We start from the raw sequence: 72,089 nt of genomic DNA, 5'->3' as shown, positions 1-72,089 counted from the left end.
ATCTTATTTTAGTTCCGTCTTTGTAAAAGGCCATGAATTATCTTAATAGAATATCTGTTAAGCAATAGTTAGTAAGATCTTAACTTTTACTTCAATAATTCATTTGAAGGAGAATGCAAATGTAAAGAAGCCATCTTTGTGAGTAGTTAAGATCATAGGCTCGGGACTCAGGCAGTCCTGAGTTCAAAGTCCAGCTCTGCCAATTGGTATTTGTGTAACCTTAAACTTGCATCACTATCATGTTGCTCACAGCTTAATTTCCTCATCTCTAACATTAAGATATGAAAGCTCAAAATCTCACAGGATTATTTTGACAATTAAACAAGATAATATCTATGGAGCCCTTAAGTAGAATGTTTAGCACAGTGTACACATATATATTCATTATTATTAAAACCTAGTTCATACAAGAATAATATTTTGACAAAACTCTTTAGTCCTTGAGATAAAGGTGACTATCTGTATACTTACAGGAAATCAATAATAATAGATGAAGGAAAGAAAAAATGAAAGTACAATTGTTAGAAAAGCGTGAAACTTATGTTTGATTAGAAGGATCCTGCCAGAAACTAAAATAGAAATTTCTTTTGTTAAAAGAACACTTAGCTCAGCTATGATCTTATATTCTTATGATAAATATTGTGTATTTGACTTTTAAAACAAGCATGCTCTCAAGACGTTTTAGAAGAGAATAAAACTAGCAGATCTGTATTAAGAGAAAGTGACTTTAACAACTAATGGTTTAAAAACCTGTCAGACAATACGGTTCATTTTGCTAATATTCACCTGAATGTGCTCTTGACCCACCTTTTCTGACCATTTTCTTCTAACTAGGTTATTCTTGGCAGACAGTTAGCACATGATAAATGTGTACTATGAGTAATTTACTATTTGTGGGACTAACTGAACAAAGACAGAAGACTTAAAAAAAAAATAATCAGCTGCTCCTGAGGTGTTTCATGATCCTAAACTTGAAATGTTAATTAATATTTTAAAGAATTACACTTTATTTTCACTCCTACACAGGTACAGAAGCAATACATCTCTGAGAGTACATAAGTAGCTTTTCAGCAACACGTAATTTCATTTTGGTCATAGAGTTCTGCCCTTCACACTTTGTGAAATGTTCCAGTGACAGCATTATTATCAGTCTTAATATATGCTATTCTAGAGGTGCATAGGGAAGCTCCAGCTTCTCAAAGAATTAAATGAAAGTGTATGGCCAAGTAGCCTAAAATTAACTATGTGAATGTCAGTAAGCAGAGTTTAAGTGTTTAGCATTTATAAAATTGACCAGGGGACTCATTACCAAGATCATTAGAACAGTCTTAGAAGTCATAATGAAATCACAAAAAGTGTCATATTCCTATCTTTAAAAATGCCATACCATTCAATGTGCCACATGGTATTTATATCATGTTCTTGGAGTTTTATTGGCTTAATCTGGGCAGAGAGATCCTGAAATGTACATGAGTGCAACAAGTGGTTGAAATGGTGAAGCTGTGTTTGAGGCAATATTTAAAAATAAGCACTTGTAAATTCTTATAAACCTATGCACCTAGGTAGAAAGTTTCATGGCCAAGAGTTTAAAAGTGTGTTTTATATAGATAGATTGACAGAGAAAATATTTAGTGGATAACAAGATTGTACTAGAAAATTTTACTTATACGTAGTGATAATTCCCTGAGAGAAAATGATGTTTTAGACATGTATAGAAATATGTATACTAATAAATGTGAATTAGTGTATGCATGTATGTATATATGTATGTATGCTTGACTACAGAGATCAATAAATGAATCTCTTCCATAAAAATATGTATCTTCAGCTTAGAAAGGGCTAGGACAAAGTTTAAGTCATTGAAAGAAATTAACTCTTTGTCTTTAACTTTTGGGCCATGCCTTGAATACAAAATTTTTCTCTGGAATCATCAGGCTGATTTCAAAATTTATCCAATCCCTAAGAAGTTGATCTATCATTTTCTTTAATCCTTAAATCTAAAAATAATTCTTAGAGTTAATTAGGTTATATATTGTTTAATAGTAAGACAGAATGAAGAAAATTCCCCTTTCATCTCAGCATCACAGTTAGGTCAGAGAGTTCCCTTAAAGGCTGACTGGCTTCAGTGTCCAGACCTCAGTATATAGACTTTTCTTTTGCTCTTTATTTTAGTCTCACTCAAGTGTTTGCCAACCTTAAATGCAGAAGAATCACTAGGGAGACATACACTATGCCGTGCATGTTTGACTTGTTAGAGAATTTACAGGATGCTCAAAGATAATTATGATTGCTAGCATGGTTTTTTGCCTTTTTGAGAAAAATTTAAGATCTAATCCACATAGAATTGTGACTATTCTCTAGTTGTTTTTTTTTTTTTTATTTTTTTTGAGGAAGATTAACTCTGAGCTAACATCCGCCACTCATCCTTCTCTTTTTGCTGAGGAAGATGGGCACTGAGCTAACATCTGTGCCCATCTTCCTCTATTTATATGTAGGACATCTGCCACAGTGTACCTTGATAAGCAGGGTGTAGGTCTGTGCCTGGGACCTGAACTAGTGAACCCTGGGCTGCTGAAGCAGGGCATGTGAACTTAACTGCTGTGCCACCAGGCTGGCCCCGTGGCTCTTCTCTAACTGTAGCATGACACGGAAATGATTTATTATATCATCTTCATAGTGGTTTCCAATTGCAACTGTAGGGGAGAAAGACATTTCCTCTTCCCAAATGTGGGTTCGTCTGGCCAGAGAACGAATTAAATTCACATGAGACAGAATAGCAAGAGAAAATTAAACAAAGCTTTATGAGGAACCATGGCCCAGGGCCTCTCTTCCCGAAGGAAGAAAGGGCACTGAAGAAGTGGGGTGCACAGAGTGGTTATGTACCCCCAAACGGGGTGTTTCACATGTGATTGAAATGTCCCTCCCACAATAGTCACAAGATTGCCCTGTCAGCACAGTGCTTGATGGACACGGCAGGTAGTGGTCTGCTATCTCGGTGGGCATAGCAGGAGGCAAGTCGATTGTCTGGAGCTGGGCGGTCACAGGTGAGCGCAGCAATCAGTTCCTCGCCTAAGGAAAGATGCTTAATCCTTAAAGGAATGCCAATGTTGGGAGGGGGAGGGAAGTCAGTTACAGGAGGATACCAGAGAAGCACAATAAAATGCAGATTTTAAGTCCTTGCCTTTGGTATTGATTAAGAGTTTCTAGAGAGAAGGTCATCCCCTTTCTTCTTCCTGGTACAGAGAGGGAGGCACCTTTACAGATAGAGATTTACCTTACAAATGTAAATGTGTCCTAACAAAGGGCAAGTTCCATTCCTCAGAGCCTCCTTCCCTGTCGCAGTTTATCAAAAGCAATCAGCCTCAAATAATCCTGATGCCAAAGAGACATAACTTGGGGTGGCCAATTTCAGGTCCCTACACAACATTTCAGTCCCATTTATTCATGCAATTGAAACCAATTAATAAGAGCTTTATTTGACACCTGCCAAAAATAGAAATCGCCAAGGCTTAAGAAAAGAAATTGATAAACCTTACATCTCTATTTAGGGTTCCAGATTTAAGATTTAGTTTAGCATAATTTTCTTTGCTTAAGTGCTAAATGTAACTCAGAGTCATTTAAAAGACAATATAAATGAAACTCTCTGCCAGGAAAATATTCCTCAAAAGAGCCCAAGGGGAAAAAATAATCATACACTCAATTTCTATAAATAATTCTCCAAAAACTACTTAATATAACAGTAAAGGTCGGTCCAGATGGCTCTGTTTGGCTGACATGATAACTCTTTCAACAACTTTAGACATGAGATAATAATTCATTACTATAGCAATTGGGAGATTTAGTTTTCCTAAAATGGAATCCCATTTAAAAACAAATAAAACCAACTTGATGTTTAACTCATTCTCTCAAATCCAGGACCACTCTAGGGACTTGTAGGAGAGAAGATAAAGGTTTTGCAGTTACCTTTTAACGAAATGTCAGCTTACGTAATAAGCTATTTTTTTTTTCTTTTTACTTTTGATAAGCTTTACTTTTAGAGCAGTTTCAGGTTCACAGCAAAATTGAGTGGAAGGTAGAGACTTCCCATGCATATACTCACTGCCTCAACATTTGCACAGCCTCTGCCATTATTAACATCCCTCGCCAGAGTGCTACGTTTGTTACAACTGATGAACCTACATTGACATGTCATTATCACCCAGAGTCCACAGTTTACTTTAGGCTTCGCTCTTGGTAGTGTACATTTTATGGGTTTTGATAAATGTATAATGACCTGTATCCACTATTATAGTATCATACAGAGCTGTTTCACTGCCCTAAAAATTCTCTGCTTTGCCTAGTAATAAGCTTTTGACAAGAATTTTCCTCCTAACATTCAAGTTTTTGAAATAACCACAAACTTCTTTCTTTTCCATGGTATAGTTATGAAGGGGATAGTGGGAAGTATCTTTTTTAGGCCTTAAGTATCCCTGACTAGGTATTGGAGAAGCTAGCAATCCAGAAGCATCGATAGGCACAGACCAAAAAAACCCCAAGAAAAGCTTGATCTCTCTAGCTAAAGGACCAGGAAAAGGGGCAGCCTGACAAAAAAGAAAACTTTTAGACAATAGTCACTCTGCTCCCAAACATTTTAGAAAACACCTCCACCCCCTCTAATAAAGGGCACGTGGAAAACCTAGATTTTTACACTTGAAGGGTTGTGACAGGCATCGCCCTTCGCAGGATGGTGTTGAGGAAGACTGAATGGAGAGCCAGGATTTACACAGCTGCTGAGAAGCAAAGAGCCGCATCCTAAGATGATGACAATGGAGACCATGAGGGGAGCCTAGACTTTCACCTCCACCTGAATCTAATGAGGCCCCCCTACGACTCCCTGCTGGGTGGTGTGTGAGGAAGCCTAGTGGAAAATTGGGCCTTTCACCACCAAAAAACAGTTATAAGGCCACCACCTCAATGCCAAGTCAGTGAAGGCCATGGGGGAACATTAATAAGGTGCCCCTCCCCTCCCTTCCAGGTTGCTATCAGTAAGACCTAGTGGGCATCTATACTCCCATCTCCAACCAGCAGTAAGCAGAAGCACCCCTTAACCCCAGTGTCAACAGAAACTGATTGGGGAACCTGGACCTCAACTCCCACCTGGCAAAAATAAGACAGTGCCATCTCCCATGAGGAAGTGTCAGAGGAAGCCCGCTAAAACACAGGATTTAAATAAGATCCATAGTCTCAAAACATAATGTTCATATTTCAATCAAAGATCACCCATCATAGCATGAACCAGAAACATCTCCACTGGAGTGACAAAAGACAATCGATAGATGCCAACAGGGGGATGATGCAGATGTTGGAATTATTTGACAAGAATTTTAAATCATCCCTCATAAAAATGCTCCAACAGACAGTTAGGAACATGATTAAAGCAAGTGAAAAGATAAAAAAATATGAAATAATGAAAATGTAGAAACCAAAATTAAGTATAAAATACCATTTACAATTACTCAGCAAAAATGATATACTTCCTTGTAAATCTAGCAAAACATGTAAAGAACTTGTATATTAACTCGTAAACTGTGAAAGAAATAAAAGAAGATCTAAATAAATGAAGAGACATAACATGTTCATAGACTAGAAGATTCAGATACTAAAGATGTTAATTCTCCCCAAATTTATATACATATTTTATATATATATATATCTGTCTATATTTATGTTTCATGTCATTCATATGATAATCTCGGGAAAAATTTTTGTAGATACAGATAGGATTATGCTAAAATTTATTTGGAAAGGCAAAAGAGCTAAAATAGCTGAAACAATTTTGAAAAAGGAGAAAAGTGGAAGGAATCAAGCTCACGCAGTATTGGCAAAGGGATAGACAAAGAGGTTAGTGAAAGAGAGGGGAAAACCCAGAAACAGCCTTCACAAAAGCATAATCAACATAATCAGCATAATGATTTTTCTTTTTAAAGGTGGAAAAGCAATTCAATGGAGAAAGAATAACCTTTGAATCAAATGGTGCTGGAACATCCTATAGCCACTGGCAAAAATTTAAAATTACTTAAATAAATGAATACTTAACTTTACCAAACTTCACAATTTATACAAAAATTCACTCAAAATGAATCACAGGCTGAACTGTAAAACATAAAACAATAAAACTTTTAGACAACAACATAAAAGAAAATCTTAGGGATATAGAGCTGGGTGAAGATTTCTTAAACATAAGCCCAAAAACGAGATCCATAATAGAAAAAGTGATAAATTGGACTTCATCAAAATTAAAAAGATTTTCTCCGCAAAAGACTATTCAAGAAGATAAAAAGACAAGTTACAGACTCTGCCAAAATATTTTCTAACCACACATCTATTAAAGGACCCGTACTAGAATAAATAACCATAAAAAAATCAAATAATCCAATTAGAAAATGGGCAAAAGCAATAAAGAGACTTTTCTATAAAGAACATAGTCTCATGGAAAATAAGCACACAAAAAGATATTCAACCTCACCTACCATTAGGGAAATGCAAGTTAAAGATCACCATGAGATGTCATTACACATGTATTACAACGGCTAAAATAAAATATTGACAACATAAATACCACCAGCGATGTGGAGAAAGTGAATCTGATACATAGCTGGTGGGGATATAAAATGGAACAGCCAGCCTGGAAAATATTTGGTATTTTCTTTAAAAACTAAGCATACACTTAACAGAATACAATTGCACCCTGGACATTTATTCCAGAAAAATGAAAATTTACATTCATACAGAAATTTGTACATCAATGTTCGTAGCAGCTTTATTTGTAATAGCCAAAAACTGAGAAACAACTAAAACAGTCCTTAAAAGGTAAATTGTTAAACACAGTTGTATATCCATACCATGGAATAATTCTCAGCAACACAAAGGAACAGACTACTGATATGCGCAAAAGTTTGGATGGCTCTCAAAGACGTGCTGAGTGAAAAAAGCCAATCTCAAAAGATCACATACTGTGTATTTCCACTTATGTAATATTCTTGAAATGGCAAAATTATGGAGATGTTGTACACACTAGTATTTGTCAGGTTTAGGGATAGTAGGGGTAGGGCAGGGAGGGTATAACTTTAAAGAGAGATCATGGGAGAGCTCTTTGTGGTGACAGACTCATTCTGTATCTTGATTGCTGTGATGGTTACAGGAATCTACACGTGTAATGAATTGACAAAGAAATATACATATATATATACACACTGAAGAATCGATGTCAATTTCCTGGCTTTGATAGTGTACTATAATTACGTAAGATGTAGCCAGCGTGGGAACTAGGTAAAGAGAACAGGGAACCGCTCCAACCTCTATCTGCAGCTTCCTGAGAATCTACAATCATTTCAAAATAAAAAGGTTTTAAAAGGTTTTAAAACTTGTATAAATAAAAGTGGTTAGGAAGCAAGGCACACTGCAGTTCAGCTTCAAGAATCACGAAATATGTTCGCATATTAAAGTGTCCAACGTGTTTAGTGAAGAAAAAATGTATTTTGATTAATTTCACATTTCCCAAACCTTTTGATCAAAGAGCACAACTTGGATATTTCTTCTGTAACAAGAACATGGTGACTAGCATATAAAGCCCAAATATGAAGTGAACAAAATTTGGCTAGCCCAAACTTTCTTTACTTAGTTCTAGAAGTATGCATAGGGAAACTATACAGACATAAGAAATGCCATTTCTGTTCATTTAGTTAACAGAATTGAATGGAGAAGGGTGAAAAAGAAAGTTTTAAACCATTTTTTTAATTAAATTTAGAACAGACACTCGGTGAAAAAAAGTCATTTAAAAGGATTTTCTAAGCCAGACTTAAAAAAGAAAATGGCATAAGCTTTTGAAGAACATGAAAAGATAAATAAATGTGCTGTAGCTATCCACAGAACAGTCAATTATGTTATCCTGTTTTCGGGAAGTGAGGGTTCGCAGTATTTTTGATAATACTCAGTGCTTCCTGAACAAATTGGTTTTCCACCTTGCCATTTTTGTGATAAAATAATTTCGGTTCTTATGAATCTTCATTTCTATTTCCCATATAAAAAGCATAGAAGATTTTCTTCCATGGTTTTCAAAGCCATTTTGCTTATAGTGGCTTCCATTTAGGCAAAAAGACTGTTGTTTGAAATTTTACATTTTTGTTACGTTTAAAGGAGTGTTCCAGCTGTATAACTAGGTATGATTTTACAAAATTCACTTTAAAAATTTGGAGTCAAAATATTTCCAAAACTTGGAAACAAATGCATTTTTCAAGATAGCTATGGTTTAAAATTAAAATACCTTCATACCTTAAATAATAATTAGGACAAGTTTGTAAAACATATTTTAAAGAATTGGTGTAAAGACAAAATAAGCATCACTTTTAAAGAAAATATAGAGCCATTAGATGTGATACTCTGGAAAATATGCATCATTGCATTTTTAATCCTTTTTAAAAAATATTTTATTTTTAGAGCACTTTTAGGTATACAGCATAATTGAGCAGAAAGTAGAATTTCCACATACTGCTTTCTACATGAGCACAGTCAGTTCCACTATCAACATCCTGCACCAAAGTTGTACATTTGTTACAATCAATGAACCTACGCTGACACATTATTATCACCCAAAGTCTATAGTTTACGTTAGAGTTCACTCTTGGTGTTGCACATGCTATAGGTTTTGACAAATGTGTGACATGTATCTATCATTATACTTTCATACACAATTGTTTCACTGCTTTAAACTCCTCTGTGCTCTTTGTATTCATCCCTGTCTATCCTCTAACCCCTGGAAATCACTGATCATTTAACTGTATCCATAGTTTTTACTTTTTTCAGAATGTCAGACTGTTGGAACCAGGTAGTATGTAGCCTTTCAGATTGATTTTTTTCACTTAGTAGCATGCATTTAAAGTTCCTCCGTGTCTGTTTGGGGCTTGATGGCTCACTTCTACTTGGCACTGAATAATATTTCATTATCAGGATGTACTGCAGTTTATATAACCATTCACATACTGAAGGACATGTCTTTGCCTTAAGTTTTGGCAATTATGAATAAAGCTTCTATAAACACCTGCGTACAGGTTTTTATGTGGACATGAATTTCTTTTCTTTTTTTAGCTTTATTGGTAAAATTGACAACTAAAAACTGTGTATATTTAAGGTGTACAACTTGATGTTTCGATGTATGTATATACAGTGAAGCAATCACCACCGTCAAGCTAATTAACACATCCATCACTTCACATAGTTACCGTGTGTGTGTGTGTGTGTGTGTGTGTGTGTGTGTGTGTGTGTGTTGAGAACAATTAAGATCTACCCTCCTAACAAATTTCAAGTATACAAAACAGTATTACTAATTATAGTCACCATGCTTTATATTAGCTCTTAGGAACTTATTCATCTCGCATGACTGAAACTTTGTACTCTGACATGTTTTCAACTCCTTTGGGTGAACACCAAGGAGTAAAATTGCTAGATTTTATGGTAGGAAAAGAGTTAACTTTGTAAGAAACTGTCCATCTATCTTCCAAAGTGGCTGCAATATTTTGCATTCCTACCAGAAATGAGTGAATGTTCCTGCGGATCTACATCTTGTTGGTCTAAAGTGTAGTCAGTGTTTTGGATTTTTCCCACTCTAATAGGTGTGGTGACAGCTCTTTGTTGTTTTAATTTGTAATTCTTTAATGGCATATGATGCTGAATATCCTTTCATATGCATTCTTTCTACCTGCATATCCTCTTGGGCGAGAAGTATGTTAACGTCTTTGGTCGATTTTTTAATAGGAATTTCATTTTCTTATTGTTGAGTTTTAAGAGTTTTTGTATATTTTGGATAATAGTCTTTTATCAAATATACCTTTTTCAAATATTTTCCCCTAGTCTCTGCCTTGTCTTCTCATCTTCTTGATCATTATTGCATTTTTATAAATGTTTCTTCATTTTTAAAAATAAATTTAGAAAAGTAACGCCTAAGGGATAGGTCTTCCTAAGGCAAACAAAATGTCTACAACTACTTGAAAAACAATCTATAAATGGCATGCTGTAGCATTCATACCCGGGTATGAAAACATAGGAATGAAAAGTTTTGTTTTTAAAAAAGCTGACAGTGAGAAGCCTTGGTATGTTGATGCCTCCAGCTCATTATTTTTCTTTCTTTCTTTTCTTCCTTCTTTCTTTCCTTCCTTCCTTATACTTAAGTATATACATATATATACACATTTAAAAATTGAATAAAATTAAAATTTGCATCTTTTGTGATTTTGGTAATCAGATTTTAAATTTTCAAAATACTAAACTAATAATCTTAGTACCATTTATTTAATTAGTTTCCTTTTCCACTAAATTTCTACTTGTGACAAGTTCTATGACTGGTCTAAATTTTCTATACCATTGATTTTTAGAGTATGATGAAAATCTTTGATTATTGCAGTTTCTTAAAACTTTTTTATGATTCAATTTAAATTCTCCAATTAATTTTTTTTTTCAATTTTCTAATTACTTTTTTTTCTGGGTGAACTCTAGATTCACTTTACTCAATTATCTTAAATTTCACCTAGGATATTATTGGAACTGCAGCAATTCTACACATTAATTTGGAAGTGCATCTTTATTGTACTTACTTTATTTGAAACACCGTAGGTAAGCCTATTTCATTAAAATATATTTACATACATAATAAATACTTATGTACATATAGCAGCTTAAAAATCCACAAGAACTCAAGACAAATGGAAACATACATGCACACAAAAACATCTGCGTGCATGGATATAGCTGTCTAATTCATTATGGCCAAAAAGTGGAAACAACCCAAGTCTGTCCACCAACTGATGAATGGAAAAGTAAACTGTGGTATAGTCATACAATGAAAGATTATTTGGAAAAAAAAAGGAAAAAGGAATGAAGTACTGATGTATCCTATTACAACGTGTATGAAACTTGAAAACATTATGCTAAGCAAAAGGAGCATGTCACAAAGACCACATATTGAATGACTTTATTTATATGAAATTTCCAGCAAAGGAATATCTTTTGAGAAAGAAAGTAAACCACTAATTGCTTAAGTGGGGAAGTATTGCAGGGGGAATGGAAAATGACTGCTAATGGGTTCAGTATTCATTTTTGGTGGGATGAAAATATTCTACGATTGATATGGTGATGGTTGCTCAACTTTGTGAATATACTGAAAACAAATGAAGTATACAATTCAAATGGATAATTATATGGCATGTGAATTATATCTCAATAAAGCTGTTAAAAAATCTACAGGATGCTCTTAATGTACCTCTCCATAGTCATATTACCTCCGCTCCTCTGGAGAATCAATACTATCTTTAATTTGGTTTTTGTTATTTCCCTGTATGTCTTTATACATAGCACAAAGTATTATTCCCTCTTTTGAAACTTTATAAAAATATTATGTTACCTATGTTCTTTTAGAACTTTCTTTTCATTTCCTAAGTGTTGTATTCATGAGATTTATCTATGTTGACCTGTAAAGCTATAATTCATTAATTTTATCACAACTAAAGAAACTATAATTTATTAATCCATTCAACTATGGTTGGACTTATAGTTTCTTTCTATTGTTTTTCTAATACAGACAATGTTTTAGTGAACACACAGTATTTATAATTTTCAGTAAGTTATATAACAAGTTCCTACTCTTTTATTATAAAGACCAGTAGAAACAGGTCTTTACTGTTTTGTAGCAGGGGTTTATAAGATTCTGCTATAGATGCTATTCATATAGAGCCTCTTCCTAGGATTTGCATGTCAGTTTTTGCTATTGTGAGTGGGACTTTTCCTACTATACGTTTAAGTGGTTATTAGTGAGCTATAAAATGTTATTTTTAAAATATTCATCTTGTTAACATCTTTTACAATATATTCTAAGTGCATTTATTTGATCCTCTTGCGTTGTCTAATAGTAGAATCTAATCTCCTCTTTCCAATAGCTATACTCCCTATTCCTATTACATAACTCATTATATTAACAAGATGTTTCAGAATTACAGCATTGGAAAGACTCTTGTGCCCTTTCGATAACTCTGGTTTTTCCTGATTAACTGTGTAAGTGGATCCTAGTTCAAAATAGCTGTTTTTTTATCAGTGTGGTAAATTAGTTCTATAGAAAGTTTATTAAAAGTTGTTTCATTTACTTTGTAATCTAGAGAGATTATGATATCCTTTTCTTTCTTGACATATCAATCTGATATTGCCTGTACATAGATGTTTTAAAATATTTAAGCCAACATATTCTAAGAGATTATTTAAAATGCTTGCCCAACAAGATTATCAGACGTTTGTACCATTTCTTTCTAATTTGCTATATATTCCCTAGTAAATGATCACTAAACGATTTTCACTTATTAGGGATGTGCATTTCCTTAGACCCTTGGTCTCCTAGTTCCAAGTTAAGACTCTTTTGTGAGTTACTTCTTCAAATCATTCTCTCTATCATGATTTTCTATGAGAAAACATTTCATCATCCTTTCTCATCTACTTATGATTCCTTATGTAGAGTCTGGTGATTGCTCAGTGACTCCATGATAATAAGACATGATGACAAAAAACTTGACAATTAGAAAAATGATAATTTATGCCTATTTATCTGTTTCTAATTAATATGTGCCTAGTTTGTAGTAGGACTATATGTGCAGATTGTTGACTCACAAGGGTACCCAGCCAAGGGGATGAGCAGGAGCCACACTAAGGCCCCAGCTCTCCTCACCAAGCTGTGTGTTGCAGCCCCAAGAGAGAATTTCTCCTCATCTACCAGAGGTACTGTGTGGAATGGTGGCAGCCCCACTATCTAGAAACAAAGTCAGGCTTCAGATTGGTATCTTATCTTTGTTTTTAATGTTTTTATTTCATTAGAGGAATGGTTGAAGAAGTCAAGAGTATGTTTTTACAACAGAAGCATTATCACCGCCATTACTGGGAGACATAATTTATTGCCCAAATAAGGACACTTTTACAAGTGAAATGAAGAGTTTTAATAATTACAGTGGGGTTACAGGAGTAAATGTAAACCTTTCTGGACGTATCAGGACATCTGGTCAATCAAGCCATTATATATTTGAATACTCTCCTGTGGAAAAGGAATCAAAAACGAGACAAAGCAACAAACGGCAAAAATGAGGCAAAGATAGTTTAACGCCTGGCACAGAAGAGGCAATTAAAAAAAAAACATTAAATGAAATCTCAGGATGGAGGATGTTTATAAAAAGGTCGAGAAGTTGTAAGATCTTCACTTCTGAAAAGTTTTATTCAGTCTCTCTAAATATATTTCTCCTCTCTTCTCTTCTCTTCTCTCTCTCTCATTCTCAAAAGATGTTACAAAAATAGAGAGGTCAGAAAGAAAATAACCCTTCTTCTGTGAAAATAACCCTTCTTCTCTTTCATTACAAAAATAAATTCACCATGATGTTCATTACAACTGTGGACCCCCTGACTTATGGAATTCATCCTTGGAACATCTTTTACATTAAGAAGAACAATGGGGCAAAAAGGGATTTCAGCACTGTCGGATGTATATTACTCACAACCATAGCTATGTCAAATATTATCTTAGCAAAATTGAAATAGATTTTAAAGTCACATTTATCTTTAAATACATCAAGCAGTTCTGTAGATTTTTTTTTTCAAGAAGAGAGAAACATTCTCCATATTTCTCTTCTAATGGTATTCAAATTATTGTAAAAAGTTCTTTAAATTTTACATCTTTGCCACACTGCTGCCTCTGAGCTACAGTGTTGCAGTGAAACTTTATGGCCCATGATTTCAGGTGCACAATGAGTCCAGGCAATGGAAATTGCTAGTCGTCTGGTCACCTTTTTGGTCTATAACATGAACCATTTGCTTTCACTCATAGTTGCCAGTCATTCACAGAGCTGCTGCTTGCTTGTCTCTGTTTTTTAATTTCCGTGAAATAGAATGAAGATGAGAAAAGCATTAAGTGCTGCTAAAAAACTGCATACAGTTCAGACTGTCCTTTTCTGGCAAAGATATTCTACTTACTTCATCTGTCTTATGATCTGTGACACTGCTTCTTAGAGAGACCTAGTGGGTAAAGATTAAGACAAAAATTAAAGTGTTACTTAGGGCTTTCAAAGCGGGAACCATCACATGTGTTTTTTTAATGAGCACTCTCATTTATTAAAATTAATAACTTTAAAGGAGTAATTGTCTACTATGATCCAGGAACTTTTTATTAATGAGAAAAGACAGAGTCAAAATTTTGACATTTAGCTGTAGGAACAAAGAATGAGTTTATTTAAAGTGAGCTGGAAAAGCTAATAGGAAAGAATATCTCTTCTCTTTTATCAACCACGTAAGCAGCTAATTCATTAATGTTACTCATTGGTTCCTGTAGTCAATTACTCAACAAACATACACAGGTGCTAACCATATGCTAGCATCAAGCTTTTTCTCAAGATTATAACCCAGTGAGCACTATATAGAAGTGTGATATTTAGATCCCAAAGAAGAAGGTATGACAGATAGGATATGAAATGATGTACAGGGAGGACATATCTGTTTTGTGGAGTGTGTTCTCAGCCACCTTCCTTCCCTCTCCTCTCTCCTTCCTCCAATCTACTTCCTTCCTCCAATCTACAAATTGGGCCCTGATTATATACAGAGTAGATGCGCCTAGAAAATCTGGATGTACAGTGACATTTCACTTATCTGGAGATTAGAATTCTAGCAACTTCAAACGTAGTCATTAGTAATCAATAGAGAACAGGAATTCTTATGATACTATGGCAGGCAATTACAAAACAGAGTCACACACCATGTCAAGGATACCTCAAACAGAGCTGGGAGGCCATTAGGGAAGTGGGCCTGATGCACCTTGGTGGAATGTAAATGTTTGAACAATGCTTCACTGCTATCACCCTGACCTTCTTCCAATAAATATGCTAACTCCCATAGATAAGAACTTACTGCCTTAGAGATGCCCTGAGCAACAAATCACATCTAGCCAAGAAGTAACAGTTGTCACCAGCACCAATTGCAAATCTTGCAAAACAACCTATGAAACTTTGCTGGAATTTCTCTTTTTGCCTTTAAACATGCTTATCTCTTTTGTTCTCTTCAGAACACCTTTGAGTTCTGCTTGAATCTGTGTCTCCCGAACAGCAATTCCTAAGACCTCAAATAAACCTTTTGATTCTCTTGCACTTTATGCCTCTTATTTGTTGACAGTGCATAACCCTTCTCCACGTAAAGATCTGAGACTGAGATTTGGATGAAAAGTAATCTGAGTATTGAAAGTCTGTCTTTGAATGAAGGGAGGGAAAATGGAATTGATTTTTATACTTATTATAGTTTGGATGATGTGTTAAGTATGTTCAGTTGCATGATCTAATGTATTCAACACAGCAACTACGCAAAATATTATCACTATGTTTACATATGAAATAAAACATCTTAGAGGATGTAAGATGAAACCAGATTTGAAGCTCGGTGTGAGCTCAAAGCTCATGGACATGATACCACCATCAAGGTCATCTTCAGAAGACTTCTTGTGTTAAAATATTATCTGTGTATACTTATGTAATTGGTAGAAAAAGAACAAGAACTGTGTTGTACAAAAGGCAAAAAATATTGGAAAAGAGTGGCGAAAATTGGAGATTAAAATTATATAATTTGTTAAAAAAAGAAATATAAGCAATTTTAACCAATTCAGCTACTTGAGGCTGCTTTGTGGACACCATGATTTTTGTTTCCATGCAGAGCAAATTTTTGAAAAGGACACAGTGCCAGGGCCTTGGTCCTGCCTAGTATTTTTATTTTCATCTTTTGTGTGATGATTTTCAGGATGCTGGAGTCAATGCCAACATCTTGGTCCTCTAAAGGAGAGGAGAAATGTCAATTCTAAGGCTGATCCCAGTGTCTTTTCTACAGATATTTTTTAATGTTCTGAGATGGGTACACATTATGGTTTAGAGGACATCTTAGCATTTTCCTTTACTACTTAATTTTGACTAAATATTTTTACATATTACATTAGGATTATATTGTGATGTGTTTATAGAATTGTTGGTAGGATATACAGCTGACAAATAGAAATAGCAAGCAATACGATATATTGGAGTATATGAGGAAGCCATTTGGTGTAAACCTAATTCAGCCTGAATTTGTTTTTTCCAAAAGGGCCTAACATAGCCGTTGAGCATGTTTTGTATATCTGCCTAAGCATTTGCTATGTCCCAAAGACAAAAACAAATGGCCTTAAGATAAAGGTGCAACTTCCCCCAACATTGGCATTTCCTTAAGGGTAAGCATCTTTCCTCAGGCTAGGAACTGATTGCTGTGGTCACCTGTGACCACCCAGCTCAAGACAACAGAACTGCCACCCTGCTGTGTCCACCAGACAGCAGACCTGCTACTTGCTGTGTCCATCAATCGGGTGCCAACAGAGGAGTCTTGTGACTATTGTAAAAGGGACATTTCAATCATATGTAAAATATCTTCCTTGAGTGTATATAACCACTCTGTACACCCCACTTCTTTGGTGCCTTTCTTTTGGGAAGGAAGGCCCCGGTCTATGGTCCTCACATTTTGGCTCTGAATAAACTCATCCAAATTTTCATTTATAGATTGGTTATGGATTATTTTCATTGGCATTTCTTGGCATAGTTGGAAGGATTTCAGAGACACCCACCGGAGACTACCTGGAATCTACACTGAACGGGCATTAAGTACCAATAGGGGCCCATTGAGCTCCCCCAGATCACTGCATTCTTCAGGTGACCCTGGTGAGTTCTCCCGAAACCCAGACCTCCTTATTTTAAGTTGTCAGTCCAAGAGTTTATTTGAGCTGGTTAAGGTCTTAAGACTAGGTGTCTTAGGGGGTACCGGTACATACCCCAGGTTAGAGGAATGTAGGAGGAATTTCCTAGGCCAGAGGAGCCTAGAGGAACTTTGGAGTGAATGGAGAAGGCTGACCTTTTTAATTTGGCTTTAACTTGGAAAGAATTGTATTTATAAAGTCTAAACAAACTGCTTGATAGAGAAATGAGACTGAACGTGTTCAGCTCCGAAGAAAAGGGACACCTGCTCCTCCCAACCTTTTTTGCCCAAAAGGCATCCTTAGGGTACTGAGGACCTCAGCGGGAGTGTCAGAAGATCAATTCTTGTGATGTGTAGCAGTCCCATAGGGAAATCCACTCTCATTCATGGTAATTAATTACAGCTTGACCAGGGAAGCACCATGGCCTGGTCACCTGCGCTCCGAGCCCCCACGGAGGTTTCAGACTGCTGGAGGGAGAAACTGAGGCACATAAGAGAGTGTTTACAACCTTTCTATAGGGAGTAACACTCACAAGCACTGCATTTTCTGACCCAGTGCACTGTCCTTAGAAGCTGTTCAGACTTTATAACAAAACAAAATTAAAAGAGAAGTGGGAAATAAAGCTTCTAAAATAGCCGGCTCAGTTCCCAAATGGGAAGCCTCTCCTCTGAACTCCATTTGGCTTCATGCTGTGACTGCAATTGATTAGCAAAAGGGGATATTCCCAAGCCAGACTCCCAAGGCCAAAAGAAAGAAAGAGGAAAAAAACTGGGAAAACAAGTTTTTCCACCATGATCTGCTATGAGAACATGTGACTCAGAAATCTAAGGAAGATCTTTGTTGTGTCTGTCTGTTGTATGTGTGTCTATATGGACGTTACAAATGTGTGGTATTTTACCTCCAGATGGTACAATTTCTAAAGAGCTCTATTCCATTGACTTAAAGTAAGTGCTTACAAAAAGCTTTTCTAAATAGAACTAACCCAAATGTCTTTCAAGTTAACGTGAGATGAAATAATTTTTGGTAAATGAAAGCTTGTTTAAGCTTGTAGTTTTAATTAAGACAGACATGTCCTCTGAGCTATCAGCATTGGATATGATGCAGGTGTGCAGCCTTTAGTCTATGTTTGTTAGTCAGATAAGCTGATGTTACCTATATTACAAAACTGCTTGGCAAAAATAATAACTTAAAATTATGACTAATTTTGTTTAATGTCTCATGAAGCCTTACAGGCAATCTAAATGATTATTGGATACAAGTAAGTAAATAGTTGTAAAAAAAGATGAGTACTGAGTAAATTTTTAACAATAATTATATTTTATGACATGAATTTAATAACTTCCAAAATCTCTTTGATAGCTTGAAACTTTGAAGTCTTGCTAGGTTAATTTAAATGATAAAAATTCATTAAGTATGTAGATCATCTCTAAATAAAATAGAGTATTGGACATTAATTACTAAATGTAAGTTTATCTACTTTTGGCTTTTCATTACCAAAAAAGCTAAAATGTGTCTAGGTCTGTTGGTAAACATGTCTTGTGTTATGAAGTAACGTTTCTAGAAATTATAAAAGAGATTTATAAATTTGCCAAGCCACACAGTGCTAAAAACAGGTTTATAATTACTTCTTAATTTTCACTAAAAATTAAGGTTTCTAAAGATTAAAGAATCTAATATATGTAATTAAAGCTACTATAAATTAATAAGGAAAACATTTGTGTTCAAAGAAAGTAAGGTATAAGTTTTCAGTAAAGAGGTATAAAAAATAAAAATATTTTCTTTGGTTGGTTAAGAAAGATAAACTTTGTCCTAAACTGCTAGGAGGGGAAAAAAAAGACATTGGACAAATTCTGAATGTAAAAGAAAGTGACAAAAAGTTGGTGGAAGTAAGACCTTGAGGATTTTATACATGGTCAAGCTGGCTAAGATTGAAATAAATCTAATTGATTAAATGGGTTTTAATATGAAAAAGTAAACTGGTACAAAAATTAGAATTTGGCTTTCTCTCCTAAACAGATAATTTTCTTAAACTCTTATCCTGCTCCTGATAAAGAGGTTATAAAAGGTTTTCCCTTCTGAATAAGTTTAACTAAAGGGTATTACGAAGCATTGTTTCAGTGACCCTTGTTTCACAATGACAAGATCAGCAACCCCTTGATCTTGTTTAAATAAGTGTTTTAAAATCTTTTGATATTTTTGACAAGCTCCCAATAATTCATATTCTTAATGAAATCTTTGTTTGACATTCTTTGAGGATTTTCAGAGGGCCCCTGGGACTTCTCAAAGAAATTTGTTTTCTCTTCCTATAAAGAAGGGATGCTAATTAGGCTTGTTTGATATGCTAAATTGCATGGGAAGCATTGTTAAGTAAATGATGACAAACCTTCTTAAGTTATATTGTGTAGGTAAATATTATTCACTATTTTAGCCCCGCTACCTTGCTTCCAACATCACAAAGGGAGAAGACCACAACAACATTCTATTATTTAATTTGGTTTACAGATAGGTCTTACTTAAATGATAAACAAGGAGATTATCAAGCTGGATATGCTGTCCAGCCTCAAAAATGCCTGCGATTTTCTGTTAACTCTGATAACCCAGTTAAAAAAATTCCTTCTATAAGGTCAAAAAATTGCTAAGGAAGAAAAAAAAAAAAAAAATATATATATATATATATATATATAGTGGCAACAAAAGGGGAAAACAATACTTTTGGAAACTTTCTGCCACAGTTACTGATATAGCCTATACTTGTTACGCTATATGCCCAAAAATAATCTAGAGAAACCACTTCATGAGTAACAAGGCCACTTTCCCTTCCTAAGGAATCCTTTGAGGTATGACAATTGGACTTTGTCCAAATGTCACCATCTCAAGAATAAATATATCTTATAATGATCTATATGTTCTCACATTGTGTTAAAGCTTTTCCTTACAGAAGAACAATAATGTTAGGTAAATTATTATTAAAAAGAATAATTCCTGTTGAGGCATTCTTACCAAGTTACAAAGTGGCTGAGGAACTCATTAAATCTATTCTCAGTATTTGGCCAATCATTCAGCATTTCCACTGGGCTTACCATCGTTGATCCTCACAATTAGCGGAAAGAACTAATGGCACAACCAAAACTTAATTGACAAAGCTTTCAGAAGCATTTACTCTCTCACAGCCAAAAGCTCTTCTGTTAGTGCTCCTTAATCTTAGAGCTACATTTTTTGTAAACATCGACTGTCTCCTTTTGAAATAATAATAGAACAGCCTATACAATTAAATGAAGAAATATATAAACCAACTTTGTTTCAGGGATATATTACATTGTTGTCAGGATCTTATTGAGGTGCTTAAAAGAAATAAAAGATGGATGGCTGATTCTTTCACAGAGAACTCCCAGAACTTAAGGATCATGGACTAACCTGGAGAATTTATTTAACAAAAGAGGCATCAAACAAAAGACTCTTTGCAGCCCTCTTGGAAAGGACCATACCAGGAGGAGAAGAAGACGGCATCTGCTGTAGACAGCTGTCCCAAGATTCCAGACCAGGGCTGTATTCCCAACCTTATATCTCCTCATTCAAACCTTTCTTGTGCTTAAACTGCATACCTATTTTATAATTTGTTTTAAATACTATCATACTTGAAGAAAGTAATTACTTTGAAACAGATGGTCTTGAAGGCCAGGAACTTATTGAGTGACTCCTAATGGAACTCAATGGTTATGTTGAACAAATCTTTGGTTTTGGCTACAGCCTGGATGGCTAAAAAACTGCACCCTGAGTTTGCTTTAAAAGCAGAGAAGGAGTCAGTCTGAGTCAAAACCTGTTGCCAATCTCCCTCTCTTTAAGGCCAGATGGGCTCGTTCAGTGTTCCACTGGTATGGCCACCAAGTAGCTATATTTGCTCCTTCTTTGGGACTAAAATATGTCATTATTGCATATAGAAGCTCTGATTAAATTTACTCAACAAGTCCTTAATGATAGTCAAGCAAGAATAACCTTATTTAAATACTAAATGTCTTTAACGAGAAGGGCTGTCCTTCAAAACAGAATGGCTTTAGATATTCTTACTGCATCCCAAGGTGGTACATATACAGTCATTCAGACTAAATGCTGTGTTTTTATTATGCGATAAATCTTCCAATGCATCATCTCTGCCAAAGCATGTGAAAGAACGGGTGAATGCCTTAAGCGATCCTACACCCAGTTTAATTTGTTTGGTTGGCTCCCTTCCAGTATGGGTTCCCTTTTTTGATGTGGATTGCAATTCCTGTTTCTATTACGTCTTGGAATTCTTGTACTAGTCATAATATTTAAGATAATTGTTGCCATTACTCAGTGTTGTAAGAGTAGCATACACACTAGAGTAATGATTTCATGATGGCTTGAGATGGTTGATTTATCTTATGAGGCTGGAAATATTTCCTTTTCTGATAAGGACTATGCTAAGAACTCATTTTAAACTCATGTTTTCAGATATGTTAAACTATTATCACGGTTACTGTATTTGTTCTATGATCATATGCAATGTAAATGTAAAGTATCATAGAAAAGCACATATATAACATTTGTGCAACAATCTAAAATTAATTAAAAATTACCTAACATATAAAATGCTTCCTCTGTTAATATATATACCTCTATGCTTGTCCACTATTTCCCCCCAATATGGACAACTGGGCAAATAAATGCAATAAAAGCCTAGCACCGAGGGACATGATGGATCCAGGGCAGGCAGCAGCCACCCTGGCACTGAGGGACAATGTTTTGATCATGAATACTTTCTATCAAAAGATTATCAAAAGGAGAAAATGACAAATACAAATGGTAAGCAATAGGATATATTGGAGTATATGAGAAAGCCATTTGGCATAAACCTAATTTGGCCTGACTTTGTTTTTTCCAAAAAGGCCTGACATGGCCATTGAGTATGCATTGTATATCTGCTTAAGCATTTGCTATGTCCCAAAGACAAAAACAAATGGCCTTAAGATAAAGGTGCAACTTCCCCCAACATTGGCATTTCCTTGAGGATAAGCATCTTTCCTTAGCCTAGGAACTGATTGCTGTGCTCACCTGTGACCACCCAGCTTGAGACAACAGAACTGCCACCCTGCTGTGTCCACAGAGACAGCATACCTACTACCTGCTGTGACCATCAATTGCTGTGCTGACAGAGGAGTCTTGTGACTATTGTAAAAGGTACATTTCAATCATATGTAAAACATCCCCTTTGAGGGTATATAACCACTCTGTTCACCCCACTTCTTTGGTGCCCTTCCTTCCTTCAGGAATGAAGGCCCCAGGCTCAGAATAAACTCACCCAAATTTTCATTTATAGATTGGTTATGTATTATTTTCATTGACACTGTAGGGGAAGAAGACATTTCTTCTACCAACTGTGGGTTCTTCTGGCTGGAGAACTAATTAAATTCACATGAGACAGAATAACAGGAGAAAATTAAACAAAGCTTTATAACATGTACACATGGGAGAGGCTCAGGCAACCTGAGCAACTCATCAAAATGGCTGAAGCCACCACCTTAAATGTCATCTTCAGCTAAAGACAAAGGGGGATGTTGCGGGTGGGGGGAGTCAGTTATAGGAGATTACCAGACAAGTACAGGAAACAAGAGTAAGATTGTTGTGCAGATTAAAGTCCTTGCCTTTGGCATTGATAAGAGTTTCTAGAGATAAGGTCATCCTCCTTCTTCCTGGTACAGAGAGGGAGACACCTTTACAGATGGAGATTTCCTTTACAATGTAAATGTCTCTTAACAAAGGGTAAGTAAATTCTACTTTTCAGAGTTGCTTTCCTTCTGCAGTTTTTAAGAGTAACCTGCCCGTAATGATCCTCACACCAAAGAGACATATCTTGGGGTGGCCAATTCCAGTCCCCCACAACACACAGAATAAGAATGGGGAAATACAAGTCACTGTTTTTATTGTTCTATTAGATGCCATCACTTACTTATGTAGCAACAATAAGAATAGGAAAGAAGAAGTGATGTTTGAATGTTATTATAATTTTCTCCTTTCTATCTGCTTAAAAAATGGCTATTTCTAACCCGTGACTTGCCTGTTAGTGCTTGACATTTTTTTCTGCTCTACCACTGAGCTTCTCTTATATCTTTCTTTCTCCTCTTTAGAATTAGTTTCACAATATGCCTATCCATTTATCTGACTAGTGGCATATGTTTTTATCATACTAACTTGAAATCTTTTCCATTTCTATAGAGTTAGCATTTCCCCTTTGATCTATAGCACATCTTCTAGATTTTGCCCAAGGTCACTTTTCAAATCTAGAAACCATACACATGCAAAGTGTTATTATGAGATTATAGTTATGTGATGTAAACCAATAAGTTTTCCTTATGTGCTACAGAGATACAATTGAAATGACAAAGTGATGGATGGACAGCTACATTCCACTGTGTCCTGATTATAGAACCATCAACTTTTCCCCTTCTTGTTATTTCTGCCAAGTATTTATTAAATGTGTCAGAGTTCTTTCAGTTTGTTTCATTTACCATTTTTTTCCATAACTAGACAAACTTAAAAAGCACATCTTAGTATTCTCATAAAATAATAAAATACAATTCTCTAGGCAGATTAGAAGCTACATGAGAGAAAAAAACCTGGGTCACTAATTTCACTTCATAGGAAATTAACATGGCTTTGTGGCATTTGTAATGCTTTTTAATACCCTCTGTCTTTAGCAACCCAAAAAGCTTTACAATTTTTAGGTGATTCTTACACAAAACTTTGTGGCAGGCAGATGGCTAATCTAACTTATGAGGAAAGGAAAAGATAGGGAAGTTAAAAGTTCAACATGAACCATGGAAAAAATAATAACAAATATGATTCTGTTATCTTTGTATTTTTTTCTTTTCAAAAAACTTCTACAGAGATATGTTTATAGCACATCTAATCATTGATTCCTCACTGCTCTGTCCTTAGATGCTTTTATTTACTCATCACGGAGGAGGAGCAGTGTGTGTGTAGAATGATGCTGCAAGCATGTTTTGCTAAGTTTCTAATGTTTTAGGAAAGTTTCTGATTTTGGAACTTCTATCCAAATGAGCTTCACACTAATGCATAGAGAGTATAACAGTCATTATATGACAAAATAAACAAATGCAATTTTATCGTGATATGCTTTCTGTAGAGCAGATAAAAATACAGAAACTACAATATATGCACATATTAGCAATATAGATGGCTTTTCTCTTCTATTTAAAACATTTCCATAGTTTCTAAATTTTCCATCATGAAATTGTGTTCTTTTAAAATAATAAAAATCCACTTAACTATATTATCTTTTTTCTTTTTAGAATTCTCACTAGAGGTCGTTTACAACATAAATAGGAATGAATACACACACGTACATCATAATGAAATTTAAAGCCATTTTATAGCTGTTTCTAAATTTTAGTATAATCTTTTTCTACCCTGAATCTCTCTGCATTATTCTTTTGCATGTCACTTTTTAAATTTAACAAATTACACAGCAAAAGTTTACAGCACATTCTACCAGGCAGCTCAGGCAAGGTAAAAGATTAAGAGTTTGGTCACTACATCTAAGTAGAGAAAGCTAGGACAGGTATTTGTCACCCAAAGGATTTAATTTCCTGACTTCTGAAAGTATTGCTGAGAAGCAGAAAGAAACAAAATCCCGTTTTCAGGCATGCTGCTAAGTTGCCATCCAAACAGCCTTGAGATGTGCAATCTCAGTTGCTTTTTAAAGGACCATCCTGTTTAAATAATGATTATGTAGTCCACATGCACCACAAGGAAAAAGTTTATCATGACTCATTTATTTTCTTGGAAAAACCTGTCGACATCTCAATTTATGTTAAGCAGAGATGAATAAAGAATCATATCTGTGATACAAAAGAGCTTCAGCAGCACAGATTTGCAATCAAACAGGTTAACTAATTTATCCTCTAGGAAGTATTAATAGCCCTTCAGACCCATTGGGCTCCCACATCTGTAGCATGAATGCTTGTGTTCTTAATTGGTTAAAGGTGCATGTAGGTGTCTGCAAGCTAGTTGTGGCCATTGAAAATCATGGACTGCATTCAAATCTTCATTTTCTCATTAATCTTAAGGTTTAACACATTTCACTCACCAAAGCAAAGAGGAATTTCCAGAGACTACTTTCCTAGACTTCTCTCCTTAATCCTACACGTTACACAATAACTAAAATGACTTTTCAGATTTACCACTTAAACCCTCCTTTTAGCTCCATTCCTGCTGAACTGACGTCAGTCCAATGTCTGCCAAGATGTACTGATCAATCATCTATCAAATCTGGCTATTTGTATGCATAAAAACCAAAGACAGTATTATTTTCCCACCTCTGCAACTTCCCAACTCTATTTTCTCCAGTGTGTCAGGATAACTAATTAGCTTACAATGACAGTCTCTTGCCTACGTATTCCTCATCCCCCTCTTGTCTCTCCTTGGAATCCAGAGAGTATTCCTCCCTCGCCTTAATACAGATATCAGGGAAAATGTCTCTGATACACTGTGCATCTAAAGAAGTTTTCAATATGCGCATCTGCAGAGCTGTTTTGTTCTTTCCAAAGGACAATCTTATCCGACACAAAATTGAACCTGGGGAAAGAGAAGGAGCATGCTGAATGTAATTAGGAAGTTGGCAAGAATTTGTTTAATTTTCTATTTCACAGGAGGCTGAGGGGAAAGAGTAAGAGTATATAAACACCCTGACAAGAAAGAAAGAGACAATAAACTTTTCTTTAATTTCTCTTTGTCTTTTCCAAAAGCTTGTTGACAGAGCCATGAATAGTGAGCCTTTGCCATCTAAAGGGCTGACATTTGAAGATATCCGTGAGATAGATAATATCTGTTTTCAAAATCTTCATTATTCTTGTCAAGTTGCTGAGAGGTGGAGAGAGGGAGGGACAGAGAGAGGGACGGAGATATGGAAGAAGGAAAGCTCTCTCACCAGCAGAAAACTGTCTGGCCAGCTCTGCTGATTGAGCTAGAGGCTCTGCTTCCTTTGGCTGGTGAAGGAGGATAGCATGATGAGCCAAGTATCCTCCTGGGCTTTTGGAAGAGGATGACGAAGTCTGGAAGGATCTGGGTCCTTATTAACGCATGGTGCTTCTTTTGTGATTCTTCTCTGATTTCTTGAATGGGTCAGATTTGACTGAGGTCAACTCATTTGCATGGGAAGAGCAGTCGGGATTGTTGGCCTCACCAGAAAGACCTTGGGGGATTTACTCAGCTCCTGTAGGAGGCCAGGAATGCTTCTTAGGAACTGTGGGCTCTCTGAAGTGGAAATTGGGTGTTGCATTTTTAGGAACTAATCAAATGACTCACTAAGGGAGACCAAGGAGAGGATTGCACAGTATAAACACAGCTGCACGGTTCTGACAGCATTAGAGTACAAGGAACAGGAGTCTTCCAGCAGAAAAGAAATGAAAAGGAGAAAATAATCAACTACCATCAGGTCATTTTTGTGGGACTCCCAAACCACAACATGAAGGGAATGAATGACGTCTCCCATGATACTCACAACTTATGGAAACCTATTGCTTTCAGCAGATCGAGTCTTTTTACTCGAGTCAGTGGGCAAGGACATCATCAGTGGCCTGCTAGAGGACAGAGTGCTAAGTCAGGAAGAGATGGAAAAAGAGGGAGATGAAAATAGTACAGCAATGGATCTGGCTTGACCTCTGATTGACACCATCATTTGGAAAAAGCACCAGGCCAGCCAAATTTTTATCAGCTACAGTGTGCCAGAGACTCATATCTTGCCAGCAACCTAGAATTCTTTCCAAATAAGTTTCAATGTATTCTTCTAAAGGTGGGATGAAGTAGCCATTATATCATAGAGCCAAATATCTGATTTCCATATTCTATTTGTCAACTCAAATGCCATTCAGTAGCCCAGTTTAACCCAGGATCCCTTACTTTCAGACCCTAGTTCCTGCATCTAACACCCTGGGGTAAGCTGTCCCATGTCCTTCTTGCTCCCGTGACATATCTCTCAGGTCCCTTTCTCCTGTCTGGCTTATCTACTTTTTTTCTGTCTGATTTATATACCTTTTTCTTTCTTTCTTTCTTCTTTTTCCTGAGGAAGATTCACCCTGAGCTAATGTCTGTGCCACTCTTCTTCTATTTTGTATATGGGTCACTGCCACAGTATGGCCACTGACAAGTGGTATAGGTCCGTGCCCAGGAACCAAACCCAGGCCTCCAAAGTGGAGCATGCCAAACTCAACCACTAGGCCACGGGGATGGTCCATATATCCCTTTTTCAAATCTTGAAAATGTCTTGTAGACCTCATCTTGGGGTCCTTAATAGCTCCAGGGAAAAAAAAAAGAAAATTTTTCATTGATCACTTTATAGATAGAGCTGAGAGGGAAGGAAGACTGACCAGCCTTTTTCTTTCAATTCCCCAGTTATATACCTTGCATCTTATTTTTTTCAGTGTTGATTCCCAACATTGTATGAGAAGAGCCTTTCAGTGATGATGAAGTTAACAGACTACCTTTGGTGGCACCTCAGTAATGGCAAGATTATAATGAAAAGAATAAACTGCCAATGGTAAATGATATTTAGAATCTTCTGGTTCAGGTGTAATTGAAAGAATATCACATCAAATGGGTGACAATTCACAGGTTCAACAGTGAATACAGATGTCAGAATGAAATAAACCACACTATGGCTATGTGACTTGAAAGAAGAGACATGATCAATAATTTAATCTAAGCCTTATCATCGTAATATTTGCCAGTTTTTATAACTCAAGGAAAAATTCATTATGGAGTCTTATGGTGCCTACGACTGTGTGCAGGGACTCCTGCTAATTTCTGCTCCTGTAAAGGGAGTTTCCTATTGGAAGAGTGTCATGCTTGTCTGATAGGACTGGGAATTGTGCTCCAGGTTTACTTCTTGTAGATGGCCAGGCCAGTCCTCCTTCACAGATTGGGAACTGGGCTAGGAGGGACAGAGTATAGGGCAGGGTGTTGCATGAAAGCCACAGATAAAGAGACCATATCACTTATGTGCCAAACTGGGATACTTTTGAGAGTGAAAATGCATGCAAACCCACGAGGACACCAGGACAATAGGTGAATCGGGGTATGGTTATCAATTCATACAGAAAATGGGAATGAGATCAGAATTGACTTCATAAGAATAAATAGAAAAATTCTTTGGGTGACAAGGCTACCTAATAGCCTACTAGAACTTTAAATTGCCAGGGATAAATCTGTCAGACACTTTCAGAGGCTGTGAAAGAGACTGTGGTGATCACCCAATATCCATCTCTCATTCTTATACAGTAATGGAGCTTTCAGTTGGGCACATGTCAGCCCAGCTTAGTTTGTATTTTTTGTTCATTTGTTTTTCCTGCCACCTCTCTGATGGTTAGTTAAGGCCAATTGACTATGTTTTTCCCAAAGAGAAGTTAGTGAAACTTATCCGGTCTGGTTGATGTACTAAAAGGAATGAAATATACTCTTCCATTTCCCTTGCTCTGTTCCTTGAGAACACAATGAAGGCAGGTTGACATAAGCTGAAGTAGTCATCTTAATCCATGGCAAGATAGAGTAAGCCTAGATCCCCAACACCCCAATGTTTCAGCCCTGGAACACTTATGTTCAGGCTGCTAATTGAAAGAGAAATAAAATTCTCTCTTGTTCAGGCCACTGATATGTGGTCTTTGTCCAGCTGCTCAGTGTGTATCCTGACTAATACAGGGTGCCCTGACATTGGTCCACTCACCAGGAGAGAGGCAGAACTCTGACCTAGCTCCTTTTGTTCCATACCTATTGGGCTAAGTGAGAGATGTCATTCAATTCCAGCTCATTAGCCAACACGAAACATACTTCATTAGATACTGCAACATTCTGAGCATTTTCTGAATTGCACTATAGGTTTAAAACATAGAGAATCTAAAAAGACAATAATAATAAAGGGTTGTTTGTAGCCATTCATAACTCAAGTTCAAATAATTTACTAACTATTTCCTCAATGACTTGGAGGTTTAAATTATATCTCAGAGCTGAGTTTGAAGTGGGAAAAATCACAAAACTGTCTCAACTCAAATGCTATCACCAAGAGCTGAGGTTCCTCCCATCAAGGACCAGCTCCTCCAGCACTTTTCTTGCTCTCAGGGACCTAAGCAGGGAAGGGCTCCTAATGAACTACCCCCAGCTGTGACTTTTCCTTGACAAACAATGGTGGATCTAACAAGAGAATCCTCTTAAACCTTGCCCTCTTTACTATACTAATAAATGACTAAAGTAAAAAGAGGCAGGATGCTGGGAGTTCCTTCATAGAAGCCATGGGATCATGGAAAGAGCACTGAGCTGGGAGTCAGATGACCACTGTTTCTGCTTTCATCTCCACATCTTACTCACCATGAGACTTTGCACATGTAGAGTTGCTTAATCCAGAGAATCCTTAAGGAGAAGCTAGTCACCTGAAATATTAGAAGTGCTCCTGTAGCTAACACGTACATACTATCTGGGAGTTAGGATGTCCGAAAAAGTTAAAAAATATAGAAATTACTGGAAGACAGTTTTGGCTATATGGTAAAGTATCTTTCTCACAACTAGACTTGTTCAGCAATAGATTGTTTTACTTCTGAAGTTTTGAGTTTCCTGCTGTAGGAAGTGTCCAAAACAGAGGGCTACATCAGCATCACTCTGGTATTCCTCTGCGTGTACTTACCTGAAAAGAAGATTAATAATAAAAAATACTTAGCTAATTTATTTAAATGGACTTATTGTGAATAGCTAGCTTTCAGCATGTATCATAATGCTCCTTGCAATTTTAAGACAATAATGCTAATTGACAAGAAACAAGAATGCCTGGATGTAGCCAAAGATGCTGTCATGCCTCCTTCCTGTGAGGTTGTCAGAGGAGATGTACACCAAGGAAACAATGTAAAGGCAAGAAAAGTGCTTGCTGGTTCTTGAATCAGACTTGCATCTGGAGGAGAAAACAGAGCTGAGAGCCGAGGCCAGGTGGCCCTGAACAATAGCTCTGCCTCTAGCTCTCCAGGAAAGCCTGTCTCCCTATGCAGGCTTACATTATTCCCTCAACAAAAGTGTCTAGTTTACCAATTTAAAGTCTTTCCACATGGTGATGCGAACTTGAGGAGAAAAAGACAGTGCTGTAAAGAGAATTCAGCTTCCCTCTCACCTCTTGACAGGACACCTGGAGGACACTGTCATGGGGAACTCCACAAGATAAAAGGGGCCAAGATAAAGCTTCACACAGATATTCTGCATCAGACCTCCTCTGTGTAGCTCCCTTGCTTCCAATATCTTCTGACCCAATTCATGGCTGTGTTTGGCCTGTGTTTGCTCTCTCTCCATTAATCTGTTCTCTCAGTCTACAACGCTGCAGATTGCCCCTGCTGTGGAATAAGAAGCCATCAGTATGGCTTCATTTTAGAAAGGGTGTTGGAAGTCACTGAAAGGAAGAGTGAACCGTTCAGAGGGAAACCTGAGAACCTGAGGGCTATTTCTGAAGGAATTTTATCAGCAGAATTTGACCACTGCTCACCTATATTTCCCAGTTGACCCCACTTGATAATGAAGAGGGCCCAGCCGAGACACGGGGGCCCAGGCACAATTCCTTGGCTTCTAATTTTATTAGCCCAATGAATGGAGAACCTGATAGTCCCTAAAAGGAGTTGAAGAGGGGAGGTCCAAGGCCTAAATTTCTCAAATGACATAAGGGATGTTCAGTTACATATATATATTTCTAAATATCAAAATCATTGAATGCATCAGGAAGGCTTTTGGCTTTGGGAAAGTAAAGAGGACAGGTGGTAGAGTCTCAAGGTTCAAGACTTGAGGTTCAAGTCCTCAGTCAGGCCAAACTCTGCACAGAGACAGCCCAGGCACAAGCAAGGTAAAAGAAGGCATTCAGAAGCTGGAAAAAGGGTCAGTCACAACCTATAGAAATAGAACTTGTGCTGTCTGGCTTCAGAAGGAAGGGGAAACCTAAGTCCCAAGAGGGGTGGTGGGATGCAGGACCAGATGAGCAATACTTCCAAATATCGTGACTCTAGTCAAGGAGGGGAGCGGATCGTTGCCCTAGCATAGATGCAGGCAGAGAGCAAGGCATACTGACATCCTCATCAAAAGATGTCATAATCCATACATAACGTTGTCTTTCGTGAGTTGAACTTTGTGGAATATTGAAACCACAGAAATTGCTCCACTTAAAATTTTTTGGTTGGGGTCAGCCCAGTGGCGCAGCGGTTAAGTTCACACATTCTGTTTCAGCAGCCCGGGGTTTGCTGGTTCGGATCCCAGGTGCTGACATGGCACCACTTGGCAAAAGCCATGCTGTGGTAGGCGTTCCACATATAAAGTAGTGGAAGATGGGCATGGATGTTATCTCAGGGCCAGTCTTCCTCAGCAAAAAGAGGAGGATTGGCAGCAGTTAGCTCAGGGATAATCCTCCTCAAAAAGAAAAAAATTTTTTTTGGTAAAGTTTGAAAAGATTTGAATGATTCTTATCACTATTGATTCTTCTCCTTCTTGGTTGTACATTATGCCATTCTTAATTAGACTTTAAAATGTTGGGCTCTTACAATACAGCAAAAATAGATATCTACATTCACTCAATTGACTATAGTGTAGTGAAATATTCAGGCTAACTGGCTAGAAAGTCAGAGTGACACTCATGTCCATGAATATATTTAAAGGACTATTTTCAACAACATCTCAGAGGCTTGTATTTCATTGATTGTTTCATCATTTCCATTGTTTTTGCCTAACCCTATGGTATTTGTTTTGGCATTTCAAGTGGTTTCTGTTTGTGAATGATCTTTTTTTTTAAGTTTGGAGGGAGTTTGAGATTTATTTTTAAGCAATTACTATTTAAATAATCATAAGGGAAAAAGATCACCTGGACCTGTACAATTTGGGAACTTTCCTGAGATGCTTGAGTCAGATATAAAACAATAGACAAGAAAATAAGTGAATAAGTACATTACTAAATACTCTTAAGTTGGAGAGGAGGGCACCGGTATAAATATGTGGCTTGATATGACAATGTGTAACTTGATATATCAAAGAGAGCAAAAAAGAGGAAATTATCACTCTTATTAGAACAACGTCAAAAGAAATGGTATTAAATTGGAAACATAAGTGTGAACTTCTGGCTCTTTTGGACAAAAAGAAAACTCCATCTTGGGAGTGGCTGATACACTCTGCTTCACTTTGCTTCATCCTGAAAACTCACGGAGAACGTTACAACCTGCGTGTGTAATAGGGATCTCAACAACCAATCTGTAGCTCCAAGATTTTTGTCTCTAACACGATTCCCCACGAAAAGAAATGAAGGCCCCTTGTCAGGGGGCTACTTCCATGTTTGGGGCAAAGGAAACAATATAATCCAAGGACATCTTTATTTTTTTGGTTATTTTTCCCTAAAGGCAAGGATATTTTCAGATTTATTTAGGGAAACTGTTAAAAAGAAAAAAAAGTAAAGATGTTAGATTGCTAATTACCAGAGTGTGTTATTATTAACACACACACAGACATGAACACTCAATAACAATAATTACAATTATCCAAATTTAAATCCTCAAGATATCTAAATGTCTGGAAGTGCATAGAGGTTTGCAATGCAGACTGCTGTAAAGTGTGCTGAAAAAACCTTTCTGCCTGCTAATGTAAGTAAGTTGACTGCTGTCTCTAATTGCATGGGCCATTATGGGGTGAGAAATGAGGGAGAATAAACTTTAACTGTTTATAACTCAGACCAAGCTCAGGATGAGAATCTCCTAGGTAAAAGGGTATAAAAACAAAGATGCTTAGAAAGGAGAGAGTTGAAGCAAGCCTGTTGTACGCTGCAATCTAAATTCACTCCATTGTTCCAAACCCTCAGGAAGACTTTGCCTACAACTAAAAAGGTACAAAAGTCAGAATCAAGGGGGGATATGAGACACAGATCATATTCTGGGATGTGGAATTCAGAAAGCTGAGTCTGATTTATGAAACAGAAAATCCTGACATTTGTAAGTGTGTCGTTAATGGCAGCGCGTAGATGGTTAGTGTAAATTCTCCCCAATAGTCACCTAAATCTATATTTTAAAACACAGTGTCCAGCAAGAGTTGGCTTCTTCTTTAGGTCTGAGAGGATCCTCCCTTTGAGGGACATGGTAAAATCTCCAGAGATGCTCACAATTGCTCCTCTTTGCATAACTGCCAGTAGACATAAAATTCCACATCCTTGACCCAGTAACCTGGGAACTTGTAATGAATGGGGGTGTGAGTTTGTGTGGGTGTTTTATGTCTTTCCGTTCATATATTAGTTCATCTGCAATTCAGGGCTTTCATCTACAGTGGGCCAAAATACAATCTAAGACCTAACAAAGAGATATCTCCCCCTTCCTACTGGCCCACAGAGACTGAGGGTGTGAGAATGCATAGCACTTGTGTCCTAGAAGGAGAATCAATGAGTTAGTCAGGCTGCCTGCCAAGAAGTGGTGGACACTCAGTCCACTTACCACTCCAGAGACATGGAACAGGAAAAAGGGGGCATTTATGCAGAGAGAAAATAAGTCAGCTGTGCCCGCTGACCTGCAGCCCCTTCCCTGCTGCTCTAGGCTCAGGAAGGAGAATGCAGAAGAGAGCTCAGCTCTCATGATGGTAATTAATGTCCCAGAAGCCTACGTCAGATTAGTAATTCCTCTTGCTTATGAGAGGTAACAAAAAAGAAAAGATAAGAAAGAAAGAAAGAAAGAAAGAGAGAGAAAAGGCTCTAGGGAATGTATATCGGGGCTGAGGAATGAACAGAAGCTCCCACTCCCAAACACAAACGCGCACACACACATCTCCACACTTCTCTACTTTTTTTTTCTTCCTGTTGATTCTTGGGCTTAGCAGATAAGGGGAAGCATCTTGCCAAAGTATCAGAGCTCAGAAGTCACTTGTCATTTCTGTGAGGTTAATTTCCTAGTCTATTCTGTTTCTACATATCTACCTAGAACCTCTATTGAGATATTGCTTCCAGAAGCTCTCAGAATTTTTCAGAGTGGATATTTAATTGAGTCCATGTGACGTTCTCCCTAGGTGAGTAATCATTTCTCTATTTTCGGTGTTGGTTTATGCATGTTTCCCACTGTCTTGCCCTAAAGGGTCTCAGTAAAGGTATATTACCTATCACGAATAAAAGACATAGTACCATATAAAAAAGATATAATACCTGCCACAGTAAAGTATCTACCACAGTAAAATGCCTGAAATTTGGAAGCTATTAACCACCAGTTACCATGTTTCTATGGATAAAGTTAGCATGTTAATATTTCCTTACCGTTAGGAAATTAAAGTACATAACATAAATTTTCCCATTCCCAGACTCTGTTTAACTGGAGCCAAGGCCATAAAAACTAGGCTTAAGCCTTTCTAAAGCTACTGACTATAGTCAGGGTTTTTCATCAGCAGCTTCATTCTCCGTCATTTTCCATTACAACTTTTGTAGCGTTTTCATCATTTCCAAACTTGAGATCAATCCAATCTCAAGTTTCTCATGATAGCCACTAATTTAAAAGTGTAAATAGAAATTAATATAATACCTCCTCCATGCCATCCAGTTTAGGGGGGGTGGGGAAGAAAGATACCCAGCCTCCACGATAAATTATGATTTAAGAACAGAGTCCTTTATCTGAGTAGGAATAAACCTAAACTCCATTACGTATTTTAGTATAAATCTATAGGAAAGTGAGAACAACAGCAACAATAACAACAAAAATTAAATTGATTTTTATAGCTTTGATGTTTTAAAAGCACTATTTTGTAGAATGTCCCTCTTTGAGATTTGTCTGATGTTTTTTCACGATTAGACTGGAGTCGTAGTTTTTAGGAGGAATATTGCAAAAGTGAAGTGCCTTTCTCAATGCATCATACCAAGGGTCACTTGAAATCAACATGACTTATCATAGGTAATGTTAATTTTGATCACTTGGTTAAAGTGAGATACTGCGTGTGTGTGTATTATACATACATATGTATGTGTGCATACATGTATGTATATACACACATGCATATATAAAAACACATAAACACTTTATTTATATGCACATGTGTATGTATGTATGCATGTATAGTGGTATATTCTGATATATCCACTGTGAAGTTCCTATTTTCCATACTCTCCATTTCCTTGAGGAAAGAGTATCTACATGTATTATTTGCGTTTTTCTATAGGGAAGATTTGTCACTTCCCTCTCATTTATTTATTTATTCAATCATTATTTATATCATTATGGATTCATGCATATTTAATTCTTTGGGTTATAATCTAGCTCATTATTTATTTTGAAAAAAATGCATTATTTTGCTTAGTTTGTCTAAATTAGAATCAAAATCAGGTATATTCTTTGCATTTGGTTATATCTAAATCTCTTATAAATATTGTTTTGTTCTAGAACAACCCCTCCCCTTTTATAGTACAATGAACTTTTTTGAAGAAATTGGGTATAAATTGTCTACAGATCATTTCATGTTCTGGCTTTGGCTGCCTGCATGCCTGTGATTGTTTCTAAAAAGTTCATCTGTTCCCCAGATTTCCTGTAGAGTGAAAGTTAATTCTAAAATCTTGATTATATTCGAGTTAATTTTATTTTGCAAAAATACTTCTTGGGTTGCACTGAGTACTTCATATTGCATCATATCAGAAGGCACAGAACATCTGGAATATCTCAGCTTTAACAATGCTAAAAAGGACCAGTGGGTTCAGGTGATGACACTCTGATCCTTTCTTTGTAAAGATCCCTACCAACCTTTTATTAATGATTTGCCATTCACTGATTGCCACTGCCATGACACATCTTTTGCTACCAGTCATGAAATAAAGGCTGTCCATAATTCTTATTCCATTAACCAGCTGAATTTTTCTTAATATAAGAATTTTCCCTCATGTAGTAGGTCTAATTTGGTTACTTTGAATTACAATTCATATGGCAAAAGGAAGATAAAGGCTTAATTCAATTACCTTTAATTATCAAATTTCAGAGTCATTAACCGTACCCTAGCAAATTTAACTTGTGATCAAGAGTTTCATTTTATTTTTCCTACTCCTTAAGAAAATTGGTGCACACTGGTTTTAAAACTATAGTGGTTCTTAATCATTTGAAGGCACAGTTTTTTGAAGCCAAAATTACCCCATCTTTGGCCAGCGGGAGTCTCTCAAGTTGGTTCCCTACGTCTCTTTAGCATGACCCCATGAGAGCTTCCTGGCTTTCCGATTCATGAAGACATCCACATTCATTTTGTACATTTCCTGCCTCTGACCTAGAATCAACTGTTTCTCCAAGGAGCCTTTATCACTTTAGTGGCAAACGGTATTTAGAAATTATTTCTGGACACTGGAGGTGATCAATGCTACTAGACTGTCATGGCTTCTAGGCCTTTTGTACAGAGCTAAGAAATATATATTTTGTTAAAAGTGAAGATACCATGAACTCACAGTGATATTTACAAATCATATTTAAGATCCAAAGTTTTTATTTAATACATTGGATTTTTTGTTTGCAACTCTTTTCTTTTATGCTGAAAATATTGGTGGCAACAAGTATAACATAATCGCATATTTTCTTTAACTTACAACATACTGTAAAATGGGCTCAAAATAACCGGATTGTATCCCTCTTTCCAGTTTCCTTATGCCCTCATCTTCCAGATTTAAATACTACATATTCCATAGTTTGCCAAAAATTCTTTAAAATGGATGTTCAGAGATAAAGGAAATGTCCTTGATGTGATTTAGATAGTTCAGGAATTAGTGGAACAATCTTTTCCCTTGAATTGAAACTATTTTATTGAATACACAGCTTCATAAGAACTTCTTGACCACCCTGTTGAAATTCTGCTGCCTCCATTGCCTTGTTTTCCAACATCTCGCCTGGGGTAGGCAGAAGAATGGGTTCCCAAACCTATCCATGTCTTCATTACCAGTAACTGTGAATATATTACTCTAGCACATGTCCAAGTCCTAATTACCAGCACCTGGGAATATGTTACTTTAGCATAAAGGACTTGGCAGATGTAAGTTAAAGATCTTGAGATGGGGAGAAGAGCCTGCATTATCTAGATGAGTCCAATGTAATCACAAGGATTTTTATAAGGGAAAAAGGAAGGCAGGAGATTCTGATTCATAGAAGTAGATGAGATAACAGAAGTAGTGGTCAGAGTGACAAGGGACCATGAGCCAAGAAATGTGGGCAACCACTAAAAGGTGGCAAAGATGAGAAAGAATTCCTCCTAGTGTCTCCCGAGGGAACACAACCTGGCTGACACCTTGATTTCAGCCCAGTAAAATCCTTTTCACACTTCTGACTTCCAAAACTGTAAAATAATCAATTTTTGCAGAGTTAAGCCACTAGATTTGTGGTAATTTGTTACAGCAGCCACGGAAAACCAATCTATGCCCTGACATGTGTTTCCTTCATAGTTTAAGCTATAGCTTGGCAATTATGATATGTATTGGTCTGTAGACATATTAACTGTCTCTTTCTTACTAGAATGTAAGCTTTATGAAGCCAAGATTCTATAGCTTATACTATTCTCACTAAGCACAGTATACGATGTTTAGAGGGGTCACAATAAATATTTCTGAGTGAATTAAGATGAATACAACCTAAGGTTGTATTGAGATGTCCTAGCACCTATGGAGTTTTTGAAAACAAAATAGCTAAGGATTTTTATGTTACACAAAAGCTGTTGCCAAACCTGTCCATCCAGCAGTGGAGCAACTGACTACATGCCTCACCTGCCCACCTTGGGCAGAGTTTAACTTTGTAACACCGATAAATAACTCACATGTCTGCATTCTCTGGTAGCCAGTGAAAATATATAAGGACAAGGACAGTACCTTATTCTTGTTTTGAATCTCTAGCTCTTAATTCAGAGCCTGACATTTATTAGACACACTATAAATGTGTATTTAATGAATGAAAATAAATAGGGGAACATATTATGATTAAATCCAATAATTCATATTTATCTTTCCTACATTTGTCTTCATGATTTAATTTTGAATTTTAATTGCCTTACATTATCAGATATTTTTCTAAATTACTTTTCATTCAGAAATTTGCTGTGTCTGACATTTATTCTTCCTTTCACTCTAAAACATTCATATTTTACAGTATATACTGATTACCCTTTAGACAGCAACCATGTTTTAAGTGATGTGGACATAGAAACGGAGGAGATGGACAAGGTCACTGTTTCCTGGGAGCCTAGTTTGTAGAGACAGATGTACAGTAAATAAACAAACAACAGAAAATATCACTTAGTGATAAGCCTTTGTAAAGAAACCAACCTACCTAGATAATTTGTTTTTATGTTGCACTTTTACAAGCATTCTCTGTTTAACAAAAATAGGTTTCCCTCCTCACCCTAGTCCTTTGTTTTATCTATGCCATTGCGATTTCCGTGCTTTCCATTTTTATGCTGCTGTATAGGCATATACCGCCCTTCTCTCTCTTGTATTTGCACATGAAATTACTTAGGTTTTAGTATTGGAAGAGTGATTTTAAATTTGATTTCTACCAGATATTAACAATGTGACTTCCTGGAGAGCTTTCTCTAGAGCTTTAATCTATTTGTAAAATGGTCATATAGCAGTAACATTTCTTCACAGGGATGCTGAGAGAACACCCTATTTTATATAAAGCATCCACCACAATGCCTGGAACTTGGTAAGGGCCCCTTACATATAGTCCCCTTCTTTTTTTATCTGTACATTCAAGACCCTGCCATTCTTTAAAGCTCAGAGCGCCTTTAAATCCATCTTTTTCTGAAATCCTGTTATACTGTTCCTAATTTGTCTTACCAGTTAGTGGATACTCTCTTCTATTGTCATATATTTTTCCTTTGTTTATGCTTTTTTCCTCCAGGCTATCTTAAGCCTTTTGGAAACAAACCCTCCCTTAATATTACCATTCTTGTTTTCTCAGAGGACTTGGCACAATTCTTGAGAGGGAAGTAGTTTGTGACACTAGAGAGAGTTGGCCCTAGGATGAGAAAAACTGGATTCTCATTCAAGCTCATCTCATCTCTCTAGCAAGTATGTGGGCTCATTATTCATCAGATGAAGATGCTATTACTTGCCTGCCCTGTCTAGCTAACAAGGTGGCTGTAAGGACACAGTGTAAGGAAGTACAAAAGGAAACATATGGCACAGCATCTGCTTTCAGGGCTGTATAAAATAATAACACTAATCTAATTCTAACAATCAGTGCAATCTATTAGGATCATCATATATATTAAATTAATAAATAATTGAAATGTGCATGCACGCAGCACTGTATGAATGTTTATTAAACAGACTTTGTCATTTAGTCTACTCAATAATCTTTATATTATTATCCTCACTGTATGGTTACACCAACTGGGGCTGAGTCTAAGGTGATGCAACTAGTAAGCAAGAGCGGAAAGAACCCACCGACTTAAATCTAACTCAAAATCTAGAGAGGCTCAAGTGGAATGAGGATGGGGGGTGACATTTGGCAATGCCTGGAGACATTTTTCATTGTCGCAACTGAGGGAGTGTTACTGGCACCCAGTGGGTAGAAGTGAGTCATGCAGCTCAACATCCTACAATGTACAAGACAGCTCCTACAACAAAGAATTATCTGGCCCAAGATGTTAATAGTATTGCCAGCTAAAACACTGTACACCAGTTAAATTTAAATTTCAGTTAAATAACATATAACCTTTTTAGTATAAATGAGTCCCGAATATTTAGCTAAATATGTCTCATGCAATATTTGGAACATATTTAACTGACAGTCATGTCTTTTTATTTGCCAAATCTTGCTAGCTAGAAAGTATCTCATCAGCTCTTCACAAAAACCCCATGAATTGATGATACATGACAAACTCCTATTTGAAGTGAGGACAATGAGACTCAGAAAGGTTGACTTACTTGTTCATGGTCATGGAGCCAGAAGGTGGAAAAACTAGGGTTGGGATACAGGAATCTTGTAATTCATTGACCAATCACTTTTTACTACACTCTTACAGCTCTTAATTTATTGATTCAGAAATTTGGCATACAGGACATGGGCTATAACTAAAGACAAGCAAATGACTAATAACAGACAAAATTATTGAACCTGATTTTGTGTTACAAGTGGCCTTTGGAGCCATGGAACCAATTTGTATCTATAGAGGAAACTGTAGCAGGCATCCCCAGTTATCTGGGGTGCTGGGTACCAGGCATGTCTAAAAACTACAACTTATAGTTGTTGACATAATTGTTTTGATGTCTTTCTGCTGAAATAAAGACTGAGAACAAGGACAAACATTATTTTAAAGTTGTTTTATAGCCCCTTTCATTAAAGTTGCAAATTGTGTTAAAGGAGACCATGGATTTTATTTCCTGTAGTAAGTAGAATATGAGTATGAGTAGAGGAGATGAATAGCAGAAACTGTTTCATGGGCACGCATATGATACAACAACGTGTTAAAACCGGCTAGAAAAGTCACTTAAGTGTGTCTTCTTCTGAGGTAAAAAAGAGCCTCTGGAAAGCAAGAAGCAGGAAGGCTCTGTGTAGGTGCTACTTGGACTCTGCTTCCTGTCTGTGGTGGCTCGCTAACTGGCTGACCAAAGCTGAGAGCAGGTGCCCATGGGCTTGGGAGCTAGCAATAAATTCAACTGACTTAATTTTCAGTTTGGCACCCTCCCAGATCAATGCTTAACTCTGCTACCTCATTCTTTTTTTCCCCAGGTTTATTAAGATATAATTGACATATAACATTGTGTAAGTTTAAGATGTACGATATAATGTTTTGACACATCATGCATATATTGCTAAATGATTACCACAATAAGGGTAGTTAACACAACCATCACCTCACATAGTTATCTTTTTTTTCAGAACATTTAAGATCTACTCTCTTTAGCAACTTTCAAGTACCCAATACAGTATTGTGAACTATAATCATCATGCTGTACATTAAATCCCCAGAACTTATCCATCTTATAACTGGAAGCTTGTACCTTTTGATTAACATTTCCTCATTTCTCCCACCCCCTAGCCATCGGCAGCCAACAATCTACTCTCTGTTTCTACCACTTCAGCTTTTTTAGATTCCACATGTAAGTGAGATCATACAATGTTTGTCTTTCTCTAACATTTCACTTAGCATAATGCCCTCAGGGTTCATCCATGTTGTCACAAATAGCAGAGTTTCCTTCTTTTGCATGCCTTAATAATATCTCATTGTATATATCATATTTTCTTTACCCATTTAACATTTTGACATTTGGACACTTAGGTTGTCTTCACGTCTTGGCTATTATGAATCATGTTGCAATAAACATGAGGGTGCAGACATCTTTTCAAGAAAGTGATTTCATTTCCTTCAGATATATACCCAGAAATGGAATGGCTGGATCACATGGAAGTTCTAGTTTTAATTTTTTGAGGAACCTCCATACTGTTTTCCATAGTGACTGTGCCAAATTGACATTTCCACCAATAGTGCACAAGGGTTCCCTTTTCTCCACATGTTGGCCAGCACTTATTATCTCTTGTCGCTTTGATAACAGCTGTTCTAGCAGATGGAGGTCATATCTCATTATGGTTTTGATTTGCGTTTCCCTGATGATTAGTGTTGTTAAGCACCTTTTCAAGTACCTGTTAGTCATTCACATGTCATCTCTTGAAAAACTATCTATTCAGGTTCTTTACCCATTTTTTAATCACAGTGTTTGTGTTTTTGCTGTTGAGTTGTATAAGTTCTTTATATATTTTGGATATTAACCCCTTTAATTCATATGCAACCACAAAAGACCCCAAGTAGCCAAAACAATCTTGAGAAAGAAGAATAAAGCTGGAGGGATAACACTTCCTGATTTCAAACTATATTACAAGATTTTAGCAATCAAAACAGTATGGTACTAGCATAAAAGTAGACACATAGACCAATGAAACAGAATTTCAAACCCAGAAATAAACTCACACATATACAGTCAACTAATATTTGACAAGGGAGCCAAAAATATTCAATGGGATGGGATAATCTCTTCAATAAACGATGCTGAGAAAACTGGATTTCATATACAAATGAGTGAAATTGTACTCCTATCTTACACTGCTCACAAAAATTAATTCAAAATGGATTAGACTTAAATGTAAGACATGACACCACAAAACTCCTAGAAGAAAACATAAGGAAAAACCTCATTGACATTAGTCTTAGCAATGACTTTTTGGATATGACACCAAAAGCACAAGCAACAAAGGCATAAATAATTGAGTAATACTCCATCAAACTAAAAAGCTTCTTCACAGCAAAGGAAAGAATCGCAAAATTTAAAAGGCAACCTATAGAATACTACTTGATTCTTTCATAAGAAGAAGTCCGGAGAGGTAAAAAACAGAGTCTCATTTAAAAATATAAAAAGGCATAGATATACACAGCCATCCACATGAGCAATGCAATAGCTATGTCACAAGATCCTTGGAAACATTCCTTGCCCAACAGGAAGATCTTGATCACTTAGAGTATTTTTTTTTTCTTTACTTTTATCCTGCATCGTAAGAAGAGCACCACAGAGGTCATGGCTGGTAAAGTTTTTGTTTTGTTTTCTTTGTTTGTTTTTTCATCAGATTGTGTCTTTCGGAGGGAATATTTAGGGGACAGTATTGACTTCAAGTTTTTCTGCTGGACTCGGTATAGTTTGTGGGGGATCACCATGGGCTGTTGTCCCTAATAGGAGACTAAAAATGATGTAATTGTGACCGTGGAGCTCCTTGGGCTCCTGGTAACCCACCAAAGCAGAAGAAGGAGAATAGTTTGGATAAGTACAGTCTTATTTTAACTTAGCTGGGTTAGAATTCTGGGAGTGGGCATCCATGGGCTTAGAACGAATGGAAGAGATCTTAGCTATAGTAAATTAGTCATTCCTTGGGACATCTAACTAATACAGAAAGAATCTAGAAAAAAGAATCCTGGGTATTGAGGTGACACACTGATATTTCGTAAGATATTTATAAGTCTCAATGTTTCCGTACTGCCAACAGATAAGAGACTAAAGGAAAAAAGGAAAATATTTGTTAACTCAGTATCGGAGGACACAGTTGACAACTTGCTGGATGACTTACTAAGTGAAAAGGTGCTGAACCAAGAGGAGATTGAAATAGTGAAAAAGACAAATGTTACAACTATAGCCAAGGCCCGTGACTTGATCGACTTTGTGATCTGCAAAGGGTCCCGTGTCAGCCAAATATTTATTGACTATATCTGCAAGAGAGATTCCACCCTTGCTTACAAGTTGGAATTTTCTTCAGGTAAGATTCCTTGATTCTGTTTAAGGGATGTCTCAACTTGCCCTTGTATCTTGTTACTGAATTTCTGCCTTCTTATTCACTTGTTAGATCAGAGATGACTCATCAGCTCTTAACCTCATAGCTACTCACCATCAGGATAGCAATCATGTGCCACAGATCATACTAAACTGCTCTCTCTGTTCTCTTTTCCTTTGTCCCTGCAAAATGCTCCCAGTTTTCTGCTTCATGTTTGTACTACATGTTACTCTTTGTTTGAAGTATCATTATATTAGAGGGTAGTAATTCGATCCTATGGAAATAACTTGAAAGACTTTATTCTAATCTTCCCAAAGAAATGAAAGACAAAGACCTTTACTTTGTCATTGACAGTAGGCTTTTGTGGGTCATGAAGGCACCTGAAGAGAAATTGGATGCACTTTCCTCTCCTCTTCTCTCTACTTATTAGATTTAGACATGTTTTTAAGCCATTTCTCTGGCAACGTCTCCCCACCTGCCAAAATTTATAACTCAAGTTTTTCAATAATGATGTAACTAACATGCCATTTCTTCTGCATGAGTGGTGTCATTATTTTCCCTATTTTTTGTTTTTACAATTAGAAATCTTTCTCCTAGTCTTCACTGTGCCAAATCCAAATGCTTTTGCCTCATGAAAGAAACTAAATACTAGTGCCAACAGTCAGGGTAGTAGGGTCCAAAATAGAGTACTCAATAAAATGTCTTTCCATAACTTGAAACACTTTGCCCTCCCATTTTCATGAGGCCAAAGCCCACAATTCTTAACTTGGCACACATTCTACCTCTCCAGGCTCAGCTTGTATCCCACTTTGCACAACTGTCCATGTTCTATCTAATAAAACATAGTCTCACTTCAAGGGCCTTGTACTAAATTGATACTAGGACCTAGATGTCCTTCGACGTACCTTACCAGTGAGACACTCAGTTTGTGAAAAAATTTAGCTCAAAATTTAGCCTGAATTTCTTGAACTGACCAGTTCATTCATTCATTTTTCTCAACAAAAACTTCTGAGTAACTACTGCCAATGACTCTTTTTGACCTTGGGCATATGTAACTTTAAAATAAGACTCACATGTATTTGAGACTGTAGTGGGGAAGGGGTGACAATTAGAAGTAAAAAATAAGTAAAATTTTTGTAGATATTTATAGAGCTATAAAGAAAACTGAAATATGATAATGAGATAGCTTAGCATAGAAAATGACTGGAAGGTTACCTGGATTAGGTGGTCAGTTAAGGTCATGCTTATTACATGAATGACAAAAGCCAGTCTAGGTCCAGGGCAAGAAAACCACAAAAAGAGGGGATAGTAAGTGCTGGTAGAATGGATCTGGGGGATGAAATAGGTAGAGGATTAGGAAAATAGTGGAATCAAGGAACAACCTCTAGGTTTTCAGCTTGGTCAAATGAATGGATAGTGGTGTCATTTGTTAAGAAGCAGAAATGTGAGAAAAAGTTAATTAAGATGGTTGAGGCTATCAGGAGTTTGGATGCACTAATCTTGAGATGCTTATTATATCCAAGAGTAGATGGTAAGCAGAAAGTTGATTACATAAGTCTGGACCTCAGAAGAACTGGAGACATTAAGTTGGGAGCTATCTGTTTAGCATCATGGAACTGAATGAGGTCACACTGAGATAGAAAGCAAAAAAGAGGCCTATAACAAAGCACCAGGATGATTTCAGTAATCCCAGGAATCAAAGATAGCACTAAAATCTAGACTGAAACAACTCACCACAGTCTGCAGGAGCAATGGCAGCCAGGAGACATTGCTATTTTTTGATTTAATGTGAGCCATATATGTGTACATAATACCTAATTCTGATTCCATTGTTTTCTGAGTCCACATTATTTTTGTAGTAGCTAGACAGTAATAATGATAACACTTCTATAAAGCTTAACATATGCAAGCGCTATTCTAAGTACTTCTTGTATATTAGCTTACTGAATCCTCACAAAAATCTAAGGAGGTAGGTACTATTTTTGTCCTGACTTTCAGTCAAGGAAACTGAAGAACAGAGACATTAAGTAATCTATGTTCATATGGCTGCCAGGTAGCAGAAGGAAGATTCAAGTCTCTTTCCAAAATCCATCTTTGTGACTATTAAGTGGTAGCGACTCTTGAACAAGAAGGTCTTTCTATTCAGTGATGCTAAACTGATAAACTGGACATCTATGGGAATCCTGTTATTTGTGACTCTGCACCAAGCACACTGTTAATTTTGATTATTTTCTTACTCCACTCAATGTTTATAGTAATTAAAGGAAAAAGACCCCTTTGTCCAGTCTTTTTTCCTTCTTAGGGAGTCATTTTTGGCTTTTTGGTATCATTTCCCCAAAAGTAAACTAAAGACTAGTCAGAGGAGAAACGCCCATCAAGATTCTCCCGTCTGAATCTGCCCTCCTGATGGTCCTCAACACACTTGCTCCAGGACACTGACCTCTGCTCTGAGCTCTGGGTCTTCAGCAAGGACAGCTAACAATCCTCACCACTCCCAAGCACCACAGCAGGCCTCATGCTGCCCTGTTACTCAGCCACTCCACAACATCAACAACAAATAAAACATCTCCTCCATTGTTCAACTGAAGCAAGAACCCAGATTTTAAAAATAACCTTATGTAGAAATCAAGGAGAAACAAGAGTCAAATGTCTGTATCTATGTATAATGTGGGAAGAGAGGGAGGTACTTATACAAAACAAAAATCACTTCTAGGTATTCTCAGGGACTCGCCAGACAATCTTTCTAAATAAGAGACTAGATTTAAACGAGATTCTTAGTGAGTTCCAAGAATTGAGGCAGATCAATAGAATCTTGTTAGACCTCTTTCCTTCTAGTCTTCCCCAAAGAGTCACAGGCATGCATTTCTGCATCTTGGTACATCTCGGAACTAGATAACTTTCGCCACAAAGGGGCTGTCTGTCTGACCTGGCCACAATTCATCTATGTTGGACAAAACTATAACTCTTATAAGCTAAGATGTCTTCTTACAAAATTTTCTTCTATCCTTCGAGAGAATGAGTGCCCTTCTCTGTAATGGTTTCTAGGGTGATGTAAGGTATAGGGCCCAACAAAAGAGCCAGTATACCAGGTATCACAATTCTAATTGTTCCATGTCTTTTAAAGCCTTTCCAGAAACTCTTTCTAGACAGAGTCAGCATCCACAGAACCCATAGGCAAACTCAAGCTTTGTCCTCGTGAAAAATTCCTGGAAATATGCAAAACGGAGGCTGGAATGGTGAGGTACTCAACGAATGGAATGGGGAAGTAAAAAGAAGTGGAGTTTCCCTAGATATAAAATATGCAGCTGTCCTGAGAGTGATAAATCTTTTTTAGTGATGCTGTCTTGAAGCACTATAAGGGTTAAAAGATAATTGTAGGTAAGTATTTTATTCTAGTAGGAAAATTAGATATGCAATAATGAAATAATAATGCTGCAATGCATTATATATAAATGATAAAATATATATATATATTTATATGTGGATGTTATAAAAAGTAATGTCCCTTATAGGGACATAAAGATTAGTTACCATCAACCTGGACTGAAGTAGGTGGAAAATATCCTGAATGTTAAGAAGACTTGAGATGGATCTTGAGTATTACATGAGGTTTGCCTAAATGAAGGAGAGTGGAGAGGAAAGAGAGAAAATACGCTAACGCCCTCCACAAAACCGTTGAATAAAAGTTCCACATCTGTTCTTGTTCACCACTCTGGGGTTTTGCTTTCCTTTTTTTTTTGATGAGGAAGATTGGCCCTAAGCTAACATCTCTTGCCAATCTTCTTCTTTTTGCTTGAGGAAGACTGCCCCTAAGCCAACATCTGTGCCAACCTTCCTCTATTTTGTATGTGGGATGCCACCACAGCTTGGCTTGATGAGTGGTGTGCAGGCCCACTCCCAAGATCCGAACCTGCAAACCCCAGGCCACCAAGGCAGAGCGAACCCAACAACTACGCCACTGGGCTGGCCCCAGGTTTTGCTCTTTTAATCATATGTTGGGTTAGAGCCCATTCCCCATTCCTTTTGCTTGCTTTCAGAAACTCCTTCTACTGTCCATTAGCAGGAGAGTATAAAGAAACAGTTCTGGCAAAAGTTAGCAGCCAAACAAATAGCTGTCATATCCTTGAGAGTGTAACTCTGACTATGCTGTGGATATGCAAGAAGAAATGCCAGGCATCTAACTTGCCTTTGTTCTACAGATTTATCCAATAAGAAAGAAGGGGGACCGCACTCGTCTAGCCCTCATCATCTGTAACACAGATTTTGACCACTTCCCAAGGCGTAATGGGTGCAACCATGACATTATTGGGATGAAGGGGCTGCTTGAGGACCTGGACTACAGTGTGCATGTGGAAGAGAACCTCACAGCCACGGTAAGAGTCCCTCCTCTCTACAGTATATATAAACCTACATTACCATGTACCTCTAATGACTAACCAGCTTTGTAATTTGGGGCTATTTATTTAATTTATCTAGAAGCCACCTTTTAAAACTTTCAAATGGAAAATGAAAGCTAGTATCTATAATCATCTATACTTCCTTTGAGCAGTGTATATGTACATTACATGTATATGTATATATATACATGTGTATGTTTGCATGTGTATATATATTTCAGCCACAGTGTTGCCATTACTGTTTTAGCCATTTTATTATTATTAAAACAAAAGCCCCTCACTTTACTTTACTTAGGAATCACACACACACACACACATACATGTACACACACACACATGCACAAACTTTTTGTTCCAGAATGTGGTGGTGTGGTGACAGCTGGAGAAGGGGTTCACCCGGAAGTCATTGTAGTCATAGAGGACACAGCCACTGAGAGAACTGTGGCAACACTGGGGTATGTGGGTATGTGGAGAAGTAGAACATCCTAACTCCTCTCTTCTAATGCTCTCTGATTTCTTTCAATCTTCTGCTAGTGCCTTCTATTAGCCAAACACAATTTGAAGCTTGTTAACAGGAGAGCCCAACAGGTGTGATTCATAGAGCCACAAAACAGGGATGATAAGAGCAGGGAATGAATCTAGGGATTGGAAGTAAAAAATAACAAGCACAGGAGAGTGATGTCAGTGAATATAGAGGAGTAGGAAATGCCAAGAATCCATCTCTCTCTCTTCCTGGAGAACAACTGTACTGACAGAAACAGTCTAAATTGACTGTTTTCAAATTCCCAAGTTTATTTGAACACTTGCAGTTTCTAGAGAACAGCTCAGCTGGTAAATTGCAGTTAATTTCAGTCAATTTCAGCTGTAAGCACAGTGGTTCCTACACATCCATCACCCCCAAGTCCTGTGGCAGGCAGCTGTGGGGACAGCAACCTGCATTTATGGTGTCACTTGATGGATCCAGAGTGGACAATAAGGACTTTGGCCTTCAAATATCAGGGTTCTGTATTCTGATGGTGTCATATCCTTGAGAGCTGTTTTGGATTACTGAAGGGTGGGCACAGAAACTGGATGCCGTTGTTTCCGTCCCCATGGACTGAAGTGGCTTCCAGGAGATTTAAAGTAGGTGCGCTAGGTATTTTTGGACATTCAAAAACAACCACAAATGCTGGAGAACTTAGAAACCTGTGCTCAGGTTCACAAAAACCTGAGAAGACCAAGCTTTCACCTTAGGCTAATCTTTGGTACAGAGATACACTAAAACAATGATAACAACAACAGCAATTGCAAACCTTGGAACAAGGTGAGAAAGTGACTTCCAGAGTTATAACATTATAAAACTCCAATATCCAGTTTTTAACAAAAAATCACAAGGCATATGAAGAAATGGGAAAGCACAGGTCATTTAAAGGGAGAAAAATGAATGGAAAGAAATTATCCCTGAGGGAGCCCAGGTGGCAGATTTATTAGATAAGACTTAAAACAACTGTCTTAAAAATGCCCAAAAAGCTAAAGGAAGACATAAGCAAAGACAGGAATAAGATATATTAACAAAACGAGAATGTCAATAAAGAAAAACAATGAAATGGAAGCAAAAAGAAATTCTGGAACTGAAAAGTATAACTGAGCAGGATAGAAAAGCAAGAAAGAATAGCGATGAAACCAAAACTTGGTTCTTTGAAAAGATCGACAAAGTTGACAAAATTCTGGCTAAACTGACAAAGAAAAAGAAATAAAGAAGATGCAAATAAATAAAGTAAAAATGACTTTAGAGATATTAGTTCTGTTCCTACAGGGATAAAAAAGGATTATAAGGGAGTATTATGAACAATTGTACACCAACAAATTAGATAACATGGGTGAAATAGACAAATTCTTAGAAACACACAAACTAATAAGACTAAATCATAAAGATACACAAATTCAGAATAAATTTGGAATAGTAAAGAGATTGAATTAGTAAGGAGATTGAATTAGGGCAAAGAAAAGTCCTGGACCAGAGGTCTTCATTGGTGAATTCCACCGAACATTTGAAGAATTAACACTAATCTTTCTCAAACTCTTTGAAAAAGTTGAAGAGGAAGGAACACTTCCTAATGTATTCTGTAGGGCCAGAATTGCACTGATACTAAAGTTAGACAAAGGCATTATAAAATAGAAAATTGCAGAGCAATATCCCTTGTGAATATAGATGTAAAAATCCTCAACAAAATATTATTAAATGGAATCCAACAGAATATTAAAAGGATATTTACCCTGGTCAAGTGGGATTTGTCCCAAGAATGTAAGAGTGATTCAACTTAAGAAAATCAATCAATGTATTACATCATATTAATAGAATTGAATGAAGCAGTAAAAAGACATGATAATCTTAGTTGGTACAGAAAATGACATATGACAAGGTCAAACATTCTTTCATAATGAGAACTCCCAGAAAACTAGAAATAAAGAGAAAATTCCTTAGAATGATGAAAGCTATTTATGAAAAACCCACAGCTAACATTACACTCAATAGTGCAAGACTGAAAGCTTTCCCACTGAGATGAGGAACAATACAAGGGTACCCACTTTCACTGCTACTATTCAATATTGTAATAGAAGTTCTAGCCAGACCTGTTGGACAACAAAAATGGATAAAAGACATCTAAATTGTAAATAGAGGGGTAAAATTATCTCCATTCACGGGTGACATATCCTATATATAGAAAATATTAGAGAATTACAAGAAATCTGCTAGAACAAATAAATGAATTTAGCAAAGTTTCAGGGTACAAGATCAATATAGAAAAATTTGTCTTGTTTCTATACACCAGCAATAAACATATGAAAAGAAAATTAGAAAAGCAATTTCATTTACAATAGCACCTAAAATTATTAAATACTTAGGAATAAATCTAACAAAGAAGTTAAAAGACTTATATACTAAAAACTACAAAGTGTTGCTGAAAGAAGTTAAGGAAGATCTAAATAAGTGGCAACTCAACCTATTTTCATGACTTACTATTGTTAAGATGCTGATGTTCCCCAAAGAGATGCAACATAATTCCTATAAGAATTCCATAGGCCTTTGTTGTTTTAGAAACGGAAAAGCCAATCCTCAGATTCATATGGAATTGCAATGGGCCCCAATAGTCAAAGCCATCTTAGAAAAGAAAAATAAGATAGAAGGACTCATACCTCCCAACTTTGAAATATACTATAAAACTACAGTAGTTAGAACAATGTGGTACTGGCATGAGGACAGACATATAGATGAATGGAATAGAATGGAGTAGCCAGAAATAAACCCTCATTTGTATGGTTAATTGTTTTTTGACAAGGATGTCAAGGCTATTCAAAGGGGAAAAGACAGTCTTTCAACAAATGGTGCTGGGAAAACTGGATATCCACATGCAAAAGAATAAACTTGGACCCTTGCCTTACACCATGTGTAAAACTAACTCAAAATGAATCAAAGATATAAACTTAAAAGCTAAAACTATAAAACTATTAGAAGAAAACTTTGGAGAAAATCTTCATAACATTGGATTTGGAAACAACTTCATGGATGTCATCAAAAGAATAGTCAATAGTTGAAAAAAATAGATAAACTTGACTTTATCAAAATTAAGAACTTTTATGCTTTGAAGAAAACAATCAATAAAGTGAAAAGACAATCTAAAGGATGGTAGAAAATGATTGCAAATCTTATATCTGATAAAGGACTAATATTTCTAATAGATATAAGACTTTCAAAGCTCAACAACAACAATGGAATATAAACAACCCAGCTCAAAAGTGGGCAAAGGATTTGAATAGTTATTTCTCCAAAGAAGATATACAAAAGGTCAATAAGCACATAGAAAGATGCTCAGTATTATTAGTTACTAGGGAAGTTCAAATCAAAAGAACAATAAGACACCACTTCACACCTACTAGGTAGGCTACTAGAAAGAAACATACATATGAAAAATAAAAAGTATTGGCAAACGTGTGGGGAAATTGGAACCCTGTGCATTGCTGGTGGGAATGTAAAATGGTGCAGCCAGTGTAGAAAACAGTTTGGCTGTTTCTAAAAATGTTATACTACTATACAACCCACCAGTTCCACTGCTAGGTATATATCCAAAAGAATTGAAAGGGATTTGAAAAGATATTTGTACACCAATGTTCATGGCAGCATTATTCACAATAGCTAAAAAGTGGAAACAATTAAAGTGTCTATCAACAAAGGAATGGATAAACAAAATATCGTATATACATACATAAAATGGAATATTATTCAGCCATAAAGTGGAATGAAATTTTGATATATGCTAGGACATGAATGGGTTTTGAAAATATTATGTTTAATGAAATGTCAGAAAAAGAACGACAACTATTGTATGATTCCACTTACATGATGTAGCTAGAATATGCAAATTCATAGAGAAAGAAAGTAGGATAGAGTTTACCAAGGGTTAGGAGAAGGGGATAGGAGGAGTTATTGTTTAATGGATACAGAGGTTTTGTTGGGGATGATGAAAAAGTTTGGGTATAGATAGTGGTGATGTATATAGAACACTTTAAATGTATTTAATGCCACTGAATTGTACAGTTATGAATGGTTACAATGATAAATATTATGTATATTGTGAAATACTTGTCAGAATTATTGCAGTAATTATGACATTAACAGAAGCCACAACAAAATAACAATGGCCATTTCTGAGAACATTCTATATATTGGACACTGTAAAGTGCCAGGCACTTTCCATCTATTCTTTGTATTGCTCAAAGCATCACTGGTAGAAAAGGTTGGTATCATGATCTGGTGTTTAAAGATTTACTCTCTTTCAGGCCATGAAGTTGGTGCTAAGGACATTTGCCACCCGCCCAGAGCATGAGTCCTCAGATAGCACATTCTTGGTGTTCATGTCTCATGGCATCCTGGATAGAATCTGTGGGACTATGCACAGTGATGAAAAGCCAGATGTGCTATCTTATGACACCATATTCCAGATTTTCAACAATCGAAACTGCTCCTATCTTAAGGATAAACCCAAGGTCATCATCATCCAGGCCTGCAGAGGTGGTAAGTTCTGATGGGGTGCAAGGGACAAGGAGATGCGTGTCATGTAAGGTTGTACTATGTGTTTTATATCTAGTGAAAATGACTTTGTGCCTCACTTTAGTGCAATTATACCGAATAAATGTCTTTGGAAAAAATAGTTAGGGGTGATAATAGAGAAATTGGTATACAAGTTAAATATAATTGCCATCTACTCTCAGTGAACCATAGCAAGTGATGATGATATTGTTAACTCTAAATAAACTTTACATAGAATTATTAAAGTGGTGGCATGAAATGACTTTAATTTCAACATTTGCTTATCAAAATTTTATGATCTTTGACCCAAGAAGTGTTTCACATGATAGTGAGGGATCAAAATTTAATACAATGCTAAGTAAGTGAAAGAAGCCAGACCTCAAAGTCTACAGATTATATGATTCCATTTGCATGGCATTAGGAAAAATGTAAAAGTAAGGGGACAAAATCATGTCAATGAATGACAGGGGCAATCCTTCCAGAGAATGGAAGGATTATTCTGTATCTTGATTGCACTGGTAGTTACATGATCATATATATTTATCAAAACTAGTTAAACTCTACACCTAAAAAGAGTGAATTTTACTGTATGTAAATTATACCTCAATAAACCAAAACCAAATTATTATGGCATTGCTTTCTCCCATAAATATTTTACTTCAAACTTTAACATAATTATATCCCTCAGGGGATGGCTTAGAAGGTAGAAGCAGCAATGGGAAAGGAATGAGAATGAAAAGACTGTTTTTGAATCTTGCATCTGTTGTTGAATAGAGCAAATACTCCCTTCCTTGACTTTGCACTGGGTTAACTTACTATCATTAAACCTCAAACTGCTCACTTCACTTAGGAATAGTCAATAGTAGTTTTTAGCACCATTAATGCTTCTGAATAATAGGTACCTTCCAGCTTCAGAAGGGAGTTGCTATTCATTTACATCCTGTTAGATGTGAATAAAGTTGTAAGCCTTTACTCTGTATGCATGTGTGTGTGTGCGTGTGTGTGGACGTGCATGCAGTGAATTGGCACACCTTCGTGAAAGAATATCCTGTTTATTTAGCTGTCAAAGGATTGGTAAAATAGGTTCAGCAGTGAATAACATAACAAGTCAGTGTTTCTTCAGCAAACAGTGGAGAACTGTGGGTCAGTGACTTTCCAGCAGCCTCAGCAGACAGCTCTGCACAGTCTCCAGAGGATGTACAGGATGATGGTGTTCGCAAGGCCCACGTGGAGAAAGATTTCGTTGCTTTCTGCTCCTCAACCCCACGTATGTGTCTTTCATTTGTAGGCAAGGATTTGCGGAGATGAGGCTTGCCTACCTGCATGATTTGGCCCATGATCCCAGGAAAGAACACAGGCTAAACGTCTTTGGAAGGCATTTTTAAAGGAATAGAGAGCTCATCCAAGTTTCTGCAGCTTTGTTTTATAGCTTCTTTATAGTCACCCAATCTCCTCCTACCTTTCCATCCACTCAGGTGCCAGTGTGCCATGGCCTGTGAGTAAGGGGTCAGCCAGTAAGCACACAGCAGGATTGGTTTAGTGAGTCTACTGTGTGTCACAGCATTGTTACTGCTGAGATTTTAAAAAGAAAAAGGGGACATGAGCTCCTTTGCAGAAAGTATATTTTCTAGTTTGGAAAATAAGAAATATAAATATGAAATATTGTTAAAAGATTATCCAATAATCAATAGCACTTGGTAAAGCGAGATTACAATGTAGGGGTAGTAAAGAGTTTTCGAGAATCTATTCCAAAACCCACCATGTTTAAGGTGATATAACTTGAAAAAGAAGATAGTATAATAGGGAGAATAGTACTATCTAGCCCGGACAAAAGTAGACAGAATTTCTAAAATGCTCAAGCAAAAGCTTATTCTTACTTAATATGTATTATTTATTTTACTTTTTATATATGTATATATATATTCTTATTTAATCTTTAGCACATCTGTGTCAGGTAAACACTATTATCTCACTCACAGAGATAAGGAAACTAAAGCTTACAATAATCATATAAATTGCCTGAATAAACACTGGTAGTATTTTGCCAGATATGAATCGAAGTCAGCTTGATTCTGAAGTTTAGGTTATTTTGGCTAAACCAACAAAAACAATAGAAAGCCTATATTATGTAGAATCTTGAACCATTCCAAAGTCAGAAACATGTAGACTTTTGTGCCCAGAAATGGGCTGCTAAAAGACCAGAACATAACAGCCTTAGCAAAAGCAGTCTCTCGGTGATTCATCTAGGAATTGAACCAACCACTGTTAACTCAGAGAGAACACCTTCAGGGTTACCTGCTGGCTGTCCTGTTATCTAAAGAGGCCATCAATGTTGTGGTATTGAAGCATCTTCTGAGCCAGACAGACATGGGTTCAATAACTGTTCCATCAATTTGTAGCTGTTCCACCTTGAGAAAATTTTCCAGATTAAGTGAGAGAACATTTGCTAGAAAATGTGATAGTATCAATTTAAACATATCTATTTTAGATTTTGAACCATAGAACTGTGATTCTAGAACTCTATTCCCTGATCTGTGGTGCTATAACTTTTACATGATGTCTTTTATGCTTCTCTCTAAATCCACCATGTTACTTTGTATTTAAAGCTAAGTACAGAGATCTCAGTCTTTATTTTTCCTACTTGCTTAAGTCTGTTTAGAAATATTTACAATCTATGACTTTTCTGAAAGGATGAAGGCTGTAACTCAAGATTTATCATTTCCTTTTATGCACAGATAATGTTTCTTGGAGAAGTGCACATGGTTCTCTCTTCATTACACAACTCATAAATTATGTTCAAAAATATTCTTGGTGCTGTCACCTAACAGAAATATTTATGAGGGTAAGTAACACATTGTATGTTATGCTATTTATTCATTCATACAAGCCAAAGCAAATGTGTATGATAACCCACCTGCATATTTTACACAAATGGTAGAATATTATTCACACTGAGGCACACCTTGCTTTTTAATTATTTCCAAAGTACTAGGCTCTGGTAGGTAAAGAAAGTTAATACATGTTGCATCTCTGTATTCAAAATATTAATTTGGGAGATAAGGAAGAGATAGCGAGAAATACAGAGTGCAGAATATTTGAAGAGAAAATTATAATCTGTGGAGATGATGTAGTATGGAATAATATTTACTTAAATATTTGGAATCACAGAAAATATTGTGGTATAAAAATTTATTTTTGATAAATATTTTTGATTTCCTTTGTAAATAAGAACTAAGGCTTCCTGATGCAGATAAAAACAGTAAAAAAAGAACAGACAGAGTCTCTTATGTCATAGCTAATATTCTAGTAGGAGATATAGGTAGTAAAGATCACATTATTCAAAAATATGTCATTTCCAATTTTTAGGGAAATGAACAACAGAGTTTTGTGAGAGAGAATAAGGGAAAAGTTCTATGTTAGATATGGCTATCAGTAAAGTATAAGGTTAGTGGAATAGGGCAATTTGTGTGCATTTTTGACTGGCATAAAAAGTATTCACTGGTCAATAAAAAGTGTTTAATGGAAGAGAGATGGGAGGGAGTGGGTAATGAGTGAAAAAAGAATCTGAGGTAAGGTCTTAAGGAACAAGAATTTGGGATGGAATTCTCAGAGGACTGAGAGGAACAAGTCTTGATGAGGATTAGAGAGAATCTCCTAGGTTAGGGTCTCCAGTGCATAAACCCTGAGGTGAAAACTTGTGGTTGAAATCCAGGGGTCAGAGACGCCTGCTTCTAGCCAAGATGGCCTAGCAGAGACTAGATTTACGCTTATGTCTAAAACAAACAAACCAAGAAAAAAACCAAGACAGACAAAATATATGAAGCAATAGTTTTCAAAACCCTGGACATTAGGCAATGAAGGACATTGATCCTGAGAAATGAGAAACAAACAAGTCTGAGCCCTGCGATGACCTCAGCTTATGATTTTGAGAGAGTTTTCAGGCCACAGTACAGAGAGGCAGAATCCAGTGGACTCCTCAAGTTGAGGAGGCAGAACTGACGATCCTGAAAGAGTGAAGTGGTCAGAGTTCATGGAACAGAATGTCAAAGAGGAGAAAGCTACAGAGAGAGAGAACTCTGGAGACCTTCAGAGGGTCCCCATCAAGAATTTAGTAGAGAACTGTTCAGCGTCTGTGAGGAAACTACTGAATTAGAGGAAAGACTACCCTAAGGGGTTAGAAGGAGAAACAGTATGGTGCACATAGACCCAGGAATAGTGTCTACTGCCACCAGCCAGACTGGAAAAGTCTCATAATTTGCCTGCAGAGTACTCAGAAGGGTCTTGCCTAAGTTGTGGGGAATAAGGAACCTTGAAATAAACAATTTGCTAGTCCTTTCCAATAGATCTAAAAGCAAGACTCAAAAAGATCAAACTGCTCCCAAGTAACTTAATGCATCCAAGAACAAAGCACAAAAATACATACAAAAATATCCAGAACTTGAAAATATAAAATTCAAAATATATAATATCCAATAAAAATACAAGGGATGCAAAGAATCAGGAAAATAAAACCCACAATTGGCAGAATAATCAATCAATCAAAACTTATCTGTAACTGGCATAGATGTTAGGATTAAGCAAAAAGGACAATAAACAGTTATTGTAACAGTATTCCATACATTCAAATAGATAAGTAGAGTCATGGAAGATGTAAAAAGATGTAAATTGCATTTTGACATATGAAAACTAGAATACGTGAGCTGGAAAATATACTGGATGAAATTAAAGCAGATTAGATATTGTAGAAGAAAAAAATAATGATTTTGAAGAAACTGTACAAGATGAAGCACAGAGAGCAACAACAAAAATACAACAAAAAAAATAAAATCACCAGTGAGCTGTGAGACAAATTTAAAAGGCCTAACACATGTAAGTGGTGTCCTGCAGGGAAAGAAACAAAATAACATTTGAAGAAATAGCAGCCAAAATGTTTCCAAATGTATTAAAAACTATAAACCCACAGATTCAAAAAGGGCAACAAACAGGAAGTATGAAAAAAGCTTAAAAAATACATTAAGGCCCATCTTGGTCTAATTTCTCTAAACTGTTGATAAAAAGATAATCCTAAAAGTAAAGAGAAAAAAGAGACATACTACATACAGTAAAGTATGGCAAGAAACAAAGTAAATAATGGTAGCAGATTAATTATCAGAAACAATTCATGCTAGAAAACAATAGTGAAAGACAAAAAAAAAGGTGATTCTAAAATTCTAAGTTCAGAAAAACATAAAAAATATATATACACTTTTGCTGAGGAAGATTCGCCCTCAGCTAACATCTGCTGCTAATCTCCCTTTTCTTTTTACTTGAGGAAAATTAGCCCTGAGCTAACATCTGTGCTGATCTTCCCCTATTTTGCATGTGGGCCATCACCCCAGCATGACTGCTGAGTGCTGTAGGTCTGTGCATGGGATCCAAACCTGTGAACCCATGCTGCCAAAGCAGAGAGAACCGAACTTAGCCACTATACCACAGGGCCAACCCCATAAAAATATTTTTTAAAAACAAAGATAAAGTAGCGACATTTTCAGCCATACAAAGCTGAAATATTCTATCACTGGCAAACCAGCGCTATAAGAAACGTTAACGAAAGTCAGTTACACAGAAGGAAAAAGGTAACATATGGAAATATAGATCTACGGGGAGGAATGGAAGTATTGGGAACGGTAAGCACATGCACAAATATACATATTTGTTTTCCTTTTAAAGACACTCTTTAAAGCAAAATTGATGGTGTAACAAAAATAACACAAGGTGAGACTGTGATAAGTGAAAGTTTTATACTATAAAACCTGAATTAACTACTAAAAGAACAAAATAAGGAATTATAGCTAATAAGCCAACAAAAGACATAAAGCAAAGTCATAACAATACTTAATCCAAGGGAAAGCAGAAAAACTGGAAGGGAAAAAAAGAACAAATACAAATTTTAAAAATTAGTGAGGTGAAAGATTTAAACTTAACTTTATAAATAATCACATTAAATGTAAATGATATCAATACATAAATCAAATGTTAGACATTGTGAGATTGCATTAAAAAAACAAGACTTGCTCTCTATATCAAACACACTTTACATATAATGAGACAAATCTTTTAAATGTAAAATGATAGAAAAAGTGTATACCACACTAACACTAATCAACAATAAACTAGAATAGGTTATTAGAGTCGGATAAAATAAATGTCATATCAGAGAATATTAGGAGGAATAAAACTGTGTATAAGGATTATGGGATCAACTAATGGGAAGGACATAAAAATTCGAAATATTTAGGCACTTAACAGCAATTTTAATATGTAGGAACCAAAAATGGATAGAACTGCAGAGAGAAATAGACAAATCCATGGCTAGAGTCAGGGATTTCATTACCACTCTCTCAATATTTGATAGAACAAGGGCACAAAAAATGAAAGACAGAGAAGATATGAACAGCATAACTAAACAACTTGAGCCAATGGTGTGTATACAGCACTCCAATCGACAATAGTAGAATACATAATCTTTCCAAGTGCACATGAAATATTTACCAAAATAAAACATATTTTGGACCACAAAACAAGTTTTAATAAGTTTAAAATGATTTCAGTCATACAGAGTATGTTCCAGCCAAAATGGAATCAAATTAGAAATCAATAATAAGAAAGTCTATAGAAAATCCAAATATTTAATAATCTACTTCTAAAAAACACATGGATCAAAGGAGAAATTAAAATGGAAATTAGAAATCAATTTTAACTGAATGCCAATTAAATACAACACTTCAAAAACTATGAGATGCTACTAAAGAACTATTTAGGAAGAATTTTAACCCCAAATGATGAAATTAGTAAACAAGAAATGTCTCAAATCGATGACTTCATTTTCCGTCTTACAACACTAGAAAAAGAAGAGCAAATGAAAAGAAGAATAAGAAAAAAAGGAAATAACAGAGGTAAGAATGGAGATTAATAAACTGGAAAATATAGAAACAGTAGAGAAAATAAGTGGAATCAAAAGATTATTCTTCTAGAAAATTAACAAAATTGATAGAAGTAAACAGACAATAAGAAAAAAAGTGGTGAAAACTATTATCAAGAATGAACAAGAAAAGCTGACATCATTATGATTCTACAGATAGTAAAAAGATAAGGGAATATAACGAATAACATTATGCAAATAATTGCTACAACTTATATGAAATGGATACATTCCTTGAAATACACAAACTATGAAATCTCAGTCAAGAATGAGCAAATAACCAGAACAGCCCTATATAAATTAGACAGATAAAACTTGTACTTGAAAACATTCCCACAAGGAAAACTCCAGGCCCAGACGGCTTCAGTTGTGAATTCTACCAAACATTTAAAGAAGATATAATATCAATTCTATACACATTCATCCAGATAATTAAGAAGTAGGAAATATTTCAAAAACGGTTTTAAGGGACCAGCATTTTGCTGCTAACAATACTAGATAAAGACATTATAAGAGTGGGAAAATACAAATATTCCTCCTGCATGTAGATACAAAATTCCTAACAAAATTTTAGCAGGCAAATCTAACAATATATAAAAAGCAAAATACCTCATGACCAGGTATGGTTTATCCCAGGAACGTAAGGTTGACATAACATTTGAAAAATTAATCACTATAATTCCTTATTTTCATAAATGAAAGAGAGAAAGAAACAAAAGAGAAAGAGAGAGAGAAAAATAAAGAAAGATAAGAAAGAAAAAAAGAAAATCCACATGACCATTTCAATAGACACAGAACAAACATTTGACAAAATCCAAATTCCCTTTGTTATAAAAGACTCTCAGATACCTGGAAGGAGAACTTTCTTGTAGTGATGAAGAATATCTATGAAAACACTACAACTAATATGATATTTAATGACAGAAGACTGAATAATTACCCCCTAGGATTGGAAATGAGACATCTCTATGCCTAAGTCTCTATTGTAAAAATGGGAATAAGGGTAGCATCTTTCTGGTAGGACTGAGATATGGATTTAATGAAATATTGCGCACTAATGCCCCGGTAGAGGTTCTGGCACACAGCAAGTCTTCAAGCACTGAAAGCTGGTGACTGTCTGCGCAATGGTAGGGAGGTGGGTTACACAGGAAAAACTTGAAGAAAGAAATAGAGATAAAGAAAATAAAGGAAAATGTTAATAATTTGAGCTGACCATACTATTGTTCATTTTACTGCTTTTTTCAAATTTTCTGTATGATTAGAAAAATATTTACAATAAAAGTTTTGGGAAAAAAAATTCGCGTCCAGAAATAGACTCAAGCATGCATGGACAACTAACTTTTGGCAAAATTATGAAAGCAATTCAGCGGTGAAGAGAGTGTTTTTAACAAATGGTACAAGGACAATTGGATATCCATATGTAAAAATAGTGAACACCTATTCACTCAAGAACCATATGCAAAAATTAACCCCAAATGTACCTGAGACCTAAATATAAAACCTACAATTATAAATCTCCTAGAATGAAAATTAGGAGAGAATTTTTTGTGACCTTGGGTTATGCACTTATTAGCCATGAAGCCAAAAGCATGATCCATTAAAAAATGATAAATTTGACATAAAAAATAAGGTTGTCTCTTCTTCTAAAGACATATTTAGGAAATTAAAGAGACAATACAGATTGGAAGAAAGTGTCTGATTTTTTTTCATAATATAAAAATAACTTTTATTCATGACATGTAAAGCTTTATAATATATAAAACTTTTATTCATAATATATAAAAAACAAAGAAGTCTCAATACTCAAATATGGGAAAAATAAAACTAAAACAATCACAAAAAATTTGAACAGACATTTCACACACACACACAAACTCATGGCAAAGTAGTACATGTAAAGATGTTCATAAGTCATGAGGAAAAAGCAAATTAAAACTGAAATGATTAATAATGAACACCTTTTAGAATGGATAAAATTAAAAAGACTGAGCACACTAAAAGTTGGGATGTTTAGGGGGGAACTGAAACACTCATACAGTGCTAGTGAGAATGTGAAATAACCCATCCACTTTGGAAAATACTTCAAAAGGCTCTTCAATAGATAATCACACACCCACCACATGATGCAACTATTCCTGTTCTAGATATTTACCCCAGAGAAATGAAAGTATGTGGTCATAAAAATACTTTAACATGAGTATTCATAACAACTATATTTGTAATAGCTCAAAACTGGAAACCAACTAAATGGAACAATTAAAAGGACAAATAATGGTGTAACCATAGAGTGGAACATTGCTCAGCCATAAAAAGGAATCAACTATTGGTGCATATAACTTCATGGGTAAATCTCAACATAATTAGGCTGAATGAAAAAGGCGAGATTAAAAAACTATACCTAATGAATGATTTTGTTTATATGAAATTCTAGAAAATACAATGTCACCTGTATTGACATAAGCACATCATTATTTGCTTGGGAATTGGGGGGACAGTTTGGAAAGGAGAAATTACAAAAGGTTGTGAGAAAACTTCTGAAGATGATAGACATGTTTATTACATTAATTGTGACGATGTTTTACCAGTATACGTATATGTCAAAACTTATGAAATTGTTCACTTTGAATATGTGCAGTTTATGTCAATTTTACTTCAATAAAGCTCTTCTTTTTCAAATCTGGAGATCAGAAATAGAGTTAATGGAATAATTGAGGTTGATGGATGTTGAATTTGTTGTCATAATAAACTACCACAGACTTAGTGGCTTAAATAATAGAAATGGATTTCTCACAGCTCCGGAGGCTGGAAGTCTAAGATCAAGGTGTCAGGAGGGTGGTTTCTTCTGAGGCCTTTCTCCTTGGCTTTCAGTTGGCCTCCTTCTCACTGTGTCCTCACATGAGCTTTTCTCCGTGCACTCACGTTCCTGATGTCTCTCCTTGTGCCCAAACACGCACCAGTCAGACTGGATTAGGGTGCCCTCTAATTGCCTCATTTTAACCTACCCACCTTTTGAAAGGCCCTATGTCCAAATATATCCACAATCTGAGGTACTAGGGTTAGTGGCTTCGATGCACCAGTGTACAGATTTTGGGGGAACATAATTCAGCCCATAACACTGGGGTCTTGAACTCAGTGGGAATTTATTTGAAGGTAGGGTTTAGGCTCTGACTTAGGGTATCAAGTTACAGATGTCAGTCAGGAATTGTCAGCATAATTAAGGGCTTGATCACTTTTTAGGTTGTTATAGCTATTCTTCTCTCACTTATCTACAAAAGTCCTCAGTCCTGATCATCCTCATGTTGGCCAATGGTGCGATGGGCTCTATTTCTGAACAAGGGGCGGGACTCAAAACTTTCTTTTTATTTTCAGGTTCAACGATCATTTGAAGAACCAGGTGTTAAAACCCAGATGCCTTCACTTGAAAGACAAACAATGACCAGACATTTTTACCTCTTTCCAGGCAATTAAAATTAATAAGTACCTACAGATGATGTTAGCAAATCAAGAAATCGACAATACCAGGGGACAGAGTGGGGTAATAGTTTGTGCTCAAATGGACTACACAATATTTTCTATTTATTGTTTTATTCTTGCCTTGTTCTAATATCCATCAAAAAGAAAATTTTGTCTTTTGGCCATGGACTAGTAACTGATATTATCATTATCTTTCTGCCATAAATATTTCAAAAAGTACGCAAAGAATTTGGTACAGCTATTTTCATATATTGGACAACAGGAAGTACAGGAGTGCTTTTACTAAGAGAAGAGAAACAAATAAGGTAAACCCTAAAATTATGCCTCTGCCATTCATGGTTTTATGCCAAAACAAAATTTCTGGTATACAGTGCAGGAAGGGATAACAAGCAAAGTGTGGCAGTCTCACTGAGACAGGAAACAGAGATCAGAATTCAGGGATGTTGAGGCAGCTGAAATGTGAAGGATTGAATTCCGGAGGTGAGGGAGATATACAGAGAAAGCACTCCAAATAGCTATAGAGTGGTCCTCTTGAGTCATTCGCTGAATATTTAATTCTCCAATGAGAGGGGTTTGCCAATCTCTTTTTCAAGAGTTCATAATCTCTTCTTCGCTCTGGTGTCTGTCTGCAGTACTGCAGGTTCGGTGGTGCTGCAACAAACAACCCGAGTTCTCCTTTCTTTTCAGTGGCCCTAAAGCATTCCAAGTTTGCTGCTTCCCTGTCAGTGCTCTGAATCAGGTGAGACAGAAACCCCTACCTTGAACAACTCCCAAAAAGCCATGATATTAGATGTACATTCCGCTCTTCTCTTTCCCTCCTGAGAAAGAAGCTGTAAGTTGGGTGTTTTCTGCCTATCATGCTGAGTTGTGCCAGTTTGGGGAAATGGCTATCACACTGAAATGCAGCAGCTTTCCTTACTTGTTTCAATGCAGTTGTTCTCAGCTTTGTGCTTCCCTGGGATTTTATGACTTTTTAACTGGTTTCTGGAGATCTCAGAAAGGCTTTGTGGTATCAATAGCTGTCGTTGACTACAGTAGAAGATGCACTTTAAGGTAAATTGGGTCCTAATGTACCGCTAGTATTATGGTGATGATTACATTTAACTGATTTTGTTTTCTTGTGTTCTCCTGATATCAGTTTTTTTAAAAAACATCAAAGCAAGGATGTTTTCTGTAATGAAAAGGGCAATACTTTCAAATAGTTATTTATTCATTCATACTCATGTGACAAGCCCACACACATTGTTATCTAGCAGTGGGAATGATCAGATCCTGATTCAGCAAAGATTGCCAACCACTGAGGAACCAGGTCTTTGATCAATGGAATGCATAAATATCTTAACTCTGATCTGAAATCATCATGAGGTATCCAAGGATATATCTAATATTGACAGTGGTTTGATAACTTCCCTATTCAAATTCGTTCTTCTACTGCGTACCACAGGCAGTTGAAATCTTACTTCATGCACTAACTTACTGTTCAGATACTTCTTCAATTTCTCACACTAACAGCCAACACTCTCTGTGGTCAAAATCTTTTTGAATATGCACAACGGTTTCAGTCAACAATTCCTGTATTCATATCAATAATAGTCATTGTATCTTGGAAACGTTCATACATTTTATTTAATTTTTAGTCACCAACACCCTTAAAATTTATGCTCTGAAAATAACTCAGTATCATAATTACTAAGACACCTAATTTTTGACTCCTAGTATCTGTCATCAATCACTCAATCACAGAAATTATCATTCCAGCAGAACAGCTGTTACCACTTACATCGATTTGTTGACCATTCCTAGTCATTTGAGGATCATGTTGCTGCAAATGTCTCTTTACAATTTCTTACCATTCTTGAACAAAAAAGAGACATTTGGTGATTGGAGACTAATACTGTACACGATGAAGCTGTTGTTATTTCAGGAAATGGCTTAAGGTATCTTTTGCCAAACATTCCTTTATCCCTCTTTTCTGCAAGAAAGGACAGACAGTCCAGCCTTCTGTACTAGAAGCAAACTTGCCAGTCCCCCCAAGTTTATGTTATTTCTTGCTGTATTCCCATAAAACATAAAACAAATTAACTCTTTGTCTTTTGATTTCTTTGACGTGTAATACAATTATCCATGAGGAAGTGGGTAAGTGGAACCTTGAGATTAAAGGAGAGGATTTCCTAATTTAAGGTACATTTACTTTTACTGTACAAAAATGTTCATTTTGCATTAATGAGTAAGCTGTACTTCAGCTGAATCCAAATTCAGCGTCTCTGGAATCTTTTCAAGATACAACTTCAGTGTCAAAGTTTTTTGCTGCCTGCCCAGAACCTTAAATTACTGTTGGTAATTATTCTTGTGTTTATACCTTGTAATATCTCAGGGGGTATTAGTAGGAAGAAGCATTTAGAGCAGTGTTCCCAAATTTAAATCTACAGATAAGCCACCTGGTGATCTTGTTAAAATGCAAACTCAGATTCAGCAGATCTGAGTGGGACCTGAGATTGTGCACTTCTAATGCGGTCTGGCTGATTCCAGTACTGCTGGAATAAGGATGAACTTTAGCTCTCAGGGATCTAGTGGATGCTCCACTCTTGCTGCAATACTATCTTCCAAATATAGGACACCTGGAACTGCTCCCAATTTTAAGGACAGACTGAAGCTCATCATCATTTGGGCCTATTGCTGAGTGAGTGCTCTGTTGCTTTAGTGCAGGGGACAAAGAATTTGCACGTCTCTTGTCATCCAGCATTTTCACTGCATCCAATGGTATTGCAGGTGAGGAAGATCAAAGAATGTGTTTAGTGCCTCTTGGGACCTTATCTTCTTGCTGCATTTATCTTGCTGTCAAGTGACAGAGTCACTTGGAAATATGATATTTTACTGCTAGACAATGAGTTTGTTACATCTGTTTTCAAAGCCTATTGTGCTAAATTAGCACTTTTTTTTTTTTTTTTTTTTTTGCGGGAAAAGCAGAATATAGCCTTGACTATTTGTGGGAGAGTGGGGCCATGGATTTTGAGTGTGTGTGTGTGTGTGTGTGTAAAAGAGAGAGAGAAAGAAAGAGAGAGAGCGAAATGGGGAAGAAACAGTAAGGGGGATAATGATAGAGAAGAAAGGAGACTATGAGAGTAAAAGAAAATATGAAGATGATTTCACCAACATTTTATACATTCTTTTCAGTGACTAGTGAGCAATAGAAACAATCGGCTCCGTGAAAAAACATGTATGGGCAAAGAAGTCACTAGAATACCTGGGATTACCTCTTTACAGGACCCAGGTGATGCCATTAACAAAGCCCATGGGAGGAGAATTCTTTTGCTTTTTTCCCTTCAATCTCAAGGAAGTACTTTTCTAGACAGTTTTTATGCGTTGAGGTCACCAACATCCAGACTTCAATAAATCCAGAAGTGGAAGGAGCAGAGGCTAGGCACTGTGCAGACCTAAGTGAAGCAGTTTAGACCGCTGAAATGAGTGCCTTAGTTTTTACAATGACTTTTGCATCTTATCTTATGTATTCCTCCCTGTGCTATCTCAGATTCCACTTATGAAGAGAAAATAAGCCTACACATCCCTGCCACATGCAGTTTACCTCTTATTTAATGATCTCTTCAAGGAGGAGCAGGAGAATCACCAAGGAATATATAAAGATCCCTCAGACAAAAACAAAACAAAACTCAAAAAACAAAAAGCTTGTAGTATGACTAGGAAGGTAAGACAAATGCTTTAGAGATTGTTCAGCAGCTTGCTTTTCCTAAAGTCAGTGAAGGAATATTGTGGAGAGCAGTGGGAGATAAGTCTGATAAGACATATTGGGAACATAGTGTTAAGGCTTTGGTAAGAAGGTCATATGAGATGCATGGGCTATTGAAAATAAATGAATCTAGTACTCTGTTTAGATTGGGCATTGGGACTTAAACTAATCTGGATATATATTCAAAGCCACCTTTGCCTCGTTCTTATCAAACGTGTGATTATATGTGTAATTAACCTTAACTGCAGAATTTTATCTGTGAGGAGAGTCAATACTACCAATCTTTGTGCAGCAAGGATTACATGGGATGATATATGTAGAAAATTAAGCATAGTGCTTTCCACACAGAAAGTGCTCAGTAAAGATGACGATGATGGTGATGACATCAATGAGGATGGTGATCTCTATTATCTTAATTTACATGTCCCCGAAAGCAGAGACAGAGGCTTGCACGCAGGTAGCTTATTTGGTTGGGGTTCCCAGGAAACAGCAGTGAAGGAGCGGGGAAGGGAGATGAAAGGGAGAAAATCACTTGAAATGTTGCATTAATGAATTCAGCACTGATCTGAGCAACCGGATTTCAATCTTCCTGGGGGAACCTCTGGAACTGCATAGACTACCTTACTAGAAGATGGGAAATTGGGAAACATTTATCAACTGCTTCTGTGCTCCATGGGTTGAAGGCCCCCAGGGGCAGGCCTTTACCTGCACCCGAATTCTTGGGTGCGCATGCTCACAGCTGAGCAGACCTCAGTTCATTGGTGACCATTTCCAAGCAGGAAAGCAGAAAGAACCTGAGGCACAGCAGCTTGATGTAAGACACTGGCCACATCAGGGAACTTTCCACCATAGCAGCATTCAAATCACGTGGGCTAAAGGGCTGTGGCATGTGATGCTCACGATTTTCTCAGGTTCATGGTGCAAATTAACATCACATACTACATTGCTTATGAAACTCATGTTACACTACTTGTGCCTTAATATTTTTTTTAATGAATATAATCTCCATGTCCCTCTCTCTGTCCTTGAAATGGATGTAATTGTTCACTCTTTTGAACTCTTTCTAGGAACATGCTGTTTTTCTCTTATGAAACTTTTCTTTTATGACACCTCTCATATTCTACTAGCATTATAGATACCTGAAGGATTATATTAAGGTAATAATTAACTTCATTCGATGCATACTATTCAACAAGTGATATTGGTTTTCAAGCATTAAATTTAATCCAACAACTTCTCCGAGGCAGGTAGTTTACAGGTAGGGAAATTGAGACTTGACTTGGATAATTATTATGTCAATCGTTACACCAGGGCAAAGTGTTGATATTATTAAGAATGGCTAAGTCCAAAGTCTGGCCAGCAGAAACCACAAATGTGAATACCCCATAGGTTTGGCCAGAAACATAAATTAAGTAAATCAGCTTATGTGGTGACAGGGAAAACAGGAGAGTATATGAATGAATGAATGTATCATCATGGACTCGGTTCTGGGTAATTGTTGTCATGTGAAAATTCAGGCAAGAGAGGCCTGTAATCCAAAATTTAATTTAAATCTCACAATTTTTAACTTCTGATAAATAGTGCCAAAAGAAATCACATCTCTAAAGGTAAAAGGAAACACATCTGTGGTCACCTGGAGTCTGTGGGTCACCAATTTTTGGCTTCTGATCTAACTCATTTAGTCTCTGCTCTACTTTACATTATAAACCCCTGAGGCTGAGATAGCTCCTCATTCACCTAACCAAGTCATTCATCTCTCTGCGACTGTTTTCTCATATGCAAAATGGAACCAATAACGCCTGTGTTCCTTTTCTAGGCTTCTGTAACAGAGTATCACAAAGTGGGAGGCTTCAAACAGAAATGCATTCTCTTGAAGTTCTAGAGTCTAGACATCTGAAATCAATGTGTCAGGCAAGGCCATGCTCTCGGCCAGCTTCTGGTTGTTCCCAGAGATCCCAGACATTCTTTGGTTTATAGCTGCATAACTCCAATCTCTGCTTTCATCATCACATTTCTGCCTTACCTTTGTGTCTGTATGTCTTCACCCCTTCTTTTCTCTGTCTCTAAGTCTCTTTCCTTTTCATGAGGACATCAGTTATATCAGGTTAAAGATTCACTCTACTCCAATATGACCTCATCTTTACTAATTACATTTGGAAGAACGCTTTTTCCAAATAAGGGCATATTCTGAGGTCTGTGGATTCGGACATCGACATTTATTTTTTGGTACACGTTTCAACCTGTAACAATGTCTAACTCACAGGGCCGTTATAAAGCAGTTATTCTTTGAATTTATCCTGGTTGAGATACATGGCATCTCCTCATTCAGTGGATTAGTGTTTTTCCTCAGTTCTGGAAAATTTTCTTTAAGTTTTGTCTCTCTTTCCTTTTCTCAATTATGTCTTTCTGCAATTGTAATCAGGTATATCTTAGAACTTATCATTCTATCCTTCATATCTTTGAATCCCTCTTTCAAATTTCCTAGCTTCTCTTTTCTGCTTACTGCAATCTAGATAAATTATTTGGATGTATCTTTCAGATCACTTAATCACCTATGCTTTGACAAATTTTGTGTGTCTGCCTTTTAACCTATCCATTAATGATTGCAGCTGATATATTTTCTTCATACATGTGCCATTTTCATTAAATTGCTCTATTTATTCCCCACTATAAAATCATTGCTTTTTGCTTCCTTTATTTAAACCCCCTCACACACTGTCATTCTCTACTCTATATTTGATTAGTCTAACTTCTGTATTTCCTTGGGAACATAAATTTGTAGCTTCTTGTTTCTGCTGATATATTCTCACAGCGGCTCGCTGTCTAGTGTGTTTAGAAACTTCACCTATCAGTATAGTTCCTATTTTGAGTGGAAGGCCTGGCTGATCTCGAAGAAGAATCCCTTCTGCTTCTGCTAGTGGGTAACACCAGGTTCAAGACTTTCTCCATCCCTCCACGTTGGTTTGGTCCCAACGTGATTCTAAGATCAGCCTCTCCACCTTGTGGAGGTTCTATAAGTCAGTACTTTCATAATGCTCTTGGTGTAGAAATCTGATCCATGGAAACCACAATACTCTTAGCTGCCTGTCAGTCCAGCTAGACAAGCTCCTTGCTGTTCCACTCCAGCTCGCAACTTCTGTAGCTTTTTTTCCCAGCCAACCTTAACTCCCAGGTGCTCCCATCTCATCTCTTGGTCTCAATGCCCTAGCCACTCAGAGATCAGCTCTTGGTTCATATGGGACCAGCAATGCCCCAGGAGTATGTCCTACTAAATTCTCGATGTTATGGTGCATGGGAATCTCAGAGAGCTCTTAGTTATTCCTGATACTAGATTAGGACAATCAGCAGTAATATTCAATAGAGGATACAGATTAAAAACAAGTAGAATTATTTTTATGTATTCATAACCCCGAGCCTCACCCTTGGAGATTCTAATTCAATAATCTAGAGTGAGCCCGAATACCAATATTTCCAAAAGTATCCACTAGCAGAACCAATGTAGATCAAGTGCTCATTCTGGGACCTAGTTCTTGTTAAACACTCAATACCAAATAGCTACTTTAGAGCCATGTTCATGTGACTCACACAAGAAGCCACTTTGGCTCTCTGTTCCCCATCACAGCAGCTTAAATTCCTCACTGAGTCTGAGTGTTGTAAAGCATCATAATCTAGACCCAATCTACCTCTCAAAATTCACTTCTCACTGATCTTAAACAAACACTCTTTGATTCAAGCAAATCTTTTTTTCCCCTTTTTCCTACGATTCTGGTCTCGGCATTTTGTTTATATTATTCTCTTTGTTGGATCACTCTGGTCTCAAATTTCTACTCCCTGTAGATTAAAAAAAGCAGCCATGGACTTTAAAGAATCCAATTATGCTTTGTAGTCCTGGACTCTGCTATTGAGAAAGAGACTTATCCACTCTGAGTCTCAGGGTTCTGATCTTTAAAATAGGGCTACTAGCAATAATTTTCCAGCATCTTTGAGTGGCTGAAAGGACCTATCTCAGTACTAGAACACAGAAATGTCTCAATAAGTTCATTGCTTTTTCTCTCCTACATTACCAATCCAAAAACTAGTTCTCCTGTACCTACAGAGTGTGCCTTGATATCCTCTGCAGTCTTTCCTGATGGATCCAGGTCATATTTAATTGGCTTTCTTCTGATAGCTCACAGCATTTTTATCTATGCCTTCATTTATTGTCACTCTAATTCTTCTCAATGCTTATATTATATCTCCCCAAATTATCAGTTCGATAAGAGCAAGTGCATAGTTCTATCCTTTGCTTTTACACTCTGCATTACCCAGAGCAGTGCACGCTGGGGAGTAGCACATCACACAGGGCAAGTATTGAATGGGGGTACAGCTGGCGTCTCACCCAAGTTCCATAACGTGCGCTTGCCAAGTTTCTGAACCAACTGTTTACCTGGTCTTATGCGCAAAATGGAATCAATGCTTATTTAACTTGCCTAACCTACACAGTTGTTGTGATAAGCCATGAAATAAAGCATAAGAAAAATTTAGAAGCTCTTTAAAAAGAAAAATGTTTTGGTATTACCTTGATTCAGGGATATGGCTCATGACCACACTAGGTGGGAGTCACACCCACCATTCCATCCTAGGAAGTAAGAATAATTATGAACTCCCCCATGCAGATGAGAAAATAGAAGCTTAGAGATGTTAAATAAATTGTCCAAGATCTACAGCTAATGATGGAAGTTGATCCCAGGGCTATTGGACCTCAAAGTCTATGTTGATAAGCTGTACAAAAGGGAAGGTGTTACACAAAGGAAAGATAAAATAACATGTTATGATTGGCTAGTGCTCTTATTAAGAAGTATTAATTGCAATGTTCTAACAGCCCTAAAACCATAAAGGAGAATAAGAAATGGGTAAGCTAAGAGGGTGATGGCTTTCTAAGGGTTGAAAATGGCACAACCAGAACACAGGGATCTTTTGCCTTCTGTGTAAGAGATTTTCATGCCACCTACTGTTATTAAAAATGATATTGTTGCATGGATGGGCTATCACAGGCAATTTCGACATGAGGATTTTTAAATCATCATGCTTCTTTTAAAACATTACTTATAATTGGACAGCTACATTAATTTAAGATGATTTTATCTATGTAATTAATATTCCATCTATGTAATACTATTTTCTAGGTACATAGCTTAGCTGATAAACTGATTACCGCTATAAATTATCCCTATAAACTATTTTTATTCTATCTAAAAATCCCCATTCAACGTAGGTAATTCCATTTTACTCACTGTAAGAACCTTTTCCGCTTACCAGAATTTTGACTGATTTGAG

The 72,089-nt window shown here is 36.5% G+C and overlaps 2 protein-coding genes across 2 annotated transcripts; both read left to right on the top strand.

Annotated features, from left to right (window-relative positions):
• The first annotated feature begins 42,363 nt into the window (after positions 1 to 42,363).
• On the top strand, positions 42,364 to 46,433 carry CARD16 (caspase recruitment domain family member 16). Its single transcript, XM_070272729.1, has 3 exons — positions 42,364 to 42,390; positions 42,847 to 43,113; positions 46,253 to 46,433. Exons 1-3 carry the CDS (start codon positions 42,384 to 42,386, stop codon positions 46,300 to 46,302), a joined length of 324 nt encoding a protein of 107 aa, XP_070128830.1. The 5' UTR covers positions 42,364 to 42,383; the 3' UTR covers positions 46,303 to 46,433.
• On the top strand, positions 46,305 to 63,146 carry LOC100069322 (caspase-4-like; the record flags this gene model as incomplete). The annotated part of the gene is made up of 6 exons (XM_023644223.2): positions 46,305 to 46,364; positions 47,328 to 47,501; positions 52,344 to 52,578; positions 53,717 to 53,860; positions 55,329 to 55,435; positions 62,924 to 63,146. Coding segments are annotated over 6 exons (819 nt in total), but the record flags the coding sequence as incomplete, so codon positions are not given.
• Between the last annotated feature and the right edge of the window lie 8,943 nt (positions 63,147 to 72,089).

The sequence above is a fragment of the Equus caballus genome, chromosome 7, assembly GCF_041296265.1.
Source record: "Equus caballus isolate H_3958 breed thoroughbred chromosome 7, TB-T2T, whole genome shotgun sequence".
In the NCBI taxonomy this organism is placed as follows: Eukaryota; Metazoa; Chordata; class Mammalia; order Perissodactyla; family Equidae; genus Equus; species Equus caballus.
This window is presented reverse-complemented; position numbering and strand designations above follow the sequence as displayed.

Excerpts from the sequence above, each read along its gene's own strand:
- CARD16 (XM_070272729.1), top strand. Across the intron at positions 43,114-46,252 it reads CAAGTTGGAATTTTCTTCAG|CCTTTCCAGAAACTCTTTCT; the intron begins GTAAGATTCCTT and ends TGTCTTTTAAAG.